The 72,089-nt window shown below is 45.2% G+C and overlaps 1 protein-coding gene across 1 annotated transcript; it reads right to left on the bottom strand.

The window, feature by feature from the left end:
- Positions 1-27,992: 27,992 nt before the first annotated feature.
- On the bottom strand, positions 27,993-66,564 carry LOC135877104 (exocyst complex component 3-like protein). Its single transcript, XM_065402453.1, has 11 exons — positions 66,327-66,564; positions 63,161-63,752; positions 58,156-58,267; positions 57,132-57,206; positions 44,516-44,616; positions 42,496-42,588; positions 41,234-41,366; positions 34,141-34,251; positions 32,780-32,935; positions 29,373-29,494; positions 27,993-28,170 (listed from the first exon to the last, which is right to left on the bottom strand). The coding sequence occupies exons 1-11, from the start codon at positions 66,562-66,564 to the stop codon at positions 27,993-27,995; spliced, it is 1,911 nt and encodes a 636-aa protein (XP_065258525.1).
- Between the last annotated feature and the right edge of the window lie 5,525 nt (positions 66,565-72,089).

Below are 72,089 nucleotides of genomic sequence, written 5' to 3'. Positions count from 1 at the left end.
CACATGTCCCGGATATGGAAATGACAGGGTTGCAGCATCTGGTCTCACTGACTATGTTTCACTGCAGAGCTCCCAGGTGCGCCCTACACTTGAGTGACACTGCCAAAAGCGGAAATGCTCCCAAATACTGTCCAGTGCTGTGCACGCATCACATGGGAACCAAAACTGTGTAATTCAATTCTTCTCACGCACACTTCCTCTCCATTAGCCTCTGCGGTTAAACTGCTATGACTGTGAGAACAGTGTATGCAGCTTTGGGTCAGCATTTGTGCTTTCAATAGCCTTGTGCACCTGGTTTTTCTGTTGTCTGGTGAAACTTCAGATTCATTAATACTGTTACATTTCTGGTGTGTAGGTTTGAGGACCGGAAACACATACTCAGCGCTCACCAGAATGGGTTTTGGGGGAAGGAACTGTTGAAAAAAGCCCCATGTTGTATCTAATACAGTTCATCAGTGTAAGTCTGAGAGCTCCTGACCATTACTTCCAGCTTTGTCAAGGTCCTGTTCTGTGACCTAAAGTCAGTCATTTAACCACGGAGTTTCCTACCCCCTCTGTGAAATGGGCACGCTGCTGATTAGCCATTTCCCAGGATGGTTAGTCAGGTTAGGGCATTGTGCTGTAGGGCTTGCTAATTATGATAAAGGATTCTTATTCCAATCACATCAGCTACTTATCTTCAAAAACTCACAAGCAGAGCTGGGGAATTTTTCTTCAGGGAATAGGAAGTTCCCTCCAAAGCGAAATTTTCAGGGCCTGGAACTATTCGCAAATTGGGGTCAAATTCAAAAAAATAGTTACGGGCAAAAAAGCCAAAACCTGAAAAAATTCAAGGTTGTCAGTGTTTCAGTTCTATTTTTTCATTTCAAAACAGCATTTCATTTTCAATTTGTCCAATTAAAAAAAAAAAAACAACCCAGAGATGGGTGAAAAAACCCCCAAAGATGGGTGGAAAACCCGTGAAAATGCTTGAGTCGAAACAGAAAAATTAAAACAATTAATTTACAGTCATCCTAACACATTTTGGTCAATTTGAAATAAAACTGTTCTTCAATGTGTGTTTGTGCACAAGTGTGCGCACATGTATGCTTTAAATTGAGAGGAAGAGGAGAAACACAGCTCCTTGGGACACAGAACTGACAGAAGGGGCAGACTTGGAAATTGTGAGCAAGGAAACTACCTGCTGCTGTTTGTTTCTAGTGTATTCAGAAGAACAGGACTTTGGGCACAAGCTTGGTAAATAAAAAGGATTGCACCAAAGAAATACCTGACTCGATTATCATTTTTTCCTCCTAATGGAAACAATCCTGCAAGGCCCCAAATATTGACTAACCAGAGAGGCAACAGCAGTTTGATACACTGCGAGGGCCAGTCTTCTCAGCTAACAAGAAGTCTGAACAACTGGCAGCTGAGCTAATTTCTCCAGAGGAGTAAACAGAGGTCGAGATGGGGGCGGGACTATTAAGGGGCATTAGGGGAAGACAGTACAGTCCCCTTTGTTGCCTGATCCCTTTTAATGGGTAACACTTACATTGATTGCCAATTGATCTGATTAATGAGCGGAGGGTAATAGAATTCTTATCCCAAAAAAATCAGACTACACAGAACTAAAATCAATGAGTTCAATATCGAGGTGAATAGCAAAGACATTCAAAACCTTAGAGATTTTTATTAAGATCAGTAATAAAGCCAGAAAAGCTCCAAACCACATAAACAGATAGGAATAATACAGTGTTAGGATATCTGTGGTATCATTCTTTGCATATGGTCCTAGATTTACATACTTACACCCTTCCTTGAGGACCTGGTGGTAAGAGACAGTGGGCCAGTCCTGTCTCTGGCATGCCGAATGAGTCCAAAGATCCAAGTTCCTCAGTGCTCAAGATAGATGGTAGAGAACAGTAGAGCTGAAGGGTCAAATGATGGAAAGCTAAACCCCTCCACATGGTGGTTTGTCCTATTATAGGGCCTGAGCATTATCAAGAATATTTATTCTAATGCTCAGCCTTCCATGTCCAAATCTAACTTCCTCACCCTCATAATATTGGGGTGCACTTATCCTATAGGTTAACATATTAACACCATAAAACGTCACCTATTACTTAAGCAAAATTGTGGTTAGACATCTACCAACTATTCTATCCTAAAATATCCCAGCCCAGTAGCACTTTGATGTTCCTGAGGTGGTGGGTACCGTTAGTTTCTAATACTTACTGCTAACCAAGCTACTGCTAGTTCCCCAAAATCTAAGAGTAACTGTCAGGCCATTTATCTAGGCCACGGGTCACAGGCCGACTATACTTATGCTCAGGGCTGGCTTTAGGAAGTGCGGGGCCCAATTCGAACATTTTCGGCGGGGCCCTGGCAGGGATGACTAAAATAAATAAATAAATAAATAAACACATTAAAAAAACCCTTTCATTTCTTCCATGTATTATTTACTTTCCATAACTATATAAATAATAACAAAATTATATATTACGTACATTGCTGGCTGGAGGCAGGGCAGGGGCAGGGCAGGGGCTGACTGGAGGTAGGGTCTGGCTGCGGGCAGGGCAGGGAGTGCGGGGCTGGCTGGAGACGGGCTCTGGGGGCTATTTAAAGGGCCAGGGGCTCCCCTGCTTCTACCACCCCGGCCCTTTGAATAGCTGCCGGAGCCCTGGGGAAGCAGCGGGGCTCCCGCGGCTATTTAAAGGACCAGGGCGGCAGAGACAGCTGGAGCCCCAGCCCTTTAAATAGCCGCCGGAGCCACCCGCTACCCCAGGGCTCTGGGGGCTATTTAAAGGGCCCGGGGCTCCCCTGCTTCTACCGCCCCGGCCCTTTAAATAGCCGAGGGAGCCCTGGGGAAGCGGCAGGGCTCCAGCGGCTATTTAAAGGGTCGGGGCGGTAGAAGCAAGGGGAGCCCCAGACTTTTTAAATAGCCCCTAGAGCCCCACAGCCCTACCCCAGGGCTCCAGAAGTGGGGCTTTGGTGGCAATTTAAAGGGCCTGGGGCTCCAGCCCCTGCTGGGAGCCCCAGGCCCTTTAAATTGCCCCCTGGGGAAGCCGGCCGCCCCGGTACGGCGTACCGGCGGCGGCAAGTGCGCGGGGCCCTCTTAGGTGCAGGGCCTGATTCAGGGGAATCGCCTGAATCGGCCTAAAGCCGGCCCTGCTTATGCTAACTTGCTTAAGCTCATGTCTTGCAGGATACAGGCCTGTAGGTGCCTTGAGTTACAGCTGAGTCTAATAAAGGCTAAGCTAGCCCTATGGCCTACAGTCAACTTCCACTAATGCAAAAAGGGAGTGCCCCATTTCAAAACTTGGGCCAGAAGCTGGGTCAGGTGAACAAGGGTGGGAAATTGCTGGCGCTTTAGTTCTTGCCCCTAATACGCCAGCCAGAGATGGCAGTAACTTACTGCTGGTGTAGACCAGCACTAAATTACTACCCCCACCTCTTTCCTATAGCAGGGGGGAAGCAGGGAGAAAACTGGGGCCCTGTGAAGGGGTGTTCACCCCACACCAGCCCTGAAAGGGGTAAGGAAGCTCAGAATGGGTCAATTAATGAGATAAACCCCCACATGAAGGGCTTAGACCAGTGGTTCCCAAACCGGGGTTCGCACAACATTACAGGGGGTTTGTCAGAAAAATTTCCCTAATGGCGGCCAGAGGAGCCCCGGGCTTGGGAGGCAGCAGGTGGGAGCAGGGAGCAGGGCAGACTGCCTTACCCCCATGGAGCGCTGAGGAGGCAGCCAAGCCCTGGTCAGTGGGGGGGTCGGCAGCCCAAGCCCCATGGAGAGCGGGGCTGGGCAGTTGGAGCTAGCAGCACAAGCCCTGCAGAGCACACAGCTGAGCTCCCGTCAGCGGGGGGGCCGGCAGCCTGAGCCCGCGGCAGTTGGGGCCGGCAGCCCGAGCTCTGCAGAGCACACAGCTGAGCCCTGGTCGGCGGGAGCCCGAGCCCTAGTGGTCAGCACGGGGTTGGCAGCCCGAGCCCCATGGAGAGCAGGACCGGGCAGTTGGTCCTAGCAGCCCGAGCCCTACCCCCGTCAGCAGGGGGTCCAGCAGCCCAAGCCCCATGGAAAGTGGGACTGGGCAGTTGGTCCTAGCAGCCCGAGCCCTGCCCCCGTCAGCGGGGGGCGGGGGGGGGGGGCGGCAGCCCGAGCCCCAGCGGTCAGCATGGGGTCGGCAGCCCAAGCCCCATGGAGAGCGGGGCTGGGCAGTTGGGGTTGGCAGCCCAAACCCCGGCGGTCAGCAGGGACTGGCAGCCCAAGCTCAGTGGAGCGCTGAGCGGGCAGCCCGAGCCCCGATCAACGGGGTCCAGCAGCCTGAGCCCCGTGGAGTGCGGAGCCAGCAGCCCAGATCCCGGTGTGGGGCCAGCAGCCTGAGCGCCGTGGTGGGCAGGGTGGCAGCTGGGACCCCAGGCGCGCAGGTGACAGCTCAGACCCCTGTCCTTGGCAGACAGAGGAAGTTGGGTGGCATGAAGGGCAGAGTGAGCAGGGCCCACCCTGTACGTGGGGGGTGGTCCAGGCTAATTTGTCCCTCGTGGGGCATCCCCCTAGGGACAGCCCTGGTGGCAGAAGAAAAGGTGTTTGCGCACCAAACCAGCCGGAACCACGATGTAGCCAGAGTAGCAGCGTTAAGCTGCCTCAGTAATTCAATACTAAGTCATTCTCTCTGGAGTGCTGTTTTGCTTCAGTGAGACGTGAGTGAATCTTCTCATTTTCTAGTTTGTTGGTTGTTAGCAGTCTCTCTGTGTTATTGTTATTAGAACTTTTGTACACAAGTTCAATGGATAAGTGGCTGAAAAAGGAAAGTGTAAAGACGCAAGAATCAGCTAATGTTTCCTCAAGTCCACACTGTGGAAAATCTAAGTGTAATGATCATGATGGTCCTGGAAAGTCACTTACAAAGAAAAGAAAATATGATGATGATTATATAAAATATGGCTTTACATGCATTGGTGATGAAGAATGTCCAAAACCACTGTGTGTAATTTGTGGTGATGTTCTAGCAAACAGCAGCCTCAAACCTTCTCTACTTTGGCGCCATTTAGAAACTAGGCATCCTGCACAACTCGACAAGCCTGTTGTTTTTTTCAAGCAAAAATTAGCTGAGAGGAAAAGTGGAATTACCAATTTTATATCCAAAGCAAGTACTGATAATGAAAATGCCCTTGAAGCATCATACCACGTGAGCTACCGAGTAGCAAAAGCATCAGAAGCCCATACCATAGCAGAGAGCTTGATTGGCCAATATATAAAAGACGTAGTTCGTTGCATGCTCGGAGAAAAGGCTGCAAAAAGGATTGACATGGTACCTTTATCCAATAATACGTTGTCACAAAGAATTAATGACATGTCAAATAATGTAGAGACTACAATTGTACATAGAGTGAAAAACAGTCCATATTATGCCATACAGTTAGATGAATCAACTGATGTAGCTAATCTAGCTATTTTGCTACTGTTTGTACGTTATGTGAATGAAGGTATGGTTGAAGAAGACTTGTTGTTTTGCCGACCATTGGAAGAACGTACAACTGGAGAAGATATCTTCAATCTGATTAATGCATATTTTCAAGAAAAGGAAATAGATTGGTCTCGTTGCCTAGGCATTTGCACTGATGGGGCCACATCAATGACGGGGAAGTATACTGAATTTGTAGCTTGAACAAAAAAGGTTGCATCAAAAATCTCTTGGACTCATTGCAGTATCCATAGACAAACCCTCGCAACAAAACACATGCCTGAGAGACTGAAGGAAGTGCTGGACAATGCAATGAAAATGGTGAATTTCATAAAATCATGGCCAACAAATTCCAGAATATTTCACGTACTTTTTGAAGAAAAGGGTAGTATACAGAATTGTCCGTTGACCCATACCGAAGTTAGATGGCTCTCACGGGGCAAAATCCTTGTGCACTTGTTTGAGCTTAGAACAGAAATCCTAGTTTTTTTTCATCAGCCACCCTTTCTACCTGGCTCAATAATGTTTGGCTCCAGAGCCTAGCTTATTTAGCAGATATTTGCTCAAGAATTAATGACTTAAATTTATCTCTTCAAGGCCTCAATATAACAGTTTTCAATGTGCAAGAGTGAGTTGAATCCATGATAAAGAAGTTGCAGTTCTGGGAAAGTTGTTTGGAAAACAATCAAATGGAGTGTTTCAGTAATCTTCATGACTTCCTGGCAGAACATAAACTTCAGTTGGATCAGTGCACTAAAGCCAATATAACTGCACACATAAAAGGACTTTGCACAACTTTCAGGGAATACTTTCCAGCTATGTCAGGCGATAATGACTAGATACGCAACCCTTTTGATGATACCACTTTCTCAACACAGATATTGAACACAGGAAAAAGAGAAATTGATTGAGCTCTCCTGTGATTACGAACTGAAAAGGAGTTTCAGAAATCTGTCACTGATCAACTTTTGGCTGAGTTTAAGAAACAAGTACCCCCTTCTGGCAGAAAAAGCTACTACAGTTTTGTTACCATTTTCAACAACGTACTTATGCGAGAAAGCGTTTTCCTCATATACACATCTGAAAACCAAATACAGAAACAGACTTGATGCCGAACCAGACCTGAGACTTTATCTTTCTCCAGTGGTTCCAGACTTCCAAGAGCTATGCTGAGCAAAGCAAGCGCATCCATCACCCTGAGGAAATTTAAACTTAAATCCCTGGAAATATTCACATTTAGGAGGGGGTTCACAAGATTTCACAATTTAGTGAAAGGGGTTCGTGGGTTGTTAAAGTTTGAGAACCACTGGCTTAGACTGAAGAAGCAACCCCTGATGGGAGGATGAAGCTCAGCTGAGCAGGTGACCTGGCTAGTATAAAGAAATGGTAGCAGTGAGGGAGTCTGCAGCCACCCTCCTGAGAGCTTGGCCCTGAGGGAAGGGCATACTCAGAAAAGAGAAGGTTGGAGAAGAAAACTGGTGGGAGGCGAGTAGGAAGCATCCCAGGGAGAGGGCAGCAAGGCTGAAGACTGAGCAGACCTTGGCTGCGTGTTGTAGGGTCCCTGGGCTGGAACCCAGAGTAGTGGGCAGGCCTGGGTTCCCTACCAGCCACAGCTGGAGCGGCATAGCCTGGACAGCTGGTCCAGTGCATCCCTATACCCTGGAAGGAAAAGCACGCAGTGTCCGGTGGGCTGGGTCATGAAGAGGAAGCTGCAGTCCCTGGTGTGAGAGGTGCTGCAGAGGGAGAAGAGGACAATGGGTGGGGAGAGACTGCAAGGGGAGGTGTCAGACCTGAAAGTGAGCTAATCCCCAGAACAGCCAGGAGGAAGCACCACCTAGTGGTGAGTAGAGCACCCCAGGGCAGGCCTGCAGAGTTTCGTTCAGTATGGCCACTGTATTTCCACAAATGCAGGGCAGCCTTGTCTGCAGCACGGCGTCTCCACAGGACCAAGATACCACAGTGCTTTTGGCAGTAAGCACTCCATTACTCAGAACAGAGCTTTTATGGAAATGAGTCTGCTGCAGTTCTCTGGCCCCCGAGGCTGTCCCACCAAACCTAGTCCCATGATGGGCACCACCCTTCCAGGAACAAACTTAGCAGCTGGTCACTTTGGAATAACTCACCCCAAAATATGAGAAGGATCCTTTTCCTAAACTATTGTAAGTCCTATTTTTCATTTTCCTATCAGACTCTTTATAGCCTGTGAGGAAAAGCAATCAGTTGTCTGTCTGGCATGACTCTTTGGTTGACTCACAAAAAATATGACCAAAGGAAAGCCCCAGTGCAACAATCGAAGGCAGAGAAATCTAAAACAGTCCAGGGAGATGGAAAATTCAGAATAGCACAGGAGTGAAGTCAAATTGATGACGTTACTGATCTTTTTGATCTGGAATAGGTCCAGTTCTTCCCCATCGCTTGCATTTGGGGGGCAACGGGACAGATGCACCTCCTTGTGAACACTATGTGCATTATCAGAGCTTTACAAACAAGCAATAAATAGAATACCCAAATGCACATAGGGTAGTATTCTAAAACCATTGCACTAAGTAGAGTTAGCTTCTTTTGGGAGACAGTTAGTGTGCTTCCTGGCGTGCTCTGGGAACTGTGTCCTGCTGTTTGTATCTACAGTTTGGAGGCAGGCCATAAGAAAAAAGGGACCCCCCACTACTATGTCTAACAAATATGAATCTTCTGATTTAAGGACCCATTATAGGAAATATTTTCCAGGACAAACATTCTGAAAGTGTTCCAGGGACTTTCTTCTGTGAACTGGAACTGGGACAAAACCTGAAGTGAGCATTAGCTAGCAGTACTGTCCATGGGAATGAGTAATCTAGTTCAGGCACATACAGAGGGGTGCCTGCATGATTGTGTCACTGACATGGCTCTGCCATAGCAACCCCGCTGGCTAAGTGTGGCTTTGCAGCTCCCTGCCTCAGTTTCCCCTTACCAAGGTTTTCTCTCTCCTGGGGATTCATGTGGCTCAGCCAATGGCAGATTAATGCACAGGCCCAATTTAGGGGCCCCAGGAATACTGGAAGCTGGGTAGAAGAGGGAAGGCCACCAGTGCTGGAACTGTGGCCATGCCCCTATGCCTTATCTTTCCCTGGGGCCCCACCCCCTGCACCTCTTCCCCCTGAGGTCCCACCCCCTGGCCAGGCTATAAGCCAGAGACAGGCCAAGGTAAGAGCTGCCCCAGACCCTCCACCTGCACTGAACTGGGAGGCCTAGAGGCCCGAGAGCAGCCCCCGCTCTGTGTTCCCCCCACCCCCTGGGGCATACCACCCCGGGCAGGTGGAGGGTCGGGGGCTCCCCACAGCAGCACAGGCTCCCTGGGTGGCTCTTAGAAGCCTCAGGGGAGAGGATGAACAGGGGGAAGGGCCCACGGTGAGGGAGGGTGCTACGGGCCACCTCATGCCCTCCCCCCGGGAAGAGGCTGGCACCTCTAGCAGGGGCTGCGCTTTGCAGTGCGGGAGCTAATCATCTTATCAATTCCCCCAACGCAAAGCCTAGCCCCTGCCAGAGTCTCTGCCTATGTTAAAAAGTGGGCAGGGATGGCCCTCCCACAGTTCTGGCACCCCTGGGGTGGGGGGCCCCCCAAATGTTCTTTGGGTCCAAGGCCTTAATATATCTTAATCCACCTCTGGGCTCAGCCCTCCAACTGGGTCGCTCTCCGGCTTCTCCACACATTGGAGTTGGTGATGTGGTTTAGCCTTCTGCCCAAGTTAATAACTAAAATTTACCTCTTCTGGTGTAACGTAAATCCAAACAAACAGTTCTTTGGTTCACCTTCTGGGCTACCTTTAAGTCTTTCTGCTCTGGGGTAGAGTGCTGATTCCCAGGCTCCTTTCATAGAATCCCTCTCCCAATCTCAACCCCACAGGGCTACCTTTCAGCCTTCCTGGCTCTGGGATAGTCCCCTGTTTTTTCCAGACCCTACTTCAGGGCCTTCAACAAGAGCCCAACTTGCTCCCTTCTTCCTGAGTTCTCTCAGTCCTTTTATGAGGTCCTACATAATGTAAAAAATTGATAAGGGAAGCAAAGGGACACAAGGCAAACTCTATGGCCAGCCAAGTTAAGAACAACAATAAGGAGGTTTTTTAAAGTATATTAGGAACAAAAAGAATCCTAACAATAGTATTGGTCCATTACTAGATGGAAATGGTAGAATTACGAATAATAATGCCGAAAAAGCAAAAGTGTTCAATAAATAGTCTGTTCTGTATTTGGAAGGAACAAACAGATGATGTAGTCAGATCATATGATAATGTTCTTTCTATTCCACTAGTATCTCAGGATGTTAAACAGCAGCTACTAAAGTTAGACATTTTTAAATCAGCAGGTCCAAATAATTTGCATCCAAGAAGTTTAAGAGTTGACTGAGGAGCAAACTGGACTGTTAATGTTGATTTTTCAATAAGTCTTGGGAAAGTTCCAGAAAACTGGAAGAAAGCTAATGTTGTGCCAATATTTAAAAAGAGTAAATGGGATGACCTGGTTAATTATAGGCCTGTCAGTCTGAAATAGATATCAAGAAAGATAATGGAGCTGCTGATATGGGACTTGATTAATAAAGAATTAAAGGAGGGTAATTTAATTAATGCCAATCAACATGGGTTTATGGAAAATAGATCCCGTCAAACTAACTTGACATCTTTTTTGTACGAGATAACAGTTTTGATTGTTACAGGTAATAGTGTTGACCTAATATACTGAGACTTCTATAAAGTATTTGACTTGATACCACATGACACTTTGATTAAAAAGCTAGAAAGATATACAATTAACATGTCACACATTAAATGGATTAAAAGCTGGCTGATAGGTCTCAAAATGTAATTGTAAACAGGGGATCATCCTTGAACAGGTGTGTTTCTAGTGGGGTACCACAGGGTTAGGTTCTTGGCCTTACGCTATTTAAAATTTTGATTAACAATCTGAAAGAAAACAAAATCACCACTGTAAGTTTTCAGATGACCCCAAAATTAGGAGAGTAGTAAATATGAAGAGGACAGGTCACTGATCCAGAGCGATCTGGATCTCTTGGTAAGCTGGGCTCAAGCAAACAATATGCATTTTGGTACAGCTAAATGTAAATGTATACATCTAGGAACAAAGAATGTAGGCCATACTTACAGAATGGGGACTCTATCTTGGGAAGCAGTGACGCTGAAAAACACTGGATGTCAAGGTAGATAACCAGCTGAACATGAGCTCCCAGTGTGGTCAAAAGAGCTAATGCAATCCTGGGATGCATAAACCGGGGAATCTCAAGTAGGAGTAGAGAGGTTATTTTACCTCTGTATTTGGCACTGGTGTGACTGTTGCTGTGTTCAGTTCTGGTGCCTGCAATTCAAGAAGGATGCTGACAAATTGGAGAGAATTCAGAGAAGAACCATGAGAATGACTAAAGGATTAGAAAACACGCCTTATATAGTGATAGACTCAAGGAGCTCAAACTATTTAGCTTAAGAAAGGGAAATTTAAGGGGAGACTTGATTACAGTTTGTAAGTTCCTACTTACAAATATTTACTTCAGTCTAACAGAGAAAGGCATAATACAGTCCAATGGCTGGAAGTTGAAGCTAGATAAATTCAGACTGGAAAGAAGGCGGACATTTTTAATAGTGAGAGTAATTAACCTTTGGAACAATTTCCCAAGGGCTGTGGTGGATTCTCCATCACTGACAATTTTTACATCTAGACTGGATGTTTTTCTAACATTATTTTGGGAAGTTTTGTGGCCTGTGTTATCCAGGAGGGCAGACTAAATGATCACGGGGTCCCTTCTGCCCTTGGAAGCTATGAAATCTGTGAATGTTGATACAGCTATGTTCTAGGGCAGAAGTTTATCTATAGTAAGAAATGCTTTTTGAAAATGGGGAGCTGACATTTCTCCGTTCAATGTATAAGCAGATTCTGGGTTCTACCTTGTCCCAGAACCATATCTGCAAACAATGAGTTGCCCCCCACAGAATAACTTGATCATGTTCTGCTGTTCACTATATCCACAATTATGACTTGCAAGTTGCAGCATATTAAATCTAGGTGAGACTTTCTTTCTACTTGATTTTAAACCAACTCTGGTGAATCAGAGTTCACTATAAGCAAGTTCTGTTCACAGAATGCCACACTGACCTGGAATATTAAATACATGGTGTGCACAGTGGATATAGTGATGCATTTTTAAATGAAAAAGATCATTTCCCCTCCCTTCATGGCACAGGGGGAAAGTGGAGTATTAAAGCCAGGGAACAATCATACAGTGTTGGAAGAGAACGCTACCATATTTTGAGGCAGTTTATTGTGTTCTGTAGCTCCATCTAGTGGATGGTTTGCAATTTCACTTCAATATCGAAGCTGTATTATCATATGGATGGCACCAATAGACTGGGCAGGCTTCCAGTACGCCCTACGGATTAAAATGTAAAGTAATATTATGTACCAATCATGCATTCCTTTCCCAGCCTAAATTTCCAGTGATTTTAATAGAGCCTAGTTTCCACTTAGGAAATTTGGACCCCAATACACCTGAAACGCATCATCTCCACACACAACATTTCTCTGCCTGATGCATAGGAATTCTCCCCACCACCTGGAGCACAGCTGACCAGAACTGTGCTCTGAGCACAGTGAACCAACATGCAATCCTCCATTGTGTCAATTTCTACTGGTGCAGTAGCCAGGTAGATGACAAGTCTTAAAATAACGGCCCCAACAGGTGTGGAATGATGAGCAGTGGGTGCAGAACTTTCGGCTGTGCAAGGCCATTTTCCTGGGTCTGTGTACCGAACTCGCCCCAGCCCCACACCAAAATGAGAGCTGCACTGACAGTGGAGAAGCAATTGCACTGTGGAAACCTGCAATGCCAGATTGCTTCCCATCAATTGGGAATTCAATTTGGAGTCAGGAAATCTACCGTGGGGTCAGTTGTCATATAAGTGTGCAGGCAAGGCAGGGCCATTAATCACCTCCTGCCATGCAGGACTGTGGCTCTTGACAATGTGCAGGACGGAGTGGATGGCTTTGCAGCTATGGGTTCCTGAACTGCGGTGGAGCGATAGATGGCGCGTGACGTATGTCCCTATTTTGGCACCAGAGCACCTTGCTGCAGAATACGTCGGCAGAAAGGGCTGCTATTCCATGGTTATACGAGCATTGGTGGATCACTGGGGACACTTCACCAACATCAGTGTTGGCTGGTCAGGGAAGGTGCATGACACACACATCTTTAAGAACACAGGACTGTTCAGAAAGCTGCAAGCAGAGATTTTCTTTCCTAACCAGCAGATTATCATTGGCAATGTTGAAATGCCAAGTGATCCTGGGAGACCCAGCCAGTGTGTGGGTTCTGTCGTGTCTCTTGTAATAGACCGAAGATAGGACTCAAATGTGGTACCCACAGAAGGGATTCTCCACTTGGGATGTTGGAGGCATGGAAGTTATTATTAATTCTTTATATTACAGTAGTACCTAGAGGCCCCAGTCAAGATCCAGACCCCATTGTGCTGGGTGTTGTACAAACATAAAATAGTCAGTCCTTGCCCCAAAGAACATGTGCAATCTAAGGTTCTGATCCTACAAGCTAGGGATGGGCTACGCTGGAGTCCCGCTGACTTCAGAGGGACTCTGTGATGGCTGAGGGAAGAACGGCCATACTGGGGGTGGGGAGAGAGGACTCCCCTCAGCCCCGGGGCTGCGGCGGGGAGAGAGGCGGGATCTGCATTAATTACCCCTCAGTTTTTTGTTTCTATTGGTTGCGCACATCCGCCCATCACCTTGATATTGGTGCTGCACATAACAAAATTCATTCCACACCTGGATGGAAAAATATGAGAGGGAACTTCGTTACGGAAAGTAAAACTTAAGATGCTGAGCTCACTCCCCTTGCGCCCCCAAAGTTTGAGGCACTACATTCCCACTTCTACTTGGGATTGCTTGTTCCCAGGGCCAGTCACAGCACCAGCCATGGTGAGTATGGCTCTCTGAGTTGGGGAAATGAGGAGGGAACTGCTCAGGTGCCCTATACTACTAGAATCGTGCAATGTCACTGAACACTGGCACCATTTTCCACAGGCGGTGGTGATTTTGGCTGATATCTCACACCTGAGAATAACAGAGGCAGAGCTGCTGCTGGTGTCCCAAAGCTGCCCGGGTCCATATGCTGGTAGCCTGTGTAATGCCGTGGTTCCTGCTGAAGTTATCGCTGAGGGTGTGGGAAAATGTCCTACCGCGGCAGAAGAAATAAGATAGCTCTCCCTAGAAACCTTCAGCAGAGCACCTCCTTGAAAGTTTCATCAAGATCTCCCCAGAGGATTCATGGGATATCCCGCTGCACATAAACAATCTGCTCCTTATGCCCCGCCTACTCAAGAGGGGAGTGAACAGCAGATAGCAACTCTACCTCCCCTGGTTGTACCACTACCTCTTCTAACACAAGTAAATTAATAAGTCCAAAGATGTCTCTTGCTACTGTCGGGGGGCATCCCCGATACTGAAAATTAAACTACACACTTCCGAGATTCCTTCCCCTGCAGCAGGCTTGCCCGTGCTCAACTGGCTGGATCTGCATTGGAGTCAAAAACAGGTCCTGGCTCGCTGTGCAGCTGGATCCCCTGGTCACCTGTCCCCCATACTCCTCCTCCTTGTCCACCTCTTCCTCCTCACTGTTCATGGCAGGGCCCTGTGACTTGGGCTCCTCGGAGGTATCCATGGTGCTGTCAAGGGTGTTGGGGTCTCTGCCGCGGATGGCATGCAGATCTTTGTAAAAGCAGCAGGTCTGAGGCTCGGCTCCGGATTGATTGTTAGCTTCTCTGGCCTTCTGGTTTGCCTGCTGCAGCTCCTTGGCTTTTTCGTGGCACTGCTGCTGGTCCCTGTCGTAGCCCTTCTCCTGCATCCCCTGAGTAATCCGCTTGTAGTTGTCCACGTTTCTACAGCTGGATCGGAGCTTTGTCTGTAGAGCTTCCTCTCCACACAGGCCCAGGAGATCCAACATCTCCTGTCTACTCCAGGCAGGAGCAGGTCTGCAGGGTATGGTCACCTGGGCAGTTGCACTGAACAATGGATAGCTACTAGGCATGCTCACCAAGCCAGAAAAAGGGATTTCAAAAATTCGCAAGGCTTTAAAGGGGGGGTGGGATTCCCTGGGCAGCGGAGTTCACAATGGTGACCAGATTGTTCAGTTTGGAGCACTGTGGGACAGCTGCTGGAGGACAGCAAGGGCTGATGTACGTAAAGCAGTGTCTGCACTGCATCAACCTTAGTACATCAACCTTGACTCTATGCCACTCGCGGAGGTGGTGTTAAGTCGACATAACAGGACATGCATGTCAGCAAGAGCCAAATGTAAGTGAAGACATATACACAATTAGGTCGATGGCTAACTTTGTAGAGTAGACCAGGCCTAACAGTGAAGAGGGCCTGAAGGAACGATAAACATCCATTTATAAGTGGAAACAGAACAGCAGATGGCACACAATTGAAGCCAGCGTTATAATCTGCTCTAGGGGCTCTCTGTAATTCACTGATAGGCCAGACGCGCATACTGTGAGCAGGTTACGGACAGGAGCTGAACCCAAACAGTGAAATGCATATTCTTTCTGGGCTGCTTTCTGGGGAAAGAGACTTAAATTTTTTTCAGTCAGAATATTTGAGAGCGGTAACATGAGCTTTGTTCTCCCATCACCTATCTGGGTGGGATCAAACAGGGTCTTGGAAGGGACTGTTGTCATGCAAATGTAAATGTGCTTCTCTTGGAGAAGCTGAGCTTTCCCAGCTCTGTGACTCATCACTTTCCCCCACGCTTCTGCTGCTGCTGGCTTGTCTTCTGCACCTGCACTTTCCAAACTACACAGCGGGTTTTGTCTTGTATCACGATTGAGAAAGGAAAGTTTACAAGACAGACAGAGACCATGTGATTTCCAGAATTGCTTCTTTTCCTGTACACTTCATGTCATAGGCGCCGACTCCGTGGGTGCTCTAGGGCTGGAGCACGCACAGGGAAAAATTAGTGGGTGCCCTGCACCCACCGGCAGCCAAGCTTCCCTCCCCGCCCCGCCTCACCTCCTCCTCCGCCTCCTCCCCTGAGCGCGCCGCGTCCCCGCTCCTCTGCCTACCTCCCAGAGCTTGCCACTGCCAAACAGCTGTTTGGCGGCATAGCAAGTGCTGAGAGGGACGGGGGAGGAGTGGGAACATGGCGCGCTCAGGGGAGGAGGCAGGGAAGAGGTGGGGCCGGGCCGGGGATTTGGGGAAGGAGTCAGAATAGGGGCAGGGAGGGGGTGGAGTTGGGGCAGAGACTTTGGGGAAGGGGGTGGAATGGGGTGGGGCAGAGGCAGAGTCGGGGCAGAGGAGGGTCGAGCACCCACCAGCGCAAGCAGAAGTTGGTGCCTATGTTTCATGTCATTGGGTTTTTTTGCAGTGCCAAACCTTGGCCAAAATAATCCCATCCTTCCTCTAACCCTTAGCCATGAACCTTGGACTCAGCATCCCAGCACCAGCGAAAACAAGCAAGCATAAAGCGCAGTAGCAGTATTGTAACCCAGGAGGTTACATGGAGGCTTGATTATTGCAAACTTTCCCCAGAGCATACCCCCTCATGGTGCACGGTGGCAGTGCAGTCACCCTGCCTCAGTTTCCCCTTGTCTCCAACAGTTCCCTCAGTCTTTAGCACAGCTCAGTTGCGGAGCTGACTTAGCCCTCTGGCCAAATCACAAATGTTCACCCCTTTTGGGATAATCAGAGCGCAAAGGAGAACACTAGCATCAGCCTTCTGCCCCAAGCTCACACCAGGCAGCCATTCCTCTGAGGGTCGCTTCAGTTACACACAACAGTCTGCAGCCTCTTTGTGGGCTCCAATTCCCACCTTCCTGGGCTCCAGTCAGTCCCTTTTCCCTCCCCTGAACAGCAGGGTGTGTTGGACCCCTTGACCAGGGTAGCAGCATGGGGGGGACCCACACCCAGCCTTACTATGGGTTCTCAACCCTAGAAACCCTAGATTACTTGGCTATCTTTCCTTCCCAGACATAGGTGCTGGAACTGGGGTGGGGAGTGCCACACCCCCTGGCTTGAAGTGGTTTCCATCATATACCTGGTGTACAGTGTGGTTCAATGGCTCTCAGCACGCCCACTATAAAATTTGTTCCAGCACCCCTGTTCCCAGGGCCTTTCTATGTGCCAATCTGGCCTGTCTGCAGAGTTTTTTCCCCCCATGAGGCCTTTCTAGCCCCAATCCTGGGCCCAAAACATCTTCCCCATTGCAACAGAGCTTCTGCAGCCCTCCTTCCTAGGCTATGCTTTAACCCAGGCAGCATTCCTCAGCCCACTGGAATTTTATCTCCATGTGGATCTCTCCATCCTGACTGAGCTGAAATCAGCCTTTATAATGCTCAGGAGATAATCACCTGACAGTGGCACCTGGCCCACATTCCCAGCTTGGTCTGCTGATTCTTACTGAACACCTGTTCTTAAAGGGGCCAGTCTTGAAACAGGGTTGGCTGGCCCTGGGTTCCCAATGCCCTTATAGGGGACAGACCAGTTTGCTCCAGGAAGGTTCAGTTCAGGGTTTAGGCCCAGATCCTCAAAAAGTAGTTAGGCTCCTCACTTCCATTGGTTTAATCTAGGAACAAGAATGTAGGCCATACCTGCAGATGGGGGACTATCTGGGGAAGCAGTGACTCTGAAAAAGATTTTGGGCCTGTGGCGGGTAATCAGCTGAACATGAGCTCCCCGCAGTGTGACACTGGGGCTAATGTGATCCTGGGATGCATAAACAGGGGGATCTCAAGTAGGAGTAGAAAGGTTGTATTTGGCACTTGTGCGACCGTTGCAGGAATCCTGTGCCAGTTCTGGTGCCCACAATTCAAGAAGGAGGTTGATAAATTAGAGAGGATTCAGAGAAGAGTCATGAGAATGATTAAAGAATTAGAAAATGTGCCTTATAGTGATAGACTCAAAGAGCTCAGGCTATTTAGCCTAACAAAGAGAAGGTTAAGGGGTGACTTGGTTACAGATGACAGTATAAGTATTTGAACAAATATTTGATAATGGTCTCTTCAATCTAGCAGAGAAGGGTATAACATGATCCAATGGCTGGAAGTTGAAGCTAGACAGATTCAGACTGGAAATAAGGTTCCAATGGTTAAAAAATTACACAATATACCAAGGGCTGTAGTAGATTCTCTGTCATTGACAAGGTTTACATCAAGGTTGGATATTTTTTTTCCAAGATCTGCTCTAGGAACCATTTTGGGGACGTTCTCTGGTCTGTGTTATACAGGAGGTCAGGCTGGATAATCCCAATGGTCCCTTCTAGCCTGGGAATTCTGAGTCTCCTGCCTTTATTTGCTGCTACCCTGAGCTAGAGCTGGGTGAACTATTCACAGAAAAGAAGTTCTCTTGTCCTATACTGGGATTGTAAGCTCTTTGTCCTTTTGATCTATGTCCGTACAACATCTAGCACAATGGGGCCTGGCCAGTGACTGGGGCTTCTAGGTGTTATCACAGTACAAATAATATTTTTTCTCCTTATCTGTTTGCAAACAGACTCTGTTCCTAATTCACCCATTATCTGGGTGGCAGAAATGCTTGGGTGGCGTGACTACATAGTTGCATGAGTATTCATGACACTTTCTCTCTCTGCACATCAAATGTGCTTGTCTGAACGTTGGCAGAAGGTGCATCAGAGGGCTGTCCAGACTGCATTCACGGATGTATTCCATCAAATGGTGGCTAGTTGTATTCGTTCCATTGTTGCTGTGGCTGAGCATCCCACACGGGGATTAGCCGCGCATTGCAGACAACACAACACCAACAGGATCTCCCAGTCTAGAAAGCTCATAGTCTAGAATGTGGACAGAAACCACAGGTGAATAAACTGACAAACAGAAGTGGGAAGGACAAGGTAACAGCAGAGAGAGGTGCATTAGTAGTCACCAGTTTGACCGAGTGACTTTTGGGGCACTTTTGACCAATCTCTGCTCAGCACCGAGGTTACATTAATAGATTCAAAGATGATAATGCAGCAGGGGCCACCGTGATTTCCCAGTCTGACCTCCTGTATAACACAGGCCATAGGACTTCCCTGAAGCTCAACTCACAGACTTCAGGGATTGCTGCTGCTGAAAGCAGACACTCACAGAAACAAGAGACAGTCCGAACCCCTGTTTTTAGCAAGGTAACTTTCAGGTTATCACATCATCTGCTGTTTTCTTATTGCCTCTTTATTATTATAGCAAATTCTAGTATCTAGTCAGCCCAAAACATGCATCCTTTGGAGACTGGGAGCTGTAATAAAAGGGATCACAACCTGCTAGTCCTCTCTCCTGCCCTCCCCAGCTCCACTAGATGGCAGCAATTGTGTATCTTTTCCACTTCTTTTTATTGCTCCCATTGTACTTTTGTAAGACACACACTAAGCCAGGAGTAGGCAACCTATGGCATGCGTGCCAAAGGCAGCACGCGAGCTGATTCACATTGCCCAGGTCCTGGCCACTGGTTCGGGGGGCTCTGCATTTTAATTTAATTTTAAATGAAGCTTCTTAAACATTTTAAAAACCTTATTTATTTTACATACAAGAGTTTAGTTATATATTATAGACTTATAGAAACATTAAAATGTATGACTGGCACGCGAAACCTTAAATTAGAGTGAATAAATGAAGACTCGGCACACCACTTCTGAAAGGTTGCCGACCCCTGCCCTAAGCTTTAAGGCAGCCTTTAAGCTGTTCTTTGTGCTGTAGAGTGCTCTTCCCCTCCTGGTAAATAACTGTCTTTATCACAATTTCTAATCAAAGGGCTCTTTCTTATTCTCTGCTACTTCTGGAATCTACCCTACAATGATGTCCTGGGGCCACAGCTCCCCACAATTTCCAGTTCCTCCTTCTTTGACCATATTAATCAAGCTGCGACACTCTGGGGACCTGGCTTTCCCAGACCTGAAGAGCTCCGTGTAGCATGAAAGCTTGTCTCTCTCACCAGCAGAAACTGGTCCAATAGCAGATATTACCTCACCCACCTTGTCTCTTTTGTATTCATCAAGTGTTTTGTAGAGTGTTTAACATTACTAACTGCTATGGATGTTTGTTGTAATAAAGATTAATTGGCTTTATCAGTACTCTTAAGTGTTGTTAAGACATGAGCGTACCATCCAATCTGGCCTTTCACTGTCTTGTCTGTCCTTGATGTTTACAATTCTCCCGTGTCAGGAAACTGATGACTGGGCTGGGGTTTTCTGTTCTCATCTGTAACCTGACCTGCAAAGTCACAGCTAAAGACAAAATCTGAAAGAAATTTCCACACACAAGTTATTCTGGCCAATGTGGTGACAAACATGTGACACGATGTTTGATTCACTAGCTCCCTGGATTCTCCTTTTTGGGAGGGGGGGGGGAAATCACAAATTAGTATAGTAACAATACCTAGCTCTTATAGAGTCCTTGTCAACACTAAATCTCAAAGCACTTTATAAAGGAGGTCAGTATCATTACTCCTATTTTACAGATGGGAAAACTGAGGCACATAATGCACAGGTGACTTGCTAAGGTCACCCAGCAGCAATAGACCCCAGCTCTCCTGCATGCAGGCCAGTTTCCTATCCACAAGGCCACACTGCCAAGGGAATTGTTCCTAAAGAGGTACAACTGCTGTGGGTCTTTTTTTCTTCCCCCAGAGGATGTTATATGTCTGATGAAACTGAAAGGCTGACACACACTTGCCTTAAGCACTATATCCTCCTTCCCCATACATCATACTGCCTTGGCAAAGCTATTGAATAAAGCCATGATGTGTACATGGCTCTGAGCATCTCACTAAGCCTCCATTGAGAGCCTCTGCTTCTAACTTACATCTAGAAGGTGCACTAGTGCTTGCAGTGCAATTCAGGGGAATTAGTTTCATGAAGTCTCAACTCTCTTGTGAGCCAAGGTGGCCGCTGTAGACCATCTGACTAACCTGGGGGGTCAGAAGTCTCTTGGAAATACAATGTGATTCATAATTAACCCTTTTCTAGACACTACGTCACTGTTCAGAGACCCCATTAATAATTAAACTGAGCCCCTACAGTAGCTGTAAGAGGGTTACCTGCCACGCTATTCTGGGAACAGACAAAACTAGAGCTGGTCTCAAGGCACAACATTCAGCTCCAGCAGCCCTAGGCTTGCAGGCTCTGTCTGTAGAAAGCCCCTCCCAGGTGGGGAAAGTAGGCAACTGATAACAGTGAGTCAGCAAAACCCACTTAACCCTTTCCCTTCACTGAGGACCCAGACCTGTTAGCGGGGCGAGTGGTTTCAGATTAACATTGTCAGCCTGTCACTGGGCTATTTCACATGCTTTCCTCAGCAGTTCTTAATAGACGCTCCCTCAGAATCCCACAGGATTTGTATCTCTATGAATGATATGGGGTGGAATTGTGCTCACCCACACAGAGCTTAAGTACATGTGAAATGTACAGGTGACCTACAAGAGTTTGAGGCCCTCTAGCCCTTTAAGTAGCGAACAGAGAAAATGCACAGCTGGGCTGTGTCTGCAATGTACACCACGTTCACTGGGAGGGGAACCAGTTGATCAGCACAGTTCACTGCCAGTGCCCTTTCCCATCCCCAGCCTGTCCCCTGTCCCAGAGCCCCTCCCTGCTGCCATAGAAAGATGTTGTGGTAGTGTTCCATGGTACACCGGGGGCACAGATTCCCCTCTTTTAGGGCCTCCTGCCAGGGTTTCTTTGTCACACAAGCAGCGCAGGAAGCTGTTATGCTTAGTCCCTGCAATTGCTTTGGCAAACACAACCCTGGTTTACTGTAAAAAAAATTTCCCCCACACGCCCCTCACCAAAAAACTCCAGTCCCAATGCTGTGCTCTAGTTCCAGAACCATGAATTACCGAGATGGTTCCAAAAAGTCTGTCACCGCAGAACGTGAGGGGCTCCAGCCAAACAGCAGCCATGGAACACAGACGAGGCATCGTCTTCTAGCAATCAATGATTCTATTCCGTGCAAGTCACAAGAGGAAATGGGAAGAAAGGATCTCTCAGAAAAGCTGAGATATTTAAACCTGTTTAAATCCTAGGAACCAATGTTATCTCCCTCCCTTTTAAAGTCCTGGTGCCAGTGATCTCATGAGGTGACTTTAATGGGAGCAGAACCCCTGCGCCCAATGCAGGGAGGGGCTGAACATCTTCTGTTCCCATTGCCTGGTGCGAATTGAGGGGAGGAATTCCTCATCCACTGCAGCCCCTATATGCCATGCAAGCATCATAAGCCCCGCAGCCAGTGTATCAGGGGAGTGGAGGCTGTTCATTGTCGGGGGAGTCTGGAGTGCTCAGAGCTACAGAGATTCTGTGCTGCTATAGACCGTGGAGCAGCCCATTGGCAGTTCACTGACAGCTCCGAGCTGCTCTAATTTAGCTCTAAGGTACAGGAGGTCCTGGCTGCTTTAAAATTTATCAGCAAGACAAAATGGGGGAGGAAATATCTTTTTATTGGACCTTCTTCAGATCTGGGAAACTAACTCAGAGTGTCACAGCTAAGCACAAGAGGGGACATATTGTTTAGCACAGTCAGTTAATACATATTGCAAGGGGCCATTCAAGGTGAAGTGGCCTGTTAATACCTCTCCAGTCATAGGAAGGGAGGAGGGAAAGGGCAGCTGAAGGGGGTTGTTTAGTGGATTGTAAATTGTAATAAGCCAGAAATCCAGGTTTCCTTTGAGGATGAGGACTGGGAGGTCAGATACAGAGTGATCACTTTGTGAATAGTTTTCACCCACAGATGATAGGGTGTTTTTGTTTTTTATCATTTTTCTGTGCGAGTTCATCTGAGCAAGTAGCGAGTATCTCATTTCAGCCACTTAGTTGCTATTGGGGCATTTAGCGCACTGGATGAGGTACACCACATCTTGTGATAGGCATGTATAGGACCCAGGGATCTTGAAAGGTGCGTTGTGGGGAGTGTTGATTATTGTAGAAACAGAGATATGTCTGGTTTTGCATTTGTTATTGTGGCAGGGTCTGGTGCCGCTTTGAATCGGTGTGCCCTGGTGTGTGGGGAGTTTGCTTCTGATGATGAGCTTGGAGAAGTTGGGGAGGGTTGTTTGAAGGCCAGAAGAGGGGGTTCAGGAAAGATTTATTTCAGGATAGGGTCCCCATCAAGTATGGGTTGTAATTTTTCAATGATACCCTGTAAGGTTCCATTGTGGGGTGGTAGGTGACAATTAGGGGGGTATGGTCGGGGGTGGGGGTTATATTTCTATTGAAGTAGGTTTTCGCAGGTTATTTGTGTGGCCCGTTCCATGATATGATCTACTTCTCTGGTGGAGTGTCCTTTGGTGCTTGCACTGGCCTCTACACAGTCCAGAAATAAGGTTAAAACAGGGCAGTTAAAGCCACCCTTGTCCCCTATCCTCCTGGAAGCACAGCACAGATGGGTTTAAATATGTCACAGGATTATGTCTAGAAAGTCCATAGGATTGAGATCTTTATCAGATCAGGGCAGATTCACCTCCAAACTCTGCAGTCCAATATGCGGCGAATAAGTCTAAGAGTGCATTTTTCTTCATTTAAGTTGTATTTGAATATTTTATGGCTCCATTGCAAAATAAGAAGAGAAAATTACAATGAAGAAATATTATTTAAAATAAATATCTTTCACATACAGATATATATTACAGAACACATTGTATATACAGACACAGACAGGACTTACTTACATAACACTGTGTTCCAAATACACGCCAGTTTCCAATTTACATTTATTTATTAAATAATCATAAAACCCTTCTCTGAATGTGACTATCTGACAGAGTAGAAGCAACTAATTATCAATATTTATTTGGAAGAAATCTTTCCAGTGCTGTGGAATGTATTTTTAGATCAGCTATGATCAGGATGTCCAAGGGGTTTTGTGTGTTTTTGTTTATTTTCTCTGTAATGCTTGTTGATTTAAATATCAATAAACATGGGCTCACTATAACCCTATCTCCAAGAAATTGTAGATATAATGTATTCCCCGCCCCTGGAAATAAATGCGTAAATCATAGCACAGAAGGAGGACTACTGTGACTGGCTTGATATACCCAGCACAATTCAGAGCCCAGCCCTGTATATTTTGACAGATGTCCATATTTCTTTGTGTGGCAAGAAGTTTGAGGCTGGATGAGCTCGGTGCAACATGCAGACCGTGTTGTCTTCCAACCTGTGCAAAGTGGCAGTGAATTTTTTTTAATTGCTTCACTGAGTGGTTTATAAGCCAATTAAATGTTTAGCTGGACTAAAAATTGCACATTTATCTAATACCTGGACCAGCTGAAGCTTTAGAAACTCTGTTTTCAAACAGAACAGGGAGTCAGCTGTCTTGGAAGAGTAGCCAAATGATTGACTTTTGTTAGAACGCTCTTCCTCATCTTTTATTAGCTGAAATTGACTTTTATGATTTTGAAGTTCTCACAATTCACTAAAAGCAATAAAGAGTCTATTGGGGATTAAATCATTTGGTCAGTGCGAATCGAAGATGTGCTCAGTATTGTACAAGACAAAAATAATATTAATACTCCCCCATTTCCTGTCCCTGTGAGGCTCACAAAGTAAAGGCACCATTCTGCAAAACCTTACAACCCAAAGTAGTGCTTACTACTCACCCCAGTAGTAGGTATTTGCATAATTGGGTCCTAGAACACAGACATAGATCAGGACCAATTACCGCCACCAAAGCTCCCCTCCCATCTACCCTCGACAATTAGCAGTATGGGAAGGACAGGGTGGTTGTGAGCCCTTGACACCTGTTTGCAATCCCCACAGAAAGATCATAGAATCATAGAATATCAGGGTTGGAAGGGACCTCAGGAGGTCATCTAGTCCAACCCCCTGCTCAAAGCAGGACCAATTCCCAACTAAATCATCCCAGCCAGGGCTTTGTCAAGCCGGGCCTTAAAAACCTCCAAGGAAGGAGACTCCACCACCTCCCTAGGTAACGCATTCCAGTGCTTCACCACCCTCCTAGTGAAATAGTGTTTCCTAATATCCAACCTAGACCTCCCCCACTGCAACTTGAGACCATTGCTCCTTGTTCTGTCATCTGCCACCACTGAGAACAGCTGAGCTCCATCCTCTTTGGAACGCCCCCTCAGGTAGTTGAAAGCAGCTATCAAATCCCCCCTCATTCTTCTCTTCTGGAGACTAAACAATCCCAGTTCCCTCAGCCTCTCCTCATAAGTCATGTGCTCCAGACCCCTAATCATTTTTGTTGCCCTCCGCTGGACTCCTTCCAATTTTTCCACATCCTTCTTGTGTTGTGGGGCCCAAAATTGGACACAGTACTCCAGATGAGGCCTCACCAATGTCGAATAAAGGGGAACGATCACATTCCTCGATCTGCTGGCAATGCCCAAAAAAGATAAGGCTTTTTTTCCCCTTCATCCAATTATTTAATGTTGGGCTGCAGAAGGTATTTGGTCTTTACAGGCCTCAGAGAAGAACAGGTCTTAGGAGGAGGTTAAAAAGGGAAAGGAAGGGCCAGCTGCCTTTGTATTGGCTGTGGAGGAAGGCGGAAGATGGGCCTGGAGAAATAAACTCAGAAGGCTGTGAGTGGAGCTGTGTGAATAATGGATTTTCTGGTTCGTTGGCCATTCTGGAAAATTAAAAACACCAAACCGCTTGGGTTGAACTGAAACTGTTCAAAATTTTTGGCAAAACAAAAAGTTGGGAAAAAATATAGTGTCAGGTCAAACAAAATGTTTGTTTCACTGCTGACCACGTCTGACTATCTTACACATTTTCAAAACAGTCATTTTGAGCCGAAAAATCAAAATGTTTCATCTTTTTTGAAAGGAAACATTTTGATTTTCTCTGAGTCCTTTTTAAGGGATTTTGTTTGTTTTTCTCAGCAATTTCTCACCAATTTGGCAAAACCGACACAAATTCACGAAATTCACATTGGCCGATTGACATGGAAAGGACATGGGCCATGTTAACAGATCAGATCCAAGGCATAGGCCAGGGCAGAGCTGTACAGGGAAAAGTGAATTAAGAGTTCAAGCTGAGATGGCAAACAAGGGAGAGCAACTTTTTGGTATGGTGTTGTGCCACCTGTGGTTAATGAACAACCTCTGTAACTCAGCTGGTGTTTGTTGGTCCTTGAAAGGTCACTTAAGGCAGATTACATGGTAATTCTAAAGTTGTTTGACTTGGTTTTTTAAAACCCACATATTTGCCTACTGTGTGTCACCTTACTTGGAACAGGTCTATTTGGGACTACTGTAGAGTGAGGTACCATTCACCAGGAGTAAGGGCAGCAGAATCTGGCCTTTAAAGCTAGTTTATTAAAGACATGAGCTTTCAGACTCAGCAAAGAGCACAGACGAGAGTTTATAGTTTTGTAGTGTGACACCTTTTAAAATTTCATTTGGATTTAGGGGACTTTCCCCCAAACATCTCACAGAGCAGCTTGATTACAAGTTTTTCATACACACAAAAACCAACCAACTTGTTTCTCTTGTTCCGTTCCTAATTAATCATGAGCACATTGAACTGCCAGCAAAACAGGGGTGAAAGGCCATTTTTGAGGAAGCTGTCACTGATGCAGAATGGCTGCCTACGAGAGTTGAAGAGTGTCTGATATAGCAGTTCTTTTCTGCACGGCTAATTTGTTTACACTTGTCAGAGAGCACCAGAATGGCAGTAACCTATATTAACACAATAGCAAATGAGGCCTTGAACCAAATCCAGCTCTGAAATTATGACCAGCCTATACATGGGCAAAAAGAAGGACTATTATTTTCCCATACTGTACTTCTTGTCTATTCACATCTGAAAGCAGTTTACACCGACTCAGAGGATTAGTGGAAACAGCTATTTTAACAGTCCACTGCACATGAGATTTTCACAGCAAAAATTCCCACGTTAAAGAAATTAGAGCTTTACAGCAGGGGAAATTTTCAGTAAACTGAGTTATATGGATGGAAAGACAAACTCAGCTCTGAAGCCAGTTATAAAACGAAGATACTAATTACACTATATCCACAATCCATTGCAATGGGCTACTAGGGATTGAGGTAAGTTCTGTGCTATTAGTATGACTTTCCATTTAAGCAACTGAATGGGACACAAAAGCTAAGTGCCACATCCTGCTTCCCCTCAGTGGGCGCACAAGGCCCCAAATGCTGTGGAAATGCCACCTTCCGGCTGAGCAGGATGCTAGGTGGTAACCATGCACCAGAAGGGTTCCGCAGCCCTCTGCATGCCGCAGAACATGCTACATAGTGGCTCTCTGTGCAGGACTGTGGAAAGGAGCATTGTGGGAGGAGTGGGGAAATGGCAGGGGCTTACTGACCCAATCCCCGACCGAAGCAAGATGTGGCTCTGTCCAGTGCTTCTCTCCCTAGCAGCCATAGCCCAGCTAAGCAAGAATCTAGCTGCAGGTTTCAGGGAGGATTCTACCCCACTAACCATGTGCATTCCCCCTTTCAGTTGGACTTTGTGCAGGGAACCACAGTTTGGGTTTATGTGATCTTCTTGTCTTGAACACTCTGGCACATGTTCTCGCATGGCCTACAGGCTGTTTTCAGCAGACAAATACTGTTTGCCATTCCTCGTAACTTTCAAGTAGCTGTGATCTCAGATGTTGCCTGCTGATGATGGAGTCTTTGTGACACAGGCAAAGGAGGGTGGCTTCTGACTTTCCATATTAGACCTGAGTGAAAGAAAGGAAATGTTTGTGAAACTGAAATAAAACAGTGTGTGAATGCACTCTCAGTACAGAGCGAGGAGATAAACCTACATGGGGAGAGGGCTCTAATCAGCAGCCAAAGATTTAACAAGATCCTAGGGTGTGAAGCTGAAGCTAGACAAATTCAGACTAGAAATAAGATGTAAATTATTCAAAGCGAGGGTAATTAACCACTGGAATGAGTAGGCATTGGCCATCACTTGAAGTCTTTAAATCAAGACTGGATATCTTTTTAGAAGATATGTGCTAGTTCTCCCAGAAGTTATGGGCTTGAATGCAGGAGTCACGGTGAAATTCTCTGGACAGTGTTAAGGAGGAAGTCAGACTAGATGACCATAAAGGTTCCTAATGGCCTTAAAATCTATGAATCTATGAACTCTGTTGAAATGCATTGGACTAGAGGAGATTTATGGAGGGACAAAATGGAAAAACATTAAGTATTTGTTTAAAAAGGATAGGGATTGTCACTCCTAAGCAGGGCTGGTTGGACTGTCTGACCAGGCCCTGTGCTCTGTGATTCACTCTGCTGTCTCTAAACTGGAAAAGAAAATTAGACTAGGAGCCAAGAGTTCTGGGTTCTATTCCCAGCTCTTCCAATGACCTGCTGTAACTTGGTCAAGTCACTTAAGCACTCTGTACTGCAGCTGCTCTATCTGCAAAATGATACTTAAAGACACTCAGAGATCTACAGGTGGAAAATGCTATATAAGAGTTATTAATGCAGATTTGTATTAGAAATCTAAAAAAATGGCATTACAGTCACAGCAACTATTACATAATCTAGCTATAAATCTAATTACACACACCTATATGCATATGTATTCACACACACTCACCTTTCCTAATAGCAGCAGCCACAGACGCCATATTTTCCAGGCTTTATTTCTATCGCTTCAAAAAATGAATTGTGTCCTCTTTCAAATCCCACACAATTATCATAAACCACCTCCAACATGGCATTTCTGTCTGTCCCATTGAGAGATCCTTTGATGTCCAAGATTATATTCAGATGTTCTTTCCTTTCCAAAAGTACCAGGAATCAGATCAGTAAAACAGAGGAGACATATGTCTGCTTGATAAGACCCGATTACACAGGGCCAAGAGCAGAGTCTTGGAAACTGTTGAACTCCAACTGCTGATAAACGGGTTTCTAACACCTACGGCCACCCAGAATGTTATACCTGTATTTAAAATTATGATCTCACCTAGCCAAAGCTGTTCCTAACCCAGTTCTCTACTAAGAGCAGAGCAGGACTGTTTGATTGTTTGGCAGGTTGGTTTTTATGGTGACTCCACATTTTATTTTTAAGAGCATTTTTTTTACCCTTTCTGCAAAGAGATGGTGACCTCTTGGTCACCTGGAAGATGGTTTTTTCCCTTGTGTGGTAGTTGCTTGGCTGAATGGGACTGTCACTTATCACCCTATTTAATGATGCGGGCAGTAAGAACCCAAGTCAGATGTGATGTAAGCAGGTGTGATGCCATTGAAGTCAATGACATTGAACCAGCTCTAACTTTGGCCCTAAGAGACTATGATCAGAATGGGTATTTTTCCAAGTATTGTCTGTGCATATAAGTTAACTTGGAAAAATACAGTTACTAAAACAGGACATCAGAAAAATGATGGAAGGAACTGAAGGAAAAAAAACAAAACAGTTTGACAAACTGAGATTAGCTACCATTTCATTTTAGGAACTAAAAGTCAATATTAGTTCCTACTGTCAGTTTCCTGTGTGAAATGTAAGTGCTGAATGCACGCTGGATAATGTATAATTAATGACACACAAAAGAACTATGTTAAAAGAATGTTAAGGTTGCCAAGTTAAACATTCAAAAGTTCAGAACTGCCTGAATTAAGGTTGTTCGTACAACGCTAATTTGGCTCCCCTGTGCATGTGCATTATGATGTAGTCTTTAATTACATGATCACATACAACTTTTTTCCCCTGGACCCCTGCCTCCTTCAGTGCACAGAATGGGAAATTTCAACCCAAATGGTCAACATTTGACAGTTATAATCAGCCAAAACCAGGATCTAATAATGGAAGTGTCAGGCAGCCTTCATTATAGATGTTTGTACCAGCTCTGACTATAATAATCCCAAAGCACAGCCAAGAAGGTGCACAGGTAGTGTATTGGATAACAAATATTGTTACAGGATTTATGGCTGTAAATAATCAGCTAAGCAGCCTGAATAACTATAATCCATGCAATGCCTTACCTTATATCTGGAAACTTGAGGAGAAGAAGCACAAGCTGTATTTTCATTGCTTCAATGTCAGTAAGTAGAATAAAATCTAGGATACTTTCAATAGGGTCATCCAGTGAAGCAGTTCTAGGGCCCTAGGGATATAAGAACATATGCATTCAACTGGAGTGGCAGAGGAAGCAGAGTGCAATGTGAAGATCTGGCTTCAGGATCAGACTTGGGTCACCTTCTTGTGGACCAGAAAAAGCTATGAGCATTGCAGGGGTTGTGTGGTATTTTCCCCCCAGATGTAAGAATAAAGTAGAATCTAATCTTACAACTGCATTAGCAACCCCTACTGGCCAATACATGCAACTGTGTTATGGCTGACTTTAAACAAGCCCACGGAAAGAGTGAGGCGGGGAGGGGGGTGAATTTGGAACAGAAAGCAAGTGAAAAAAGGGTTTGATTCTGCACGGATCTGTGCACTCCTGCAGGACTGAGCCCTATAAACGAAAACAAAGAAATATTACATTTTAATGACATTTGATAAATGAGGATTGGGATGAACTACCCAGAGTTAGCTTCAGATCTTGCTCACATTTTGAGTAGAAAGGAAATGCGAGTAAATTGCTATTCTGAGTTATTTATGCCACAATACCAGCATAACTTCTATGGCAAAGCAAACCTAGGGAATGTGCTGTTCAAATTACTTCAGGACAAAAACACATTCCCATGATATCTACTTAGCATCGAGAATCAGACTGGATTTTCCAGGAGCTAGCACATCTCTGCATTGAACATAAATTCAAAAGATAATATTTAGATTCAACCCTCCTCTCTCTCTTCCTCTGCATTGCAGAAATACAGACTGTGTGTAGCTCTGCATACCAAGAAAACTATAATTATTGCCAGATTTTGCTCCCTAACATACTCAAACTGTACAATATTCCCGGTTTGTCAAGCTCATCATTATCAAATGTTATTTATTACAGAGTGCCAAAAGGGTCTATACAGAGAGGTAGGAAGATAAGATCCCTGATCTAAAAGGGTCTACTACAACTCAAATAACCAAAGTGTAGGTGACTGAGCAGTAATGCTTAACACAATCTTGTTAGATTTTCTTTTACAATATATATAATTATTATTTAGCAAACACTTCTTTGAGGAGAGGGCTAGGAGTTTCCAAATGTGTTTTGAGAAGGGACTTGAAAGGGGAAAGCATGTGCACATGGCAGGCTAGGTCAGGAAGCAAGTGCAACCATGGTAGTAACTGCATGCATAAATTAACTGTGCAGTTGAGCATATATTTTGCATGCACAATTGTGCACCTAACTTGACTGAACATCAGACCTACATTTTTAAGTATATTTCTTCTAGCAAGGTTTTCAGTGCTAATACCCTGAGCAATGAGAGAGGAAAGACCATGGGTGAAGGGAGTGGCATTTTACCAACTGCATGCAGAGTTGTTCTTCAACCTGTGTATATTATAGATTGTGTGTGTGTGTATATATACATATATATACACACAGTCTCTCAAGCCTGGGAGGGAGGGGGAGCAGCGGCGCGCGAATCAGCTGTTTCGTGCGCCGCGGCCGCTCGGGGTCTCCCCCTCCCTCCCAGGCTCTCAAACCTGGGAGGGAGGGGGATATCCCGAGCGGCCGCGGCGCGCGAAACAGCTGATTCGCGCGCCGCTGCTTCCCCTCCCTCCCAGGCTTGAGAGCCTGGGAGGGGTGGGGGAGACTCTGAGTGGCCGCGGCGCGGGCGCCGCTTCTCCCCCTCCCTCCTTCCTAGGCTTGAGAGCCTGGGGGGAGGAGGCAGGGCTGGGGATTTGGGGAAGGGGCGGAGTTGAGGCGGGGCCGGGGGTGGGATAATTAAAAAATGGGGGGGGAGGGCCGGCGGCCAAAATTGTTTTTGCTTGGGGCGGCAAAAATCCTAGAGCCGGCCCTGAGATCAGCTCTTCTTCCATGTCTTATACAATGCTGAGCACAGCATTAATGGTAAGTTTAAGAGCTATCTGTTAGAGAATCTTTTTTTTTTTAAAATAACATATTTCTGGTGGTCCCTGAAAGTTTTAAGGTCTCTTTAAATGGCCTACTTAATACAATAGACCTTAAAAGTACTGGCAGTTTTCATTTTTCCATACGGAGACTAATGGGCTAATTGCAGTGAGTCCGAGCTTTTTCCAAGGGAGGCTAAAAAATTATTTGTTTATTTACACAGAGTTTGAATCACTGACAACCAGCCTACTGCAGCTCTCACTGAAATAGAAAGCAGGATTGCCAAACCCAAGCATTCAAAAATAATAAGTCAGGCCCAAGAAATCATGTGATCGGCTTAAAATTCATAGATTCTTTTAAAAGAATTAATTTGGGGTCTTTTTATTTGCGCCATTTGGTTTCTGAGCCCTTTGGGTTCGTGTTTTCCAGCTTTTCTCTCCAACCATAAGACTAGTAACTTAATTTTTTTAAATGAAAGCTGAGAGCCTGATGTAATCACATGACTCCAGTAGCTGAGGGATTATGGAAAATGCCAGATGTTGAGAGATTTGCTATAAAATCAAAAGTGCTGGCAACACTACAAAAGCCTCTTTTCACATCCCAGACTGCTGTTTGCATGCACTTCCTTCTGATTTCACACAAAACATCCAGCCTCCTTTGGGAATTCATCTGTTCTGGATCCACCTGGCCTCTGCTTTGCTTTATCTTGTACTCACCAGTAATTTGATTGGGAAAATGTATCAGGTAGCCAAGAATTACAGTATTTTTAATTATAATACATTACTAGGCCCTCTGCAGTGCATTTCACCCATCTCTCTACATGTGCTTTACAAACCTTCATGATAATCCTGATCCCTCTGAGATAAGTAAAAGAGATACAGCAATCCCTTTACCCACCACTGAAATGCAGTAACTTCTGTAGTGGAACACAGAAGTGTGCAACAACCTGTCAGAGCAGGAAGTGAGAAGGATACCGTATCCCACTGAAACTATACTACAGCAGACCTTTGAGTAGAGTGTAGGTTCTATAGGACTCTGCATTGCCCAACTGGCAAGAGCCGCATGGTAGAGCCGCATGGACAACATCACCTGCTCTACTGAGGCAATTGCCCCGTGAAGTGCAACAAGCCTAGTTGGTGTAATTAACACCCCCCAATTTTGAGTCTCTCGCTGTTTCCTGTTGCAGGGGAAAGAGTAGAAAGCTTGGGGTCCCCCTACATTCCAAAGCTACAAACTAACAATACTTTGCACCACTGATAGCAGATTTGAACTGCCAACATGATGTCTTGAAGCATGACTGATGTTTATGTATGGAGATCTGGGTATCAGTTTGTTAAGTGCTCCTGTTCCATTCAGAAATGTGCCGCTCATTGTCCAGGTTCTTGTACTCGGTAGTGGAAAGAGTAAACATAACACTGCAAAGCCAAATCAAAGACTTACGAAGCATTCTTCAAAGAGCGTTCGAATTGCCCGGTGATCCACTTCAATTTTGTTGGCAATTTTCCTCCGCTTTGCAGAAGATGACTTCCCAGAAGCAGTTAGGAGAGCCTGAACATACTCAGTGACAATGATGTGATGGACAGTCTGGATGAGGGTCTGTTCCAGACAAAGAAACAAAGATTAGCCTCTTTGTGCTAAGTGTGGCTATGAGTAAAGGCCAGATTCCGGCTAGAAAGACACTGGCCACTTTGGTTTCACTCAGAAGCAGGCCCCAATCTTCCCCCTCTGAGCCCTTTTAAAGAGTCTAGCAGTGCTTGTCTAACACATGGATGTACTAAGGTGGGCACAATCTGCTTAGAGTCTATGGGTGATGAGGGCCATGTAAGTACTTAAAGGGAGTGAGGGAGATCTAGCCCTCAATATCACTAAGAAAAGACAGTTCACTGGACAAAACTACAGTTCATTCGCAATTTAAATCAGGTCAGTTTTAGGCTGCAGTCAAAGCACATAGGAAATCTCTAGCCCTGCCCCCAAACAAACTTGGCAACACAGAGTCAGTTCTGGCTTAGTGTTCTACCTCAGCACTGCTACTCGACATGGCATTCATGTGACACAATGTCCAGTGACAGGTTCTAAAGAGCAAACAGAATGTTGCAATGCTTTTTCTATCTTTGAATTGAAATTAGTGGTGGTGAAAGGTGCCATGTTTACAGACGTGGAATTGGAAGTCTTGTTTTTAACCACAAGACATGCATAGCACAGGCAGCAGCAATGCAAACTTCCCCCATAATGAAAGGGAGGATAGCCCAGTGTTTAGGGAACTAGCTGTCTACATGGGAGACCCAAATTCAAATCCCTGCTGTGCCACAGACTTTCTGTGAGACCTTAGGGAAGTTATTTAGTTTCTCTTGGCCTTCATTCTCCACCAATAAAATAAGGATAATAGCAAGTCTCTACTTCATAGGGATGTTCTGAGGATAAATGCATTAAAGATTCTGAGGGTTTCAGATACTACAGTAATGGGGGCCTTATAAGTGCTTAGCTAGCCAGATTGCTACAGCCATGACCGGGGAGGGGGGAGAACCTTTTAAGGTAGTCCAACCCATTCCCGCCCCCCGTTTCCATGCCCATTCATTTCCTGGCTTCTCTGCTAAGATCACAACAAGAGTTGTAATCATAATAGTGGTTTTTGTGATGTTGACACTTGTCTGTTAGGAACTGGACTGAGACCATCAGGTCTTCTTCTAAACCATTTGGGGCTAAATGGGAGTTTGGGTTAACTTTGAAATACTTAGTAATCCCAACATCCAATGGCATGGTTTGTGGTGGTTTTTCTTAGTAATATCTTGCTTATTTCTTACCTTATAGGTCTCTGTATTTTTCATCTCAAACCTTGAAAAACTTGACCGTAAATAGTCTAGAAATTTGTCAAAATCACTATTATCTTTTCTGAAGTGATCCTTCAATGCCACCTGAAGAATAGGAAATAACTGAGGTCAGAGGCAGGCCATTTAGAAACATCACAGAAGCATAATTTCTGTTTGCTCCATCCACTTTTACAGGTGGAGTCATTCAAGTGCTGCAGCATCTTCTTTTCATTCCTTTGTTTCAAATGATAAGCAAAACGATGAAAGCAGGAAACAATTAAAACCCAAGATTGGCTCAACATGTTAATTTAGTCTAACACTGGAAGACCTCAGGCTCTGGAAGAGACAAGGTGGGTGAGATAATATCTTTTATTGGACCAACTTCTGTTGGTGAGAGAGACAAGCTTTTGAGCTTACATGGAGCTCTTCTTCAGGTCTGGGAAACTTACTCAGGGCAGGTCTTCACTACAGGGGGGGGGTCGATTTAAGATACGCAAATTCAGCTACGCGAATAGCGTAGCTGAATTCGACGTATCGGAGCCGACTTACCCCGCTGTGAGGACGGCGGCAAAATCGACCTCCGCGGCTCCCAGTCGACGGCGCTTACTCCCACCTCCGCTGGTGGAGTAAGAGCGTCGATTCGGGGATCGATTGTCGCGTCCCGGCGAGACGCGATAATTCGATCCCCGGGAGATCGATTTCTACCCGCCGATTCAGGCGGGTAGTGTAGACCTAGCCTCAGAGTGTCACAGCTAAATACAAGATGGAACAGATTGTTTAGCATAAATAGTTAACACATTTCCAGAGACCATTTAAGGTGAAGTGGCCCATTAACACCCCTCCAATCATAGGGAGGAATGGGTGGGGAGGAAGTGGGGGGGGGGTTGTTAATGGGTTATAGATTTTTTGTAATAAGCCATAAATCCAGGTCTCCATTCAGTCCATGATTTTTAGTGTCTAGCAAAGTTATGGATTTAAGCTCCCAGACTCATCTTTTGAAAGTGTTGTGCAGGTTTCCTTTGAGGATGAGGACTGATAGGCCAGATATAGCATAATCGCTTTGTGAAAAGTGTTCACCGACAGATGATAGGGTGTTTTTGTCTTTTATCATTTTCCTGGGTGAATGCATGCAAGACTGTAGTAACTGTCTGCTTTCACCCACATAGTTGCTACTGGGGCATTTACTCTGTGAGTTGAGGGGTGAAAACATTATCCACTGGATGAGGTACACCACCTGTTGTGATAGGCATATGTAGGATACATGGATCTTGAAAGGTGTGTTGTAGGGTGTGTTGATCATTACAGCAGTGGAGATATGTCTGCAGTGGAGATATGTCTCTTGTTCTGACAGGGTCTGGTTCTGCTTTAAGTTGGTGTGTCCTGGTCTGTGGGGAGCTGAAGAAGACCTCTGAGTAAGCTCCAAAGTTTGTTTCTCTCATCAACAGAAGTTGGTCCAATAAAAGATATTACCTCACCCACCTTGTCTCTCTAATATCCTGGGACCAACACGGCTACAACAACATTGCATGCAATAATGGAAGATACCTAATTTTGCCATCTGAAATGGAAATTACACAACATAAAGAAAAAGGAAGCAAAACTTACCACAACATCTACTTCCTGAGCAAATACAAGCAACAAAACATTATCCCCAGACGTCTCATCATCTAACACACTCTGACCACTACAAACATCTCCAAATATGCTGAACAGCTCGGCAGATGGACTTCAGAAAAACTGAGGAACCACTTACTGCACCTCACATGCTTCAGGAGGAACCACCTCAAACAAGAAATCATCACATACTCCCACACACTGAGATATATTAATGATATTTTCATCCTCTGGAAAGACGACCTACGTCCCTCATAGATTTCCATCACAACTTCAACAACCACCACCCATCCATTAAACTGTCTCTGGAACACTCCCACACTAGCATCAACTTCCTGCACACCACAATCAGCTTCAACAATGGAACCCTACAGACAACTATATACAAGAAACCCTTGGATCACCACACCGACCTTCATAGATCCAGTCATCATCCCAAACATCAAGAAATCTGTAATCTACAGCAAGACACTCAGGCCACGTCTACACTTACAAGATTACAACAGCACAGCTGTACCGATACTGCTGTGCCGCTGTAAGATCAATGATGTAGCCACATTATGCCAATGGGAGAGAGCTCTCCCATCAACATAATAAAACCAGCTCAACAAGCGGCTGTAGCTATGTCGGTGGGAGCAGGGCCGACTCCAGAGTTTTGGCCGCCCCAAGCAGCCAAAAAAAAAAAAAAAAAAAAAAAAAGCTGCGATTGCGATCTGCGGCGGCAATTCGGCGGAAGGTCTTTCGCTCCGAGCGGGAGTGAGGGACCGTCCGCCGAATTGCCGCCGAATAGCTGGACCTGCCGCCCCTCTCAGGAGTGGCCGCCCCAAGCACCAGCTTGCCAAGCTGGTGCCTGGAGCCGGCCCTGGGTAGGAGAGCATCTCCCACTGACATAGCACTGTGCACATGAGCACTTATGCTGGCAAAAACTTGTCGCTTAGAGGGGTGTTTTTTCACATTCCTGAGCGACAAAAGTTTTGCTGAAAATAAGTGCTAGTGTAGACATAGCTTCAGATACCACAGAATATGCTCAGAGAAGAGAGTCTAGGATATACACCTTAACACACTCAAAACTACCTTCACCAAACAAGGACACTGCACCAGACATGCAGATTGCATCATGGAATGGGCCACCCAAATATCCCAAGAGAACCTGCTCCAATACAGAAATAAAACTCCTTCTAACCACATATCCCTAGTTGTTATCTACCACCCCACACTGGAACCCATATGGGGTATAAACAAATAACTACAGCCCATACTCAATGGGGACCCCATCCTGAAAGAAATCTTTCCTGAACCCCTTCTTCTGGCCTTCAAACAATGCCCAGTATCGCCAGGAGTATCATCAGGAGCAAGTTCTAGCTAAGCGGCAGTTCTGCAGAAAAGGACCTGGGGATTATGGTGGACGAGAAGCTGCATATGAGTCAACAGTGTGCCCTTGTTGCCAAGAAGGCTAACAGCATATTGGGCTGCATTAGTAGGAGCATTGCCAGCAGATCGAGGGAAGTGATTATTCCCCTCTCTTCGGCACTGGTGAGGCCACATCTGGAGTATTGCATCCAGTTTTGGGCCCCCCACTACAGAAAGGATGTGGACGAATTGAGAGAGTCCAGCGGAGGGCAACGAAAATGATTAGGGGGCTCGGGCACATGACTTACGAGGAGGGGCTGAGGGAACTGGGCTTATTTAGTCTGCAGAAGAGAAGAATCAGGATGAATTTGATAGCAGCCTTCAACTGCTCAAGATAGTTAGGACCAAAGCAGACTGTGAAGAACTTCAAAAAGATCTCACAAAACTAAGTGATTGGGCAACAAAATGGCAAATGAAATTTTATGTGGCTAAATTTAAAGTAAATTATTGGAAAAAATAACCCCAACTATACCTACAATATGATAGGGGCTAATTTAGCTACAACAAATCAGGAAAAAGACCTTGGAGTCATCGTGGATAGTTCTCTGAAGACGTCCACGCAGTGTGCAGAGGCGGTCAAAAAAGCAAACAGGATGTTAGGAATCATTAAAAAGGGGATAGAGAATAAGACGGAGAATATATTATTGCCCTTATATAAATCGATGGTACGCCCACATCTTGAATACTGCATACAGATGTGGTCTCCTCATCTCAAAAAAGATATACTGGCACTAGAAAAGGTTCAGAGAAGGGCAACTAAAATGATTAGGGGTTTGGAACGGGTCCCATATGAGGAGAAATTAAAGAGGCTAGGACTTTTCAAACTTGGAAAGGAAAAGAGGAGACTTGGAAAAGAGGAGACTAAGGGGGATATGATAGAGATATATAAAATCCTGAGTGATGTGGAGAAAGTAGATAAGGAAAAGTTATTTACTTATTCCCATAATACAAGAACTAGGGGCCACCAAATGAAATTAAGGGGCAGCAGGTTTAAAACAAATAAAAGGAAGTTCTTCTTCACACAGCGCACAGTCAACTTGTGGAACTCCTTGCCTGAGGAGGTTGTGAAGGCTAGGACTATAACAGCGTTTAAAAGAGAACTGGATAAATTCATGGAGGTTAAGTGCATTAATGGCTATTAGCCAGGATGGGTAAGGAATGGTGTCCCTAGCCTCTGTTTGTCAGAGGGTGGAGATGGATGGCAGGAGAGAGATCACGTGATCATTACCTGTTAGGTTCACTCCCTCTGGGGCACCTGGCATTGGTCACGGTCGGTAGACAGGATACTGGGCTAGATGGACCTTTGGTCTGACCCAGTACGGCCGTTCTTATGTAACTACCTGAAGTGGAGTTCCAAAGTGGATGGAGCTAGGCTGTTCTCAGTGGTGGCAGATGACAGAACAAGAAGCAATGGTCTCAAGTTGCAGTGAGGGAGGTCTATGTTGGATATTAGGAAAAACTATTTCACTAGGCGGGTGGTCAAGCACTGGAATGGGTTACCTAGGGAGTGGTGGAATTTCCATCCTTAAAAATCTCTACGGTCCGGCTTGACAAAGCCCTGGCTGGGATGATTTAGTTGGGGTTGGTCCTGCTTTGAGCAGGGGGTAGGACTAGATGACCTCCTGAGGTCTCTTCCAATCCTAATCTTCTATGATTCTACGACCTCTCAGTCCTCATCCTCAAAGGAAACCTGCACAACACTTTCAAAAGACGAGTCTGGGATCTTAAATTCATAACTTTGCTAGACACTAAAAATCATGGACTGAATAGAAACACTGCATTTATCGCTTACTAGAACAATCTGTAATCCACTAATAATGCCCCTCTCCCCCAGCTGCTTCCCCCTCTCTTCTTTTCCTCTCTATGAGTGGAGGGCTGTTAACGGGCCACTTCACCTTCAATGGTCCCTCGAAATATGTGTTAACAATTAAACTAAACAATCTGTTCCATCTTGCATTAGGTGTGACACTCACCCTGGGGGCTTGTCTACCCGTACAGCACTGCAGCTGTAGCACTTTAGTGAAGATGCTACTGCACTGATGGGACAGCTTCTCCTGTCAGCGCAGTTAATCCACCTCCATGAGAAGCAGTAGCTATGTTAACAGGAAAAGCAATCCCGTCAGCATAGTGCTGTCTATACAGGGGTTAGGTCGGCATAACTATGTTGCTATGGGGTATGGATTTTTCACACACCTGAGCAACGTAGTTATACCGATGGAAGTTCAGGGGTGCTGAAACAATTTGTATAGTGCGGGTGCTGAGAGCCATTGAACCAAACTGTAAACCCTGTATATGAAGGAAACCACTTCAAGCCAGGGGATGCTGCAGCATCCACCCCACCCCCCCACCCCCGCGCACCCTTAGTTCCAGGGCCTATGTGTAAGTTTGTAGTGTTGGCCCGGCCTGAAAAAGTTTCCCAGTCCAGAAAAAGAGCTCTGTGTAAGCTCGACATTTTGTCTCTCTAACCAACAGAAGCTGGTTCAATAAAAGATATTACCTCACCAACATTGTCTCTCTGATATCCTGGGACCAGCACGGCTATAACAACACTTCATAAGACTTTGGAAGGCAGACAGCCTCTCAGTGGAGCAATAGCTGTATCAGTGAGGCTATGCAGGATGCAGGGCCGGCTCCAGGCACCAGGCAACCAAGCTGGTGCTTGGGGCGGCACCTAGAGGGGGGCGGCGCGGCGCTCTGGCCGCCGGGGGGAGAGCCGAGCCCCAGCCGGGGCTCGCCGCCCTCCCCCCGGCGCTCTGGCAGCTGGGGAGAGAGCCGAGCCCCAGCCGGGGCTCGCCGCCCTCTCACCGCCCTGCCCCCGGCGCTCTGGCCGCTGGGGAGAGAGCCGAGCCCCAGCCGGGGCTCGCCGCCCTCTCGCCGCCCTGGCCCCGGCGCTCTGGCCGCCGGGGGGAGAGCGGAGCCCCCGCCGGGGCTTGCCGCCCTCCCCCCGGGGCTCCAGCCGCCCTCCCCCCCGGTGCCCTCCCCCCGGCCGCCGCCCTCCCCCCGGGGCTCCGGCCGCCCTCCCCCCCCGCGGGGGGGGGGGGGGGGGGGCGGCCGGAGGCTTTTTTGCCTGGGGCGGCAAAAAAGCCAGAGCCGGCCCTGGCAGGATGTGCCCACACAGATTAGGATCACAGGAACTGCCAAACTGGATCAACCCTGTGGTTCATCTAGTCCAGCATCCTATCTCCAACAATAGTCAGCACCAGATGCTTCAGAGGAAGGTACAAGAACCCTGCAGCAGGCATATGCGAGATAATCTGCCCTCCATATTAAGTCTCATCCTGATCTCTAACAGTCAGAGACTGACTTAAGGCCTGAAGCATGAGGTTTAAAATCCCTTCCCAAATTTTGTTTCCATCAGCTATTATAACTCTGGAAATTCTTGATCTCCAGATAAGTGTCCAGGTGCTTTTTGAACCTTGCTAAATTCTTGGCTTTAATGACTTACTGTGGGAATGAGTTCCACAGCCTAATTGTGCACCATGTAGAAAAGTATTTCTTTTATCAGTTTTGAATTTGCCACCTTTCAGTGTCACCAAATGTCCCCTCATTCTTGAGTTATGAGATATGGAGAACAGAAGCCCTCGATCTACCTTCTCTGTACCTAGGATTAACCAAGGGGGCACGCGCACACACACACACACACACACACACACACACACACACACAGGTTTTGAAAGCCACCTGATATGTTTGTAGTGGTCTTCATCTTTGTGAAGAAGTGAACAACACACCAAAGATAAATGGCATCACATTATTTAACTTTGTTCATTGAGAAATTCATAGCCATTAGAAATTAATATTTTTCACTTCAGCTCTTGGGATTTGAATACAGGCGGGCAGCCATCGGTGCACCTTTAGTAATAGCAGAAAAGATTATGGCTCCAAAAAGCAGAGTATTAGAATCCTGAATGATTAAATAGACAGAAGCTCCAAGATACAGATCTAAAATATATCAATTCATCAGTCCTGCAGACAAAGCCATACATCATCCCCAGGATCAGGATAGGAACATCTGCCTGACAGCATGAAAACATCATTAAATGTTAACACTGGTCTCAGATACCTTGACTTTAGAAGTAATTGCCTGCAGAAGAAGTTCTCTACTCTGTTCTTCTGTACTGTCTATAAATTCCTTCACTTTAGCATCAGTGTCAGCACTAGCACTGTAGATGTACGTTAGCTTATGCCAAGCAGCTCTGTCAAAAAAAAAGAACAAACCAAAACCAAAAGTCACATAGGGCCATATTTTCAGTTAATGGTCTCTTAAGGCCTGATCCAACTCCCATTTGAGTCAATGGGATTTTTTTCAAATGGTTAAAGGTTGTTACATGTTTAACTGCATCACTGGATGAGGGCCTAAGTGCACAATCACTTGTGCATATATTTTTGAGTGCTCTCGTTAATGTGTGCAACTTTACACAAACAAATGCCACTTGTACATGCAAATCAAACATAAATGGGTTTTGCAAATGCAAATTCTGTCATTTTCCCAAATGAGAGGACACAAAAAATAGCACACAAACCGGATTTGCATATATATGACAGCTTGCAGATAAATGGAGACTGGGTCAGGGATCCTTTGTACGTTTGGCACATAACAAATGCAAATTGAATAGCACCGTACATTAAGAAGGCCAAAGCTTACAAGCAAAAAATGCAGACATATATAATCAGAGCATTCTTCAAATCTACATAATCATGCAAGTCCCAGGTTAAGGTGTCCACAAATCAGAAATCATCATTTTTATTTTCTGGAAAAGGTTAATGTGTAATTTTTAGTTTCACATTTTAAAAGAACAATATAAATATTTTCTACTCAGTGGAGCCAACATAAATCTTCAGTTTAGGATTCACAGTGTTAGCAACATATCATGGGACTCTTGCCTTCACTGTAAGCAACATATCACAGCGCATATATTATGAAAGAAAAATTACTTGCACATGACTGACTCCAAAATTAAAGTAAACACTATGGCTATTTTTGGGGTTAGGGTTTTTTGGCTGACTCCAGCAGATCCCCGGGTAATCTTACACAGAAAAACCACCAGTAAGCTTGTTTTCACCACTGTCACGAGCATTACTGAATTGAGCATTTTGGTGCCTAGAACCTCCTCTCTCCTTTTATGCTTTGTTGCTTCCTGTTCCTTTTAACAAAAAGAGGTAAGATGTAGGGTGTTCATATAGGGCTTGATCCAGCAAAGCACTTAAGCTCTTGCTTAACTTTAAGCACTCAAGTAGTCTCATTGACTTCAATGGGAGCTAGATGAGGCCCATAAAGCAGAAAATTCACTTCACTTCACATGTCACGCTGGTCTGTTTTCTCACCTGAAAATGCAGCAGTTCTCAAGTATTTGCAAATTGCTGTAGGTCTCAGAAAAGGTGTCAAGTTGGAGAAGGCTTCTTACTTCATGTTTATAGCTAGGTAAAACAAAGTAACAAAGACATGTTTAAATAGCAAGGTCTGCCAACATTACAGAATCGGATAGCCTGGCAGCAAACAGACGAAATATTCCATTAATACTTTGATTCTTAGCGTGCACAGTTTTACTCTTCTAGATGCTTTCTAGAATAGGAAAAAGATACAGTCCTTGCCCTAAGTAGCTGGGAGGGATAGGGAAGTGTTAAAGTAATAAGACTGGGAAGTTACTCAGCTTAGGTATGTGTCATTGTAATGGTTCTGGGGATTCTGTGTGTTATTTTTTTTAAATACTTGCTCTTTGTAAGCGACAAAGCAAAAGGGACTTGCCCGAAACCTCGTGCACTTCTAGAAGACTCAATGTGCATGAGTAATCAGTGAAATCTGGTGAGAGCTTGAGTCCCTAAAGGCCTCAGATTTATAGCATTGCTGGGCAACTCACTCTTGAACTTAATTCCTTCCCTCTGCTAATTTAAAGAGACAGTGAACTTTAAAAGAAAAAAAAATCACACTCCTTTCTGAAAATATATTGCCTACAAGTAGTAGTACAGGACTCTCTGATGGATGGGATACAGTGAGAGACCCATACTGGAAAAAGAAGAGAAGGAAGGAGCCAGAAGAAATGATAAGTCCCCATCCCTGTTATAGAGAATGGCAGGTGGGAATACAGAGGCAGCGCACTCGTCCTCCTCCAAGAAACAAGAGGAGGGACCAGAGCTCTGTCCTCTCAGCAGAGGATGAGAAGAGAAATATGGGAGATTGTTGTTATGGAAAAATTAACCCACCAATTACATTCCCAGCAAAATAGACATAGGACAATAAATACTTAGATATTTGGTTATAATTTATTCAGTACTCAGACAAAGCACATTAGCCAGCAAAAGAAAAAAGAAAAAAAGCACACCTAAGAACATAAGAACGGCCATACTGGATCAGATGAAAGGTCCATCTAGCCCAGTATCTTGTTTTCCGACAGTGGCCTATGCCAGGTACTTCAGAGGGAATGAACAGAACAGATAATCATTAAGTGATCCATCCCCTGTCATCCATTCCCAGCTTCTGGCAAACAGATACTACGGACACCTGTCCAATTTTTTGAAATATTAATGTTTGTAATAAATGTTGTTTGATAAATGTATAATCAGAAGTGTCACTCGGTTTAATAAAACCACCAGAAACAACACACCCTGGGGAGTGTATGGTAAAAGCCTGTTAAATAGAGAGACCTGATTATTAGATTAATGTAGAATGTTTCTCTAAACAAAATCTCACTGTTGTACTGATTATTGTGTTGTCTCTGATACTTACATGGTAAGTAGACCTGTTAAAACAAGAAAGAAAGAAAGATGAGGGTGCAGTACTTTATTCAAGTGGGAAAGGGTTAGGAGGAGGCAATGTCCTCTGCTTTTAGTAACTAAGAGTAGGAAAAGAGTCTTCTCTCCGAACAGTTAGGAAAGAGAGTTAAAAAAAAAAAAAACCTTACTGGTAATTTAGTGAGAGCCTTATTCTGGGCCTGATTCCAAACCCATTAAAATCAATGAGAGTCTTTCCATTGACTTCAGCAGTCATTAGATGAGGCCCTCAGACCCCAGAATGTGCATGGCACTGGTACATTACTGTTACACATACAACACACCTGACCTGGGTACTAACAGGGTGTGAAATGTCCTTTTCTATTGTTTCCCAGAATAAATGTTGACCCAAGTACTTAAGAAAACCAAAAAAGTCCAGAGGAATAAAATCTCCAAGAAAGGTGATGAAACTTGAGTCTGGCAGCTTGATGAGAACTTGCTGTAAAATGGGGTAATAAATAGGGAATTGGGAAATAAAAATAGGTTCAGACAAACAAAAAATCACCAATAAATCTGCTACCATTTCTTCTTTCTTTTACGGACGATGGGTCAATGCAGAAAAAGATGGGCCTCTTACCTATGCAGAAAATGCAGAAGTTCTTCCAAACATACAGCTTCCACCCTGTCTTTTATGGTATCACCGATATGCTGGACTGCCTGTGCCCTCCCTGTTAATACCTGTCGATTTAAGTAGTGATAGAACATTCTGAAGTTATTCAAATGTCATTAGGTGCACATGATTTCTCACATCTCCTTCACCTTTGAAAGTCCCTCCATCTTCTTAGGGAATGATTTAGTTCCTCATTTTAAAAATCCTCATGTGAATAAAAATACTCCCTAGGGTCTAGATTTGGATACCCAGACTCACAGTGAATAGTATGTTACTCCACAAATGCTTCAGCTGAAGTCGGTAGGACTTCCTGTGCAGTAAGGTGCCACTCAGTGCGAATAAGAGTGGAAGAATCTGGCCTCACGTTTGGGCATTACTAATAATACTCAGCTGCAGGGCCCAATTCATACAATATTTGCCATCTTCATTTCTGTGGGGTTTGCCAGCAACTTTAGCATGACCTTGTATTTGAATAGATATGACTATATAGAGAAATGCCATCTTTGACCATAAAAAGATGCCTATATAAAAACATACACAGACAGTATTCCTGGGGTGAGAGGCTTATTCTACCAGACTGGCAGCAAGGAATAGGTGGGCTCCGTTTCATGGCATAAGATAATAAATAGAGTCCTGACAATTTGCTCATGCTAATTCCCCCTGACGCCACCTTACACTTTCAAATGGTAAGCCAAGCAGAGCACTTAGTTTCTTCCTGCCAGAAGGATGAAAATCAGTCTCTGTTTGGATTGACTTGAACAGGTGTTAACTTAACGCTACTAGCTACTCTCTTGAAATGGACCCTTGCGGTGGGAAAGGACCAGATGGTAAAAAGGAGACAGACAGAATAATATATTCTGTGTTCGGGCCATGATCTGCGTAGTGTCAGAGAGACAAATGGTGACACACAGAGAGAGTGGGATTTTCCATGCACTAGCCACAATAAATGTATCAGTTCAGCAAAAAAGGAGGAAGAAAACACACTCCCCTAATCTGAGCATGAGACATGTATTGTGAAAATATTGATGATCTGTTCATCTTTAGGCATTAAGAAAACAAAATTGCAGAAGTACTATTTTCATGATCTTACATAATGTGTAATATTACATAGTAATATTATGCATCATCATCATATCTATATACCTAAGTGCCCCAGTGAAGGATCAGGTCCCTGTTGTGCTAGGCACTATACAAACACAGAACAAAAAGAAAGTAAGTAATATTTTCAGGATCTTACATTCATACAGCACTTTGCATTACAAAAAAACATCCCAAAGCCTTCTCCAAACAGCACCAACTATATACACCACTGAAATGCAGCCAGATCTAGCAGTTGTTAATCAGGGTACAGAATACTATGCACCAGTTTAGGACAGAAAGTGAAGAATGCCATATTGAGTTGACAAGTACAGAATGGTAGCTGGGTAATCACATTCCACCTGAGTCAGGAACTTGACCAGGACATCAAGTCGAACAACAGTGTCTCTTGGAAAAAGTGGTACACAGCATTTAAAAGGCAACCTTAGGCCTGCTCTACAGTTAAATTTTGCTGGCATTGTTACTTCAGTTAGGAGTATGAAAAAAAAAAAATCACACTTGTAGCTGACATAGCTATGCTGGCAAAAGCCTTAGTGTAGATGCAGTCATGCTAGCAAAAAAGTGCTTTTGCCATTATGCCTTATTTCGTTTGGGGAACTGGTATAAAATATACTAGCAAAATAACTCTTTGGCCAGTATAAGCTGTGTCTCCATTAGGAGGCTTTGCCAGTATAGATATTATAGACAGTATAGATAGATATAGATAGCTAATCTAAGGGTACGTCTTCACTACCCGCCATATCGGCGGGTAGCAATCGATTTATCCAGGATCGATATATCGCGTCTCGTTAAGACGCGATATATCGATCCCCAAACGCGCTCACCGTCGACTCCGGAACTCCACCAGAGCAAGCGGCGGTAGCGCAGTCGACGGGGGAGCCGCGGCCATCGATCCTGCGCCGTCTGCACCCCAGGTAATTCGATCCAAGATACTTCGACTTCAGCTACGCTATTCGCGTAGCTGAAGTTGCGTATCTTGGATCGATCCCCCCCCCCAGTGTAGACCAGCCCTAATATGCCTATGTGCCATGTTAAAGACAACTTTTTCCACCTTGCCTTAACCAGCCTGTGCAGTCATTTGTGGCCACACTGGCTTGGATGGCTAAATACCTGATGGAGCCACAAAGCAGGTATGTCAAGGCTGTATCCCTACTTTGAACTTTAGGGTACAAATGTAGGGGCCTGCATGAAAACTGCTAAGCTTATCTACCAGCTTAGCTCTGGTCCCGCTGCCACCATTCTCGATGGATTCCCTCCCTGGGAAGCCTTGAGAAACCTTTCACCAATTCCCTGGTGAATACAGATCCAAACTGCTTGGATCTTAAACAAGGAGAGATTGACCCTTCCCCCCTCCTTCCTTTCACCAACTCCTGGTGAATACAGATCCAAACCCCCTTTGGATCTTAAAACAAGGAGAAATTGACTCTTCCCCCCTCCTTCCTTTCACCAACTCCTGGTGAATACAGATCCAAACCCCCTTTGGATCTTAAAACAAGGAGAAATCAATCAGGTTTTTAAAAAGAAGGCTTTTAATTAAAGCAAAAGGTAAAAATCATCTCTGCAAAATCAGTATGGAAAATAACTTTACAGGGTAATCAAACTTAAAGAGCTCAGAGGAATCCCCTCTGTCTTAGGTTCAAAGTATAGCAAACAAGATAAGCACTTTAGTAAAAGGTACATTTACAAGTTGAGAAAACAAAGTAAATCTAAGACGCCTTGCCTGGCTTTTACTTACAATTTTGAAATAAGAGAGACTTGTTTAGAAAGATGGGGAGAACCTGGATTGATGTCTGGTCCCTCTCAGTCCCAAGAGCGAACAACCCCTCAAACAAAGGACACACACAAAAGCCTTTCCCCCCCCAAGATTTGAAAGTATCTTGTCCCCTTATTGGTCCTCTGGGTCAGGTGTCAGCCAGGTTACCCGAGCTTCTTAACCCTTTACAGGTAAAAGGATTTTAGAGTCTCTGACCAGGAGGGATTTTAGTACTGTACACAGAGAGCTGTTACCCTTCCTTTTATAGTTATGACACGCCCCCCAAATCACAGATAGTGTTGGACGTTTGGTTCCACACTGGCTGTGATTTCTTTCCTGGAGCTCTAGGAGAAAACAGAGTTAATAAGACACACGTACCTTTAGACATACTACTGATTATATAAAAACTAACAATATGTTTCATTCCAAAAACAATTGTTAACCAGTTAACTCTGGGAAACTTTCCCGGGAGAGTGCATCAGCCACTTTGTTAGAAGCTCCCGAAATGTGTTGTATTTCAAAATCAAAATCTTGGAGAGCTAAACTCCACCGAAGAAGTTTTTTGTTATTTCCCTTGGCGGTATGAAGCCACTGTAGCGCAGCATGGTCTGTTTGTAGTTGGAACCGCCGTCCCCAAACATATGGGCGTAGCTTTTCCAGCGCGTACACAATGGCGTAGCATTCCTTTTCGCTGATTGACCAGTGGCTTTCCCTCTCAGACAGTTTCTTGCTGAGAAACACGACAGGATGGAATTCTTGATCCGGTCCTTCCTGCATTAAAACTGCTCCCACGCCTCGCTCGGACGCATCTGTGGTTACTAGGAACGGTTCGTCAAAGTCTGGGGCCCTTAGCACAGGGTCAGACATGAGTGTTGCCTTAAGCTGGTTAAAGGCCTTTTGACACTTATCAGTCCACTGAACTGCATTTGGCTGTTTCTTTCTGGTTAGGTCTGTCAGCGGGGCGGCGATTTGGCTGTAGTGTGGTACAAATCGCCTATAATATCCGGCCAAGCCTAAGAAGGATTGGACCTGTTTCTTTGACTTTGGAACCGGCCACTTTTGGATAGCATCCACTTTGGCCTGTAGGGGATTTATAGTTCCTTGACCCACCTGGTGCCCCAGGTACGTCACTCTGTTTTGGCCTATTTGACACTTTTTAGCCTTAACAGTTAGTCCTGCCTGCCGGATGCGCTCGAAGACTTTTTTCAGGTGCTCCAGGTGTTCTGTCCATGAATCAGAAAAAATGGCCACATCATCGAGGTAGGCAACTGCAGATTCTCCCAATCCCGCTAAGAGACCATCTACAAGTCTTTGGAAGGTGGCGGGTGCATTTCGCAACCCGAAAGGGAGTACATTGAATTCATACACTCCTGCCTGGGTGACGAAGGCGGACCTTTCCTTAGCGGGTTCATCTAGTGGTACTTGCCAGTACCCCTTGGTTAAGTCTAAAGTAGAGATGAATTGGGCATGTCCCAATTTCTCCAATAGCTCATCTGTGCGTGGCATTGGATAGTTGTCAGGACGAGTTACAGCATTTAGCTTACGGTAGTCCACGCAAAAGCGTATTTCCCCATCTGGTTTGGGAACTAGAACCACTGGAGATGCCCATGCACTGCTAGAGGGGCGGATTATACCCATCTGTAGCATGTCCTGGATCTCCCTTTGTATAGCCGCTTGGGCATGAGGTGACTCCCGGTAGGGTGGGGTTCTAATTGGGTGAGCATTACCTGTGTCAATGGAGTGGTATGCCCGTTCGGTCCGTCCTGGAGTGGCTGAGAAAATCGGTGCAAAGCTTGTGCACAGCTCCTTTATCTGCTGTCGCTGCAGACGTCCCAGGGTCGTGGAGAGGTTCACCTCTTCCACGCCACCATTCCTTTTTCCTTCATAGTACACACCTGCAGGCCACTCCGCGTCATCAGTTTCCTGGGCTGTAAACTGGCAAACGTTTAATTCTCTAGAATAAAAGGGCTTAAGAGAATTAACATGGTATACCTTAGGCTTTATGTTGGAGGTGGGGGAGGCTATGAGATAGTTAACAGCTCCTAGGCGCTCCTGGACCGTGAATGGTCCTTCCCACGACGCTTCCATTTTATGGGCCTGGAGCGCCTTTAAGACCATGACTTGGTCTCCTACTTTGAAGGACCGTTCTCTGGAATGTTTATCATACCAGGCCTTTTGCTCTTCCTGAGCATCCTTTAGGTTTTCTTTAGCAAGGGCTAAAGAGGGTCGGAGGGTGTTTTGTAGGTTGCTTACAAAGTCTAGAATGTTAGTTCCTGGAGAAGGCGTAAACCCCTCCCATTGCTGCTTCACCAACTGTAATGGCCCCTTAACCTCGCGGCCATACACAAGTTCAAATGGTGAAAACCCTAAACTGGGATGTGGTACAGCCCTGTAGGCAAAAAGCAACTGCTGCAACACTAGGTCCCAATCATTGGAGTGTTCATTTACGAATTTACGTATCATGGCCCCCAAAGTTCCATTAACCCTCTCCACCAGACCATTGGTTTGATGGTGATGAGGGGTGGCAACCAAGTGATTCACCCCATGAGCTTTCCACAGGTTTTTCATGTTCCCTGCCAGGAAATTAGTTCCCGAATCTGTAAGTATGTCGGAGGGCCACCCTACCCTGGCAAAAATGTCTGCTAATGCCTGGCACACACTTTTAGTCTTGGTGTTGCTTAAGGGTACAGCTTCCGGCCATCGGGTAGCAAAATCCATGAAAGTCAGTACGTACTGCTTTCCTCTGGGTGTCTTCTTTGGGAAAGGACCCAGAATATCCACAGCTACTCGCTGAAATGGGACCTCAATTATGGGTAGTGGCTGGAGAGGGGCTTTAACCTGGTCTTGGGGCTTTCCCACTCGTTGGCACACCTCACAAGACCGGACATAATTAGCAACGTCCTTGCCCATTCCCTCCCAGTGGAAGGACTTCCCCAACCGGTCTTTGGTTCTGTTCACCCCAGAATGGCCACTGGGATGATCATGGGCTAAGCTCAAGAGCTTTACCCGATACTTTGTGGGAACTACCAACTGTCTTTGAGGATGCCAGTCTTCCTGGTGCCCACCAGAAAGAGTCTCCTTGTATAAAAGCCCTTGTTCTACAACAAACCGGGATCGGTTAGAAGAGCTGAGAGGCGGTGGGGTGCTCCGCGCCGCCTCCCAAGCTTTTTGAAGGCTGTCATCTGCTTCCTGCTCGGCCTGGAACTGTTTCCTTGATGCTGGAGACATCAGTTCCTCCTTGGACTGTGGACTGGGGCTTGGTCCCTCTGGAAGCGATGCAGGTGCTGGGGCTTTTTCCATTGACTGTGAACCGCTGTCCGCTGGTGCACTATGTGGTATTTCAGGCTCTGGCTGAGCCTCTTGGGTAGGGTTATCTGCTGCTTCCACCAGTTCAGACTCGCTGGTGCCCTCTGGCATTGGAGTTGTAGACGGGCTTGCAAGCGCTGGACTCAGTGTTGGCAATGGTTCTGGTGCTGGGTGCGTTGCCAGTTCCGGTTCCGGGACTGGCTTTGGCTGGGTCTCTGGGATTGGATCCACTACGGCTGTTGCAGTCGTTGGCAGGGGATCCGGTTCCACCACCTGGTTTTGGGTCTCCGGTAACACAGACGGGGCCCTGGTGGACGGCTCAGGAACAGGGATGGGGGTGAAAGCTTGCTTAGCCTGGCTGCGGGTGACTATTCCCACCCTCTTGGCTAGCTTCACGTGGTTGGCCAAGTCTTCCCCCAGCAGCATGGGAATGGGATAATTGTCATAGACTGCAAAAGTCCACATTCCTGACCAGCCCTTGTACTGGACATGCAACTTGGCTGTAGGCAAGGTTACAGACTGTGACACGAAGGGTTGAATTGTCACTGTAGCCTCAGGGTTGATGAGTTTGGGGTCCACTAGGGATTGGTGGATAGTTGACACTTGTGCCCCAGTGTCCCTCCAAGCGATAACCTTCTTTCCGCCCACTCTCAAGGTTTCCCTTCGCTCCGAGGGTATGAGAGAGGCATCTGGGTCTGGGGTTCTTTGGTGTGATTGGGGTGTAATGAACTGTAATCGGTTGGGGTTCTTGGGGCAGTGAGCCTTTATATGCCCCAGTTCATTACATTTAAAACATCGCCCTGCTAAGGTATCACCGGGGCGATGTTGGTTGATGGAGACTGGTGTGGTGGGGTGAGAAGGCGTCTGGGGTTTCCCTTGGGATGTGGGTGGGGCCTTGGGTTGTCCCCGGTGATAAGGTTTTGTTTCGGCTTGCCCCTTCTGATATTCGCTCCAACTGCTACTAGCTTTTTTCTTTTCTGTCACCTCCACCCATTTGGCTCCAATCTCCCCCGCCTCGGTTACAGTTTTGGGCTTCCCATCTAGGATGTACCTTTCTATTTCCTCAGGAACACCCTCTAAAAACTGCTCCATTTGCAATAGGAAGGGCAACTCTTCCGTAGATTTAACATTTGCTCCTGATATCCAGGCATCCCAATTTTTCCCAATGTGGTAGGCATGTCGGGTAAATGACACATCAGGTTTCCACCTTAGGGCTCTGAACCGCCGACGGGCATGCTCAGGTGTTAGCCCCATTCTGATTCTGGCCTTGTTTTTAAAAAGTTCATAACTGTTCATGTGTTCCTTAGGCATTTCAGCCGCCACCTCTGCTAAGGGTCCACTGAGCTGCGGCCTCAGCTCTACCATGTACTGGGTTGGAGGGATGTCGTATCCAAGGCAGGCCCTTTCAAAATTTTCTAAGAAGGCCTCAGTATCATCGCCTGCCTTGTAGGTGGGGAATTTCCTGGGATGGGAAGTGGTACCTGGAGAGGAGTTGTTAGGATGGTCTGATGCACCCTGCCTAGTTCTTGCTGCTTCCAGTTCCATCTCTTTTTCTTTCAGCTCCATCTCTCTTTTATGGGCCTCCTGTTTGGCTTTTTCTTCTCTTTCTCTCAGCTCCATCTCTCTTTTATGGGCCTCCTGTTTGGCTTTTTCCAGCTCCATTTCTCTCTTGTGGGCCTCCTCTTTGGCTTTCTCTTCTCTGTCTCTCAGCTCCATCTCTCTCTTGTGGGCCCCCTCTTTGGCTTTCTCTTCTCTGTCTCTCAGCTCTATCTCTTTTTCTTTCAGTTCCATAGCTCTCTTGTGGGCCTCCTCTTTAGCTTTTTCTTCTTTGGTAGTCATTTTCCTGGTTTTCTTGTGCTGGGTCACACCCCTCTGCAGTTGACTGAAACTGGGATGTACTTAGCTCAGGCTCCTGCTGAGTGCTGCTGAGTTAACAGAGACTTTCTAACAAGCTACTCCCGAGGATGTAAAAAGAAAAAAAAAACAAAAAACAATTCACCTTGTAAATTACCTTTTACCAGTCGTTTGCTCATTAATTGAACCCTTCTCTTAACAAAGGACCTTGTTAAAAAAACTTAACACCTCTGCCTTCAGGCAAGGAGAGATAAGATATGCATCTACCTTCAGCTCTGCTTTCCAAGCAGCTAGAAGGAAAAAAAAATCTTACCGGCTTTTGGGTTTAAAACGATCCCACCGCTGTGCCACCATGTCAAGGCTGTATCCCTACTTTGAACTTTAGGGTACAAATGTAGGGGCCTGCATGAAAACTGCTAAGCTTATCTACCAGCTTAGCTCTGGTCCCGCTGCCACCATTCTCGATGGATTCCCTCCCTGGGAAGCCTTGAGAAACCTTTCACCAATTCCCTGGTGAATACAGATCCAAACTGCTTGGATCTTAAACAAGGAGAGATTGACCCTTCCCCCCTCCTTCCTTTCACCAACTCCTGGTGAATACAGATCCAAACCCCCTTTGGATCTTAAAACAAGGAGAAATTGACTCTTCCCCCCTCCTTCCTTTCACCAACTCCTGGTGAATACAGATCCAAACCCCCTTTGGATCTTAAAACAAGGAGAAATCAATCAGGTTTTTAAAAAGAAGGCTTTTAATTAAAGCAAAAGGTAAAAATCATCTCTGCAAAATCAGTATGGAAAATAACTTTACAGGGTAATCAAACTTAAAGAGCTCAGAGGAATCCCCTCTGTCTTAGGTTCAAAGTATAGCAAACAAGATAAGCACTTTAGTAAAAGGTACATTTACAAGTTGAGAAAACAAAGTAAATCTAAGACGCCTTGCCTGGCTTTTACTTACAATTTTGAAATAAGAGAGACTTGTTTAGAAAGATGGGGAGAACCTGGATTGATGTCTGGTCCCTCTCAGTCCCAAGAGCGAACAACCCCTCAAACAAAGGACACACACAAAAGCCTTTCCCCCCCCAAGATTTGAAAGTATCTTGTCCCCTTATTGGTCCTCTGGGTCAGGTGTCAGCCAGGTTACCCGAGCTTCTTAACCCTTTACAGGTAAAAGGATTTTAGAGTCTCTGACCAGGAGGGATTTTAGTACTGTACACAGAGAGCTGTTACCCTTCCTTTTATAGTTATGACAAGGTACTTAAACATCTGATCAAATTTCAGACATAATTTGTGCCTGAAGAGAAACTGAGGCCACCGTCTGAAGATTTGTGCCTAAATATTTATTTCATGTAGAGATGGGCCTGAATTGGAACCTCAAGTCTGAATCCACAATCAGATTTGGGAGACAAGGTTGATTTGAATAATTGGGTCTGAACCTTCCTGTAAGCAGGTGGCTTTCTTACTGGCCCAGGGAAGAACCAGGATCATGCCATGCCCAGGGGCCTCGGCCAATCTGGGGGCCCCAGAAAAATCTCCCCCAACCAGGGCCCGAGAACTGGAGGAGGTCTCACTCCCAGCCGCAGAGCTTTTCCGATCTCAGGGCCCCAGCGGGGTGTGTGTGAAAGGAGCAAGCAAGCGGAGGGCAGGGCCTCGGGGGAAGAGGCCGAGTGGGGAAGGAACATGGGCGGGGCTGCGGGGAAAGGGGCGGAATGGGGTGGGGCCATGGATGGGGCTGCAGGTGAAAAGGGCGGAATAGGGGATGGGCTCCTGGCTTGGAGCGCCAGCAAGGGCCAAGAGCTCTGCCGTGGTCCCAGCTGGGGTTGAGAGCTCGATTCCAGCCAGGGCTGAGCTCTAAGCCAAACCCCACCCCCTTCCCTCCCCGTGACCTGACCAAGCTCTCAGCCCACCCCGCCCCTGCTGGGACCATGTGGGGGAGGGGCCAAGCTCTCAGCTCCCCACCCACCCGGGGCCACAGAGGGGCTGAGAGCAGCGAGCAGGGGATGGCCTCGCCCAGAAGAGGCAGGGCCTTGGCCGGAAGAGGCAGGGCAGAGGGCTAGCCTCCCCAAGGGGAAGTTTCACCCGCCGCCCGTGATCAGGGCACACTTTCACAAACACAAACTCAGGAAGTTAACAAAACAAAGTGATTTCCCTGACCAAAGCAGGCTGCAATCCCCAGAAGTTTTTCCCCTGCCTCTCCTTAAATCCCCTGCTCAGTCATGCGTAGGGTGACCAGATGAGGGGAAGAAAATATCGGGACACAGGGGGGGGGGGGTGCCCGCCGGCAGAGCAAAAAAAACCAAGTCCTGCTGGCTGAGAAAAAAAACAAAACAAAAAAACCCCACAGTGCTGCCGGCGGATATCGGGACAAAATGCGTCCCGAGCAAAGATCGGTCGGGACGCGGGACAGACACTGAAATATCGGGACGGTCCCGATTTTATCGGGACGTCTGGTCACCCTAGTCATGCGACAGGCAGGCAGCCCTTAATCCTTTCTTGGATGTTTCACCCTGTCTTACTGTCCCTATGGGACTGGTTCTGGATGCAGCCCCTGCTGGTGGAAATCTCATGAGAACACCTTGAGAGATTTCATAGATTCATAGAGTTTAAGGCCAGAAGGGACCATTAGGTCATCTAATCTGACTGTCTGTAGATCCCAGGCCAGTACATTTCACCCAGTTACCCCTGCACTGAGCCCAATAACTTGTCATTTCAGTACCATCAAATCCAAACTCCAATGCTGTTCTACTCAATTAGATCTGCCTGCAGGCTGATTTGAGTATTTTATGACAAGAGGCAGGCCATTTGTGCAGAAGACTGACAAAATAAAAGAAAAAAAAACTTCAGCTCCCAATAAATAAAGACCTTGATTGGAACATAAGTATTAGTGTTTCTATCTTTTAACAAAGTTTATAAATCAACATTATTACCTGCAGTGCTTAATTTGTAATGAAAGAGATGCCGGAGCTCAGCCCAGCACAAATTAAGCACTGGCTGGGCACCTGAATAGCGGCAGCTGCTGGCCGGGCACCCAGCTCTGAAGGCAGAGCCACCAGCAGCAGCAGAGAAGTAAGGGTGGCATGGTATGGTGTATTGCCACCCTTACTTCTGTGCTGCTGCTGACGACGGTGCTGCCTTTAGAGCTGGGCACCCGGCCAGCAGTCACCACTCTCCAGCTGCTCAGACAGAGCTTAACTGGCAGGCCACGCAGGAAACCTTGGCGGGCCAAATTTCAAAGGATCCTCAACTTGGCCTCTATATGTGCCCATGCAAATTTCCTGTATTAGCTATTTTTGCAAACTATCACTTGCACATTCCTAGGTTGGTTTGACATGATTTTTTCTTGACAAATCCATGTTGACTATTACTTAGCAACTTATTGTCTTCTAGGTGTTTGCAAATTGATTGCTTGATTATTTGCTCCATTATCTTTCCAGGTACTGAAGTTAAGATGACTGGACTGTAATTCTCCAGGTTTTCCTAATTCCCCTTTTTTATAGATTGGCACTACCTTTGCTCTTTTCCAGTCCTCTGGAATCTCTCCCATTTTCCATGAGTTTTCAAAGATAATCACTAATGGCTTAGTATCTCCTCAGTCAGCTCCTTGAATATTCTAGGATGCATTTCATCAGGCCCTGCCGACTTGAAGACATCTAACTTGTCTAAGTAATTTTGAACTTGTTCTTTCCCTCTTTTAGCCTCAGATCCTACCTCATTTTCACTGGCATTCACTATGGTAGACATCTGATCACTACTAACCTTTTTGGTGAAAACGGAAACAAAAAAGGCGTTTAGCACTTCTGACATTTCCATGTTTTCTGTTATTATCTCTCCCCCCCAGCCCTGCATTGAGTAATGAGCCTATCCTGTCCTTGGTCATGTTAGGAAAATCTGGACCAATGCCTCTACACCACCATTATAGACATATTAAAGTTTCATGCGAACATGCATGCAGCACTTCAAGCATGAGCCTGCCCACAATGAAGTTAATGGCAAAACTCCCACTGACTTCAGTGGGAGCAGGAGCAGGGTATTGCTGAGGATATAGAGCAGGGGTAGGCAACCTATGGCATGCATGCCGAACGCATTACGTGAGCTAATTTTCAGTGGCACTCACACTGCCCGGGTCCTGGCCACTGGTCCGGGGAGCTCTGCATTTTAATTTAATTTTAAATGAAGCTTCTTAAACATTTTTAAAACCTTATTTACTTTACACACAACAATAGTTTAGTTATATATTATAGACTTATAGAAAGAGACCTTCTAAAAACGTTAAAATGTATTACTGGCACGCGGAACCTTAAATTAGAGTGAATAAATGAAGACTCGGCACACCACTTCTGAAAGGTTGCCGACCCCTGATATAGAGAAACATGGGAAAGTTCATTATTTTTCTTTTATACAGAAGAGGAAAAACTCTGCTCTCAGTGACACAGCTACAGCTGAAGTCAGTAAGATTGCAGGTGTGCAACACAGCAGATTTGAGTCTAGATTGGTAAAATTAGAGTATATTAGCAAATGCTGAGGATCTTGCGTGTAATGACTTGCATGCTACAAAGAACATCAACTGTGGTTTACCTGAATGATTGTAGTGTCTGTATAGGGTTTTTCCCCCGCGGTAATTACTTGTCTGAGCACTTCTCTCACTTCCTTCTGAATATAACAAAGTTAAAATACAAACATTTACAATACGACCCAATTTGTAATCTGTTAGGTTTCCCTATCTCACCCTGCACCTGTGCATTTGAAGATCTTCTGCCTTTGTGTTATGCTCATAGTCCAGTCCGGTTTAACCCAAGCGGGCATCATGCAGCTGCCCTATGGGAAGCTGGCCGAGGACTTTTGGATACACCATAAAAACAAAATCTGAAAACAAACCTGACACTATAGAGAAAACTTTCATTGCTTAAATGTGAACAGCAAAGGATTTTTTAATAAATTGGGCTTGTGCCCTTTTTTTTGCTTCTTATGATGAACAGAGAAGACCTGACATTGTTTAGCATTTTTTATTTTTTTAGATTGTGGGCAGTTTTTTTGTTTATTTGTTTGGCTTACAAATATCAAGAATGCAATATCTGGCCATCCCTGTTTTTTGTGGGCAGATCTGTGGGAAGTATAAGGGAATTTATGGTAGGCCCTTAACTTTATTGAAAGGATGAGAGTGCTGAATCTTTAACAAAGTATTAATTAATTATTACACAGTTGTTCAAACATTTTAACCAAAACCAAATAAACATTCTGATGAAAAATCCTTCTCTCTCTTAGTAGCTAAACTTTCATGTTTAGCTCTTGTGATGTTGCTAGTTCTCCAGTCACCATAGAGTCTTCCAGTCTAGAGAGGATCTGAACTTCCCATGTGAAAAACAAGCAGGAACCAAACCTCCCCCTCCACCCCACAACTTTCAGGCCTTCTTTTTTCAGCATTAAAAATAGAGGGGGAAAGATGCATGCTCCATTTTTTCCCTTTTGTGGGTCACTTTGAACTTGGGCCTCCTGCCAAGTTTACATCCATCTGTGCATACCCTCGCCCTGCCCTGTCTCTATGAGAGGATGGATCAGCCGTTAAATGACAATCCACAATGCTATGGGAAGGAGTTCTTACCTGGGTGACTGTGAGCAGCTTTTCCTCCACATTTGAAAAAATCCACTTGAGAACATATGCATCAGCTAAGAGCCTCTGCTGTGGAGTCCAGTGGGGCATCAGCAGCTTCTCACTGTCATTGCACACAGAAAACAAAATTGCAGTAAGAGCAGCAGTTTTCCAGTAGTTTTGTGGCTCTTCCAATCCCAGTACTGAGAGTCTGTGCTTGGCTATGGCCATATTTATGACGTGTAGCTCACCTGGCTAATTGCATGCACAAAGCAGCATTCAGCTCTCATCTAAGGAACAATTGCAACTAGGTAAAATATTTTTTCGATCCTCCCCAGCCCCATCCTTTTTTGATTCTTCTCTTTTTGGCCCTTTTTGTGGCCCCATTCTCCAATTACATCATCCCCTCTCTGATTCCCTCTCCTCTGTCCCCACTCCTTCCTGCATGTCTCTCTCTTGGCCTTGTCTGCACTAGAAAGTTGTATGCAGAAAACAACTGTGGATACAGTGTGGATACAGCTATATAGTGTAAGGGAAAATTAAGTAGGCCCAAACTTTGACCAGGATAACTTTAATTAAAATAACTGTGTACAAGGGTCAGGAGAAAAAAGAGAATGAAAAATGTATCTGTAATTGCTAGAAGCCTTAACCGCAAAAGTACAACCTGTGAATAACAGGAAAGCTTGTTGCTTTTGTATTCCTAATAAGGAGCTGTTTTTCTGTTTAAACAGATATTATGAATGAAAAGTGTGTTTGACTAAATGTGGTTTTAAGCTATAAAAGCTTCTGTGTTCCTTTGTTAGACAGACCAGCTAGGCTGGCTGTCTCTCCCTGCATGCTTGTAATAAAGTGGGCCTCAGGCTGTTCTGATCCAAACACAACGCGTGGTTAATTTTTCCACCACAATCTGTTCAAAGGGAATATTCCTGTATGGGAAGGGGAATAACTATACAGTACCAGTATAAGTCAAAAGACTTTGGAACTGTCTTCCTTACTTGGTCCAACAGATCACAGATTTGGTGACCTTCAGTACATGCTGTAAGAAACACAATTACACATTTTCCAAGGCTTTTCTTGGAGGGAATGTGTATGTGATTGATGGATGGGATGACTGAGGAGTCAGAAGGCTGGGCAGAGTAATGTTGTTTGACAATGGGAAGAGGAGACAAAAATTCTTTACATCTGGAATAAGGTCTGCTGGTGTCACTAGTTTTGGGCAACCTGTTGTTGATCTTCAAAATGTGCTTTAGGTAACATTTGTGTAATGAGCCTAGCGTTGAGAAAGGTGCAATGTACAAATTCAGATAAATATGCTTACAGCTGAGAATACCTATTATATTTGTCGTTAAAGAGATATTCAGCATAGTTAAATGCAAAGACCTTAGAACATCATCAGCCCTCTCAAAAGTTCTATTAGTTCTGGGCACTCAAGAGTCTCTGTTGGGAAATAATAGAGCTCTCCTGCTATTTCCACACAAGCTATGTTGATTCATGTGCAAGAGTCAATCATTAAAGCAGATATTCATATTTTACAGAATATACATGATAAAGTCTGTGTGGATAGGTGCCATCCCAGGGCACCCCCCAATGGCCTGGGATGGCCCTGCACACACCTTGCCTCAGTTTCCCTCTGACTTCTCAAAATAATCCACTTACACGCAGAGTCTTTAAAAACAATATTTCCCCCACCCCAGGGTCTCTTTTATTCAGATTAATCAGCTCCCCCAAAAGAACGCTCCTTTTAGATTCAGGGTTTCACAGCCCTCCCTCTTGGTCTTTGTACATCTAGCCCCAGCCTCCCCAGCTTGTAAAATCTCCCCTCAAGTTCAGAGTATCCACAGTTCTCCTTCATGGGGCCTGCCTGTGTTTACCCAGTGAGGCTGGTGGACTTTCCCCTGAGGTTCAGAGTTTGCATAGCCCTCCTTCTTAGGGCTGTACCCTAGCTGAGTTCTTCCCCTCAGCAGCTTCCCCTGACTAGGCTTGGAATCTCCATTTTGATTCATCCACCCAGTCACCTGACTACTCCCTTACTCCTTCCCAGGTAGGTCTAGCAACCAAAACACCTGCCTGGGCCAGCTGGGAGAGATGAGAGCCATGTCTCAACTACTCTGCAAGGTTGCTGGTCCTGGGCTCGTAAAGGAACACTAGCCTGGGTTTTTCCTGTCCATTCACCCTCCCAGAAACTAACTATTCCATGGGACCACCTGCCTCTCATCTCCTTCCAGGTAACCAGAACAGACATTGGGTAATTGGCCTCTCACACAACCTATCCTGACCTTAAAGAGCCAGAACCAGCCCATCATAGTCACTTTTAAAGGGCTGGGAAAGTAAATAATATTTGGCTGCAAACATACAGCCCCAGTTCAGCAAAGTACTTAAGCACGTCAATGGACTCCGCACTTGCTTGAAGTCATCATGTTCTTTGCTGAATTGGGGCAACCAAGCCATTTCCCAAGTTGTACAGTCAGTTCTTAGGGTCACTGGCTTCCAGAACAGCACACAGATGGAGCAGTGCTTGGTCAGAACTGATCTTCACTACAAATTTATGCTGTTAGGATGAGGATAACAATCATTACATTTCAGGTGAAAAGTTTAAAATGTCAGATGAGAAGCTGCACAGAATATCAGGGTTGGAAGGGACCTCAGGAGATCATCTAGTCCAACCCCCTGCTCAAAGCAGGACCAATCCCCAGACAGATTTTTGCCCCAGATCCCTAAATGGCCCCCTGAAGGATTGAACTCACAACAGTGGGTTTAGCAGGCCAGTGCTCAAACCACTGAGCTATCCCTGCCTCCCACCCACAGTACCATAATGATAAAAATGATCAATGTATCCAGACTTTAATGCAACTGGTATGGTCTACTGATGATTATCCCCACTAACACTTTCTAGGCCACATCTACAGGTTCTTAAGTACACAGGGACAGATGTTCAGTGCTTAAAGCACTAGCTTGTGCTGTGGGAAACACAGGTTCAATTCCTGCTCTGCTGCAAACTTCCTGTGTGAAGCTTGGCGAGTCCCCCAGGCTCTCTGTGCCTCAGCTGTAAAATGGGGATAATAGTGCTCCCCTATAAATACTTTAAAGATGCAGTAGTGAGCTCAGATACTATGGTGATAGAAGCCATGTAAGTACCGTAGCTAGAAAGAGGTTGGGTGTATACTGAGGGAACTGCATCCATGGCCAGTATTCTGTAGACAGGCACGGATGCTCCATTATTGGTGAGAATTGTTAACGTCTCCCTGTGGGAAGGCTGGATTCCATTCTCCATTAAACAAGAAGTGCTGCCCCTGCTAAACAAAGTACCCCTAGGATACCGTGATCAGTAATGGGCACCACATTACCAGGAGAAACAACCTGCAGGGAGTTCAGAGAAGAGCAGTGCACACCACTATGCTTGCTCTGTTCTAATGCAGATCACGCCAGGGTGAACCTTTCATTTGTTAGGCTAAATGGCTGCAATGAGCTGTCTTGTGCTTGAGCCATCCTTGAAAAGCACTTGAAGGCTTCAGCTGGCCAGAGTGCAGGGGCTGACCTCGGGAGTGGGGTGAGCCATCTGTGGGTAGGTGGGCAGATTATGTGCTACGGATGAATTCCACTCAGTGCAGCAGAGCGGGGGGACTGCCAGAGGGCTGGTTACAGCACCCCAATTCTTTGTTCAGCTCTTCCCTAACATGGTTAGAGTACCATCTGCCAGTTAAAGACAGATGGAGCACCATACAATCCAGCCACACCTCTTTCCTGGGCTCTGAGCCAGGGCTGCAGCAGAGGTAATGCAGGAGCCAACTGTGATATCCCTAACCCCACTGGAAACTCCACAACACCAGGGGAATCCCTAAGTGGGATGCAGGTGATTTCCAATCTGTGTAGCACAAAGTGAGCAAAATAGGGAAGTCAATCTGCCCCATAATGCCTATTCTTTAGACCCTCTCTCTCTCTCTCCCCACAGGACCCTCTGTTGCTTCTCTCTCTCTCGTCAGTTCTGGGTGAAGTTCAAGGTTGTGCTCTACAGAGCCCTAGATGGTCAGGGATTCAGCTACCATGATACCATTTATAAATTGGTAGGTATCTAGGGGCTTGTCTTCATGTACAGTGCTATGTACAGCTGTCTTCATGTACAGCTGCGCTGCTGTAGCGCTTTAGTGAAGACGCTCCTACGCTGACATAGCACTGCCTACACAGGGGGTTAGGTCAGTATAACTACGTCACTCAGGGGTGTGGATTTTTTCACGCCCTTGAGCGATGTAGTTATTCCGATATAGGTCTGTAGTGTAGACATGGCCTAGGTCTGGAAAGGAAATCCATTCACTAAGAGCAAGCAAAATCAAACTCATAGAAAAGACACTGTTATGCAGGAGGCTAGGTGGCTCCGATGAAGTGTGTCTTTGGCCTATGGGCAGTGCTGGTAGGCATGATAGCTGCCTTCCATTAGATTAGGATAAATGAGGGAGCAGTTAAATGCCTCTTTCATGAGTAGAAGCCACCACCCAAAACAACATACCAGCATGGCAAGGCTGGAGTAGGAGTTGAGCCATGTGGTCTAAGGAATTTAGAGTACAAACGCAGGGAGGCGGGGCATTGTTTGATAGAGCTGAGCATGTCTGTGAGCCAGAAGAAATCAGAAGAAGACAGAAAGCAGCAAGAAATCCAAGGAGACAGTAAGAGAAGCGCTGGTAGTGAGACCATGAGAGAAAGCCAAGAGAGAGTTTTTGGGACAGTGCGCTGACTGGAAAAGAGCTTGGAACTGTGAGCAAAGAAAATGCCTCTTGTTGTTTGATTCCTACTGTGCTTAGGGAAACAGGACTTTGTGTCCATTCTTTGTAAATAAACAGGATTGCACCAAAGAAATACCTATAATCAATTTCTCCTCCTAACCCACAAGGGCCTGAATATTGGCTAACCTTTCCCTTTATGTTCCTTCAGCATCACTGCCTTGAAGCTCAAGAAGGACCATGCTCAGAACTAAGAGGGAAACTGAAAGGTATAAAGAAAAAAAGAGGAATTACTTGGAACATACCTTCTGTACATATTAAAGCCCCATTCATAAATGAGAAGACATTTGCTGAAGCTCATATCACCGTCTGTAAGTGTGGAAAGGTGAGAGGACAAACAGGCATTACAACATTTTGTATAGGTAGTGAGCAATCCTGCTTCTTTGAAGACATCTCTTTTACATCTGAGGTTGGGGAAAATTGTGGTTTCCAACTGACTCAGATGATCTTTTAATGCAGACTCATCTGTGTTGCTAGCAGACACAAAGGAGGGAATCTTTGTTGCCATGCACTCCATTAGCAGTTTCTCCAGATCTTTATTCCAGTATTTTGGGCTCCAGGTTGAAACAGATTCCATGTCTTTGACACTGTCAAACCATTCTTTTTCTTTCTCTTTCTCCCACTTCAGTGATGCACCTACTGATTTCAGTGGCTCCAGTAACATACTATCACCTCCACTGATTTCTTCTTGCACAACTGACCACATTCTTTCTGCTACTTTTTTGTAAAGTGAGTCAATCTTTATTTCACTCTTATGTTCAGATTGTTCCAGATCATAAATGTGATTACAAGCTTCAAGAAATTTTGCTTGATCTATCAATTCACAAATGGCTTGATCTGAAACAGTAAAAACACAACCAGAAGTTTATTGACTTATCTATAGACTTTTCTATGGCAATCATCATAGTAATTACTGAGCAACTCACAAATAATAAGAATGTATTCTCATAACAGCCTTGTGAGGTAGGGAATCATTCCCATTTTACAGGTGGGTAGACTGAGGCCTGGTGCGGTTAAGTGATTTTCCCACAGTCATCTATAGTTAAGCTTGGCAGAATTCTATTTTTATATATATAAGTTTGACAAATAGTATTGATGTTTGTTTTTCAACACTTGTCAACATTTTTATCCATTTACATTTTCACAGTTGCACAAAATTATGGGGTTTAATCTGTTTTAAATTGTTTATGGATTTAAGCTCTCTCAGTTCTGGGAAATGGGACGAGTCAGACAATAATTATTTAATGGCACTAGATGCTGCAATTCAAAAAGTTAAAGCTTTATAACCCTTAAAACATAATTGGCAACATCACAAGTCAAAATATACAAAGTGAATAGCCTTAAATCAAACTCTAATAAGTTCTCAAGCAGCAGTTTTCTTACTCTGCCTAGCTGTAAATTTTGATTATTAGTGATAGAAATATTACTTGTCAGTTAGTGTGCACACAGGGAAAACAATGTTTACCGACATTTACCAATAAAAATCTAACTCTTCCAAGCCTAGCTACAGCAGAGCCAGGAAGGGAACCCTGCTCTCATGGGCGCCAATGCTGAACAGGCTGGTGTGATTGGTGATTGTTTCCAGGGTGTGACCAATTTCAAATACATCTGTGGAGAATGAGGTAGTTGTGTATTATTTTTTATACATATCATGGGCACCTCAGTATACTTGTGCCTGATTACACATAATGAAAAGAAGCTGGAAGGGGGAAACCAACAGGAAATGAAACAATGGCAAAGATAAGGTACAGTCCATAGAATACAAAGCGTCTCTAAGGAGACAAACAAGGAGCCATTGATTGGGGAATACTCAATGCCTGGCTCCAGCTACTATGGCAAGGTGCACTCTTCCCAGACCTAAACCGGGATCAAAGGGGATGCTAAACCCTTAAAGATGTTGGCCTAGGAAAGAAGGGAGTTGAGTGGATTGTCATGATGGGGACAGACACACACATTGGGAGAGGGAGTCACAGAGCACGCTGCATTCTGCAGCGTCACTCTTCTGACCAGAGATGGGATTAACTGTGTTGAGTGGAGTTTATCAAAGCTTGCAAGGAAAGATTAAGGTGTAGGCTAGGGGGAATATGCACACAGGCATTTTTGCTGGGTACCTTTGCTTTGCAGGCTTTGTACCTTTGGGTGAATAACCAATGCTTTGTTTTGAAGAAGCTGTTTCTGTTTCCCTGCAAATTCATTTTGTCACAGGCTCCCAGAGGAAAAGGACCTGCAGGTACCAAACCCAGTTGGGTCTGTCAGGTTAGCCAGAGGGCTGAATCCTGAGATTTAGTGTAAGGGTGGTAAAGCCACATGGTTCCAATCTTGGGAGTGGTTTAGGCAGCCAGGTCTGTCACCTGAGGGGTGCACTCGAGAGGGATTACGGGTGTGTCTACACTGCACACTAAGCCTGGGCTGTGACTCAGGTTTGAGCCCAAGACCCCCTTCCATCCACACACAAATCAGTCTGACTCAGGTCAGCAATCACTTAGGACCAGAACCCTAGGACCCTGCTTGGGGGTGGGTCAGAGCCTGAGACCTGCTGTGACTCAGATCCAAGCCCTGTCATTTTGCAGCATGGACGCAGGTTAAGCTGCAGACCTGTGACAAAAGGTCTGCATAGTGCAGTGTGGACGTGGTAGCAAGACTGTGAAACCCAGGTTTACAATGCAGTTTGTGGCTGTGCAAGCACGGGTTTGGAAACACCGAGTCCCCAAGCACAGGTCCCACAAACCTGAGCTTGAGGGCATTGTAGACACACCTTAAAAGGGGTCTAAAGCCCAGCTCGTCCTGTAACTGTGTCTATAACTTTACGGTTTGTCATTAGAGTCGGGATCTAGGAGGGCATTGCAGGAGGGGATTCACATAGGAAAATATTTCCCAGAATCCAGCTTCCTACAAAACGCTTTATTGCATCTAGTTAAAAAGTGTGCTTTTAACTCTCTGGTTCTTGCAACAATCACTAAATATCAATTGCCTGTGGCAACAGATTTCTTTGGTATCGACATTTAAGGGCCCAGCACCTGCCAATAGATGTAGCGTGGAGCTATGTTGGCATAGGTTACCTACGCATGCTCCCCTGCACATTACTGGAAGAACAGACCACCATATGAACACTCTTACAACCAAACTCTGCTTTGTATCACATATTTCTTACAAACTAACCCAAGGCGCTTTGCAGAGATGGATAATACAGTTGCAAAGTGAAATACAAATGAGCAACAGAAAGGGGAGTAAAATTTAAAAACATAGGCCAGGAGAAATATACATTTCAGAAAGGATTTGAAACGGGAGGTGAATCCAGGAGGAGGAGAGAGATAGGAAGCCTATTCCAAATGGCAGGAGCTGATGAAAACAGTCTCCATGGTGAGAAGAAACAGAGGAGGCCAGTGGGGAGGACAGACTAGCAGAGAGTACCTGAGAGATACTGCCTCCCGCCAGACTCTTTGTCCACAGGCTTCTCTTCAGTTTTCTCCTTCACAGAGGACAAATTCTTCAGCAATTTGTCTGCCATATTTTTCACTCTCGCTATCCCATTTGATTTCTGCTCCTTTTGAGCCTCTTTGGGAAGCATTGATGTATTTTCACCAGAAGATGCTCCCTGCAGCTTTCTCCTTCCAGTGAATCGGCAGCAGGCACGCTTCATTTTCCTCATACTCCCAGCAAGAGCCAAGTGTTTGCTATCAGGTTGGGAAGGCTAACTGGAAAATGTTGGCACCACGGTAACTCAATGTGATTTTACAGTCTCAGCCTTAAGAATTCCTTTCTGTGAGACGACGTCTGTCCCTAGATTCAGTATCAGTGCTACTTCCTGCTTTAACTGACTTCCAGACCACTCAGCCAACTTCATATCACAGTTTAGTCCAGTAGTATATATAAGCTACCAGCTCTATTATGTAAATGTTCCCCTGCAGCATTACAGCAGCAAATGTTTAATACATAACCTAACCACAAGTGCTGGAGGAAAGCCAGTGGAATTTTCAGCAGTTTCTAAATGACTAAAATTTCCCTGGATGCTGCCAACTTATTTAGATTCAGAGTCCTCTCAGTCCAAGAGATTTTGTTGTTGACAGTGTCCATGAATACACACAGCAGCTCTACACTGATGCACATGCCTTTCTACTGACTCTGTGTTATTTCTCAGCACCGAGCTCATCCCTTATTTTAGACCCAAATTTGCCTCCATCTTTAAGAAAATCAAATATTCTGCCCTTGGGTTTGCAAACCCCAAAAGGACTGGCATTGGTTTTCATTGTTCATTCATATGAGGTTCTTATGTGATGAGAGTGACCTGAACTCCTGGGGTTCCCAACGGCTGCCTGGGACTGCCCTCCAGCAGTTATACACAACCCAGCATTTTTAAATTAAGAAAATGAAAATTTTAAAGTTATGGGGGCAACAATTCCCTTGGTTATCTACCAACAAGAGAACCAGCCAGCCTCTCTCATCCCTGTCTGTGTATGGTATCCTACATAATTAGGGCCTTTCTTTTCATATATGCAAGTACAGTAACTCCCATTGTTATTCATTGGGATGGCTGTAAGTGTGGAAAGAGGAACAGACACATGAAAATGTATCTTTAAATGTATCCATTGTATTACTAAAAGTCTATTGATCGATAGATATTTTACACCAGCTGAGGACCGAACCCTGAATATTTAAAGGGCAAGGCAACTTGTGCCCCTATAAATGCTGATAATCCCCAACTTTGCTCTGCTCTAGTGGGTCATAATAGCAGTGGAAGAAAGAATCTGGAATTAATAATTTTTTCAATTCATCAAATTTTGTCATTTATGTGTGTGTGTCTGTGAAATGTACATAAACAGACTGTGATTTTCTTATAATTCAAGTGAATTCACTAATTGCATTTCTGCTAATAACTCTTGGGTTGCAGATAATTCACACATCGTGAATGTTAGCAATTTGTGCTATATTGCTGGCTTCCAGAAATCACATAGTATTGCTTTTCTCTCCCGACTGGCAGTAGGTAACCACAGAGTGTGAATTACAAAGCTGAGAATTCTATAACCAAATATGCAATTTGAAATTTGCTTTTGGCAAACACTAGAGAATCCAAGCTGAGATTTTGATTCCCTCCAGCAATTCATGCAAGGTAAGGTCAAGAACTCAAATGTTTGCAGCAAACCAAATCCTGCTCTCACTCACCTCCATGATTCTATGGAAGTAAAATGATCAGGACTTGGATGGACCCACTTATGTGCAGAGAAAAACACGCTGGACCTCATCATAAAGGGGAAAATGTTTTCCCTCCCTCTCGAACACAACAGAAACAGTGAAGTTCTAATGCACTGTGGGTGGTGGTAAAATTCATGAAGCCCAGAAAAGGGTCCTCCAATATGGTGAGCCACAGGGCTGTGCTTCATGACGTGTCCTTTACCCCAGCTAACAAAAGATCCAGTGGTATGATGAGGAGCAGAATCCAATGCGTACGCAACTATATATATCTGCTAGTCAAACTCCACACTGGGGGCAGAGGAAAATTCTACCCCCTCAACACCTACAGACATTTTCTTGGGCCCAGATCTAGGAAGAGGTTCTGGCCCATGTTTACCAGACTGAATTCATACACAGTAAATCTAATTTAATGCATCAAATTGCAAAAAAGTATATTCATGTTTTAAAAGTCTCTCTCTAAACTAATAAGAGAAAGACAATTGAGGTGTTAAAGGAGCACTCAAGGAAGATAAGGCCATTGCGGAGAAGCTAAATGAATCCTTTGCATCAGTCTTCACTGCCGAGAATATGAAGAAGGTTTCCACACCTGAGACATTCTTTTTAGGTGAAATTCTGAGGAACTGCCCCAGACTGAGGTGTCAATAGAGGAAGTTTGGGAACAAATTGACAATTTAAACAGTAATAAGTCCCCAGGACCAGATGGTATTCACCCAAGAGTTCTGAAGGAACTCAAATATGAAATTGCAGAACTACTAACTGTGGTATGTAACCTATTGCTTAAATCAGCCTCTGTGCCAAATGACTTACTCCTGGGGGAATTCTGTGTCACTGTGCATGCACAGAATTCATGTCCCCTGCAGATTTCTTTGCTTCCCCGCAGAAAAATGACTTCTGATGGAAAAGCAAAGGGAAACCTCAAGACTGGTCACATGCCCTCCCCAGCAGCTCAGGCAGGTCGGTTTGGGTGCCTGGAGCAGCCAGTAAATATGTAAATCACCGCCAAGGGGGAGGTGAGGTGAGGTGCTGGGCAGTCATGCATCTGAGAGAGAGAAACATTCTGTCCCTCTCACATGCTATTGCGACATGCTTGGCATGGAGGGGCAGGGCTTTGGGGTGTTTCTGAGCAGGTAGGTGTGGGGAAGGCTCTGTCCCCTCAGACAGAGCAGAATGTAACAGCCTGCCTGCTTAGTGAATTGTTCCCATTCTCTTTGTGAATTACCCAGGAGTATAAAACAGATGTAAAAATTTTAAGGCTCCTTTACATTGCCAGAGTGGTGTAAAGGAGTCTTATTGTAAGGACAGTATGGCTTATAAATGCTTATGGTGCTTTAGTGATTAGAACTGGTCTAAATGTTTGGACTGAAAACATTTCCTATGAAAATATGCTCCATGAACTGTTTGCTACTGAGCTTTCTGGAGATGGTAAGTAGCCAATATAAATTGTGAGTTTGATTCATCAGCCCTCACTTGCTCTTCAGTTGCCTATGATGTAACACTGAGCATATGGCTGCATATATTTGCTGACTAATAACTAGAAATAAAGGGTCAAACTTACCTACATTACTATTAGACAAATGAGGTTTGGGGATTTCCTCTAATGCTGCCCACTCCCATTCTCCATCCATTGTATTGTAGTTTAAATAAATTACCAAAATAATTGAAACCAGGATGATTATATTGTGTTAGTTTGACAAATAAAATATGCAGAATTTTAAAATATTGTGTGCAGGGTTTTTTATTTTTTGGAGCAGAATTTTTAAATTTTTGGCACAGAATTCCCCAGGAGTAATGACTGGAGGATAGCTAATGTAATGCTTATTTTTAAAGAGGCAATGCTGGCAATTAAAGGTCAGTAAGCCTAATTTCAGTACCAGACAAAATGGTGGAAACTATAGTAAAAAACAGAATTATCAGACACATAGATGAACTTGATTTTTTGGGGAAGAGTCAACACAGCATTTGTAAAGGAAATCACGCCTTCCCAATCTATTAGAATTCTTTGAGGGGGTCAACAAATATGTGGACAGGGCGATCCAGTGCATATAGTTTACTTGGACTTTCAGAAAGCCTTTGCAAAAGTCCCTCACCAAAGACTCTCAAGAAAAGTAGGCAGTCTTGGGTAAGAGGGAAGGACCTCTCATTGATCAGTAATGGGTTGTAAAACAGGAAATAAAAGGTAGGAATAAATGGTCAGTTTTCAGAATGGAGAGCAATAAATAGTGGTGTCCTCCAGGAATCTGTACTGGGTTCAGTGCTGTTCAACACATTCATAAATGATCTGTAAAAAAGGGTAAACAGTGAGGTGGCAAACTTTGCGAATGACACAAAATTACTCAGGATAGCTAAGTCCAAAGCAGACTGTGAAGAGTTACAAAGGGATCTCACAAAACTGGGTGACTGGGCAACAAAATGGCAGATGAAATTCAATGTTGATAAATGCAAAGTAATGCACATTGGAAAACATAATCCCAACTGTACATACAAAATGGTGGGATTTAAGTTAGCTGTTACCAAGATCTCAAGAAAGAGATCTTGAAGTAATCGTGGATGGTTCTCTGGAAACATCTGCTCAGTGTGCAGTGGCAGTCAAAAAAGCCAACAGGATGTTAGGAACCATTAGGAAAGGGCTAGATAATAAAACAGAAAATATCATAATGCCACTATATAAATCCACGGTAAGCTGGGAGCCGATGACAGGAGATGGATCACTTGATGACTACCTATTCTGTTCATTCCCTCTGAAGCATCTGGCATTGGCCACTGTCGGAAGACAGGATACTGGGCTAGATGAATCATTGGTCTGACCCAGTATGGCTGTTCTTATGTTAATACACTCAGAGCTAAGCTGAAATTCCACTCTTAACTTGCTCTGTTTTGTTTAAATAATTGCAATTTGTTTTCTTTTTCTCTCATTACTGTTAATAAGGGAGTCAAGGAGCTACACCAATTTCCAGCAGCTATTAAAGCCATAGTCGTTACAAACCATATATCATTAAAGAATGGTTTCACTAGGTATCAGAACTTAAGGGGTAAATTTTCCATGCAGCAGTTAGAACAGCGTTTCTCAAACTGGGGTCGCCGCTTGTGTAGGGAAAGCCCCTGGCAGGCTGCAGGGAGGGCGGCCAGTACGTCCCTCGGCCTGCACCACTTCCCGCAGCCCCCATTGGCCTGGAGCAGCGAACCGCGGCCAGTGGGAGCCGCGATCGGCCAGACCTGCGGACGCGGCAGGTAAATAAACTGGCCCGGCCCGCCAGGGGCTTTCCCTACACAAGCGGCGACCCCAGTTTGAGAAACACTGATTTAGAATGAATGGGATACATACAGTTAAATCTCTGGGTATGGCATCCAGAATTTACCCTCAAGGTATCCCTACATTTCTATGCCAGGGAAATCCTACTAGTTTCTATTTTGAAACCGTGTACATTTTATCCTGCTTTTTGTCGACATTTTCTATTTTTATCTTAGTGTCTCAAGTTTCCTGCTCTTTCCTACAGTGCAAACCATCAGATAACAGTTACATTCCCTAGCAACAAGAAAAGGAAGCAGGAAATAAAAAATTGTAAACACGTTTGATAGAATAAACATAAAAGAGCTGGTCAAAATCTGAAATTCCCATCACCTGAGAAATTCTGATTGTGACATACCGGGGGTACAATCTAGACTGGTGAGTAGCTGTGCAACCCCTGCCTTCTAATCTGGGGTGCCCTTTACACTGCTTTGCTGCTGTAGCCTCCAGTCAGGATTGCTCACTGTGGCATTACGCCCCATATTCCTCATAGTAATATTATCAGGATATGAGTATGGCATAATTATGATGTATTTTGTGCAAGATAAGGCATGTGAGATATCATTGAAAAGGTTATGATTCACTGAATATGATTATCCTACTTGTATGCATGTATCATTCTAGTATCTGAAGTTAGGAATATTGCCTATGCATCTATCACAAATGTGTTTACACCTGGGCAATGCCCAGAGCTGGGT

This window comes from Emys orbicularis, chromosome 4 (genome assembly GCF_028017835.1).
Source record: "Emys orbicularis isolate rEmyOrb1 chromosome 4, rEmyOrb1.hap1, whole genome shotgun sequence".
In the NCBI taxonomy this organism is placed as follows: domain Eukaryota; kingdom Metazoa; phylum Chordata; order Testudines; family Emydidae; genus Emys; species Emys orbicularis.
This window is presented reverse-complemented; position numbering and strand designations above follow the sequence as displayed.

Coding starts and splice junctions, on each gene's coding strand:
- LOC135877104 (XM_065402453.1), bottom strand. CDS start 66,564: ATGAGGAAAATGAAGCGTGCCTGCTGCCGATTCACTGGAAGGAGAAAG. Junction 63,753..66,326: donor CGGGAGGCAGTATCTCTCAG/GTACTCTCTGCT, acceptor TTACTGTTTCAG/ATCAAGCCATTTGTGAATTG. Junction 57,207..58,155: donor AGCTGCTCACAGTCACCCAG/GTAAGAACTCCT, acceptor TGTTATATTCAG/AAGGAAGTGAGAGAAGTGCT.